At 47.1% G+C, this 70,553-nt stretch overlaps 2 protein-coding genes across 3 annotated transcripts; both read left to right on the top strand.

Moving 5' to 3' along the window:
* Positions 1 to 11,688: 11,688 nt before the first annotated feature.
* On the top strand, positions 11,689 to 28,889 carry MOB3C (MOB kinase activator 3C). 2 transcript variants are annotated; one of them, XM_069981194.1, is made up of 5 exons: positions 11,689 to 11,843; positions 12,777 to 13,241; positions 22,985 to 23,187; positions 28,223 to 28,285; positions 28,405 to 28,889. In XM_069981194.1, exons 2-4 carry the CDS (start codon positions 12,824 to 12,826, stop codon positions 28,250 to 28,252), a joined length of 651 nt encoding a protein of 216 aa, XP_069837295.1. In that variant the 5' UTR covers positions 11,689 to 11,843; positions 12,777 to 12,823; the 3' UTR covers positions 28,253 to 28,285; positions 28,405 to 28,889. The 2 variants fall into 2 exon arrangements, with proteins under 2 accessions (XP_069837295.1, XP_069837294.1); XM_069981193.1 differs by having other exon boundaries at positions 28,223 to 28,301.
* Positions 28,890 to 31,866: 2,977 nt separating this feature from the next.
* On the top strand, positions 31,867 to 40,877 carry MKNK1 (MAPK interacting serine/threonine kinase 1). The gene is made up of 12 exons (XM_069979364.1): positions 31,867 to 32,097; positions 34,210 to 34,311; positions 36,300 to 36,397; positions 36,552 to 36,631; positions 36,879 to 36,952; positions 37,369 to 37,473; positions 37,694 to 37,749; positions 37,830 to 37,925; positions 39,158 to 39,352; positions 39,463 to 39,627; positions 39,740 to 39,783; positions 39,877 to 40,877. The coding sequence occupies exons 1-12, from the start codon at positions 31,965 to 31,967 to the stop codon at positions 40,082 to 40,084; spliced, it is 1,356 nt and encodes a 451-aa protein (XP_069835465.1). The 5' UTR covers positions 31,867 to 31,964; the 3' UTR covers positions 40,085 to 40,877.
* The last annotated feature ends 29,676 nt before the right edge of the window (positions 40,878 to 70,553 follow it).

Raw genomic sequence — 70,553 nt, 5'->3', positions numbered from 1 at the left:
CGGATATTTAATAAAAGTTAGATTTTAGAATTCCCTATTTTTTGATTTTGGAATTACAAATATCACAGGAATCAGTAGCTAGAGGAAGCCAGGGGGGCTGTGGGACTCTAAGATAGATGTGTTTAATGTGTAATGTTTAAACCACTCTGCTGCCCTGTTTAATTTTGAACGAACAACCCATTTAAAGATACACCGTTGCGGGGTGAGATCAAATTACCAATGACCTATCCACAGGACAGGCCATCAATATCTGATCAGTGGGGTCAAAGTGTCCACACACCCACTGACCAATTGCTTGAAAAGGCCATGATGCTCTTGCAAGTGCTGTGACGTGATTATTGTTTATATAGGGTCTATAAGAGGATGAGACTGTAATACCCTTCACAGCCACTGTATGGCCTACAGGTATACAGAGCCATCTAAATACTCCGGAGCAGTGCTTCTCAGTTTCAGTTCTTATGGCCCACCAACAGGTTATGTTTTGAGGATATCCCATACAAAGAACACCTGTGATAATACCTGATGCACTGAGTATAATTGTATCACCTGTGGAAAAAATTGCACAGGAATGCATGTGGTAGCCATGGCTAGTATGATCACTCATAAAAGCACCTTTACACACCTCAGTTATTGTGTGGGGAGGACTGCATGAACAATCACTCAGGTCATTGTCATCAGCACATTGCTTGTTTGCCCAGGGTGATGTGCAGCTGGCTGATTATGATGATTTTAAACTAGGGATGGTCCGAACCTGCCAAGGTTTGGGTTCGTACGAACCCGAACTCTCGGCAATGATTCCCGCTGTCTGCCCGCTCCGTGGAGAGGGTGGATACAGTGGGAGGACCGCCTGGAAAACTGGAATACAGCCATAGCCATAGGCTGTATCGCAGTTTTCCAGGCGGTCCTCCCGCTGTATCCACCTGCTGCACGAAGCGGCCAGGCAGCGGGAATCTGATGCCGAGCGTTCGGGTTCATACGAACCCGAACCTCGGCAGGTTCAAACCATCCTTATTTTAAACCCTAAAAAAACCATCTAATCCACTAATGCTGCGTTTACACGGAACGATTATCGTGCGAATTTGAACGGTAATCGTACGTGTAAACACAGCGAAAGATCAAACGACGAACGAGAAATCGTTCATTTTGATCTTAAAACACATTCTAAAGTCGTCGTTTGCAAAAAATTCGCATATTGTTCCGTGTAAACAGTCGTTCACCGATTTTTCCTATGTGCGAGATAGGCTTAAGCGATCGCAAAATGAATTTTCCGTACGATATATCGTACCGTCTAAACGCTGATCGTTATGAAAAAAAAATCGTTACTCAGACATCGTTAATCGTACGATCGGGCCAATTATCGTTTCGTGTAAACGCAGCATTACAAAGAAGCATTTATTTGTTCCGTGGCTTATCTCCCTGGCTCCCACACTGCTGTTGGTACTAGAGCTATGTTATCTCAGCAATCCGCTCAGCAGCCAGCTGCCGTTGAACTCAGAGCCGCTCTTCTACGGGTGCTGGGAAAAGCTGGATACAGTCCTGGGAAGCTTTTTCCAGGACTGGATCCAGCTTTTCCCAGCACCCGGGGAGGTGGAGCAAAGAGTTAAGTGGCAGCAGGCTGATAAGCGGATTGCTGAGATAACATAGCACTTTGCTTCATTCTTACTGTAAATTCGCTCATCTCTAGTTGGTACTGTGCCGCTCCAGTCCTTGTGCGGTCCCTTTTGGGTTCAGGGATGTGACATAGCACGCATCTCCGCCCATCCCATAGACACCATTCTATGGGCGGGCTAATTCCACTTTCCGGAATCGGCCCGGCCATAGAATGGTGTCTATGGGATGGGTGGAGATGCGTGCCGCCATGAGCAGGTACCAGCGATGTAATCTGCTAGAACTTATCCGCATGGATTTCGTAGTGTGAACCTACTCTCAGTGATTAAGCCAGTTTGGGTATGAAAAAATGAATGATTTAATTTTATTTTCTGGTGTATACAATTAAAGAAGCACCGTTATTTAGGTTTTTCATGTGTTCTTTTTACTACTTTGGCAAAATTCAAACTGATTGGGTGAGAGAGCCCTACAGATTCACAATCTGACTGCATCATGCAAGGGGTTAAACTGCTGGGATTGGAGGTTTCTTTGATGTATCTGCACTTTAATCATTTATTTCATTAAGGTGAATGGAGCATAGTTTAAATGCACATACAATTTGAGGACTGGTATGGCACTGTTTTTGGAAGAAAAACAACTACCATGCTACCAGCCAGACCCAGAATGCCATTTTTTGACAATTTGGGGCTGATTGTACCCAGGGCCGGCCTTAGGGTAAATAGCGCCCTGTGCGAAACCTTTTTTCAGCGCCCCCCCCCCCCCCCCCTTTTAAGGTAACATAAAGCTCCTTCAGCCTCGTACGAACCCGAACTCTCTGCAATGATTCCCGCTGTCTGCCCGCTCCGTGAAGAGGGTGGATACAGCCGGAGGACAGCCTGGAAAACTGGGATACAGCCATAGCCATAGCCTGTATCCCAGTTTTCCAGGCGGTCCTCCGGCTGCATCGACCGTATCCATGGAGCGGGCAGACAGCAGGAATCTGATGCCGAGCGGTCGGATTCATACGAACCCGAACCTCGGAAGATTCGGACCATCCCTACTGCAGACAACATGGAACACCCATCACTCAACCCCCTCCTCCACCATACACACAACTAACCCCCCAGCTATTTACACAACTACCCTACCCCTCCCCCCATGCACAAAACTATCCCCCAACCATACAGACTACTACCCCGCCAGCCATACACAGAACTACCCTACCCCTCCCCTTATGCACAAAACTATCCCCCAGCCATACACACAACTACCCCCCCCCATCCTTACACACGACTACCCCCCCATCCTTACACACAACTACCCTACCCCCCCCCCCAGCCATTCACACAACTACCCGACTACCCCCCAGCCATACAAACAAGTACCCCCCCCCCCCCAGCCCCCACACATTTACAAACTTTAAAGCCAAAGCCTGGAATGGATTTGAGATGAGGAGAAATCTCAGTCTTTCCTTAATGACCTGTTCTCTGTTTATAGTCTGTTCCTGACTTTGGCTTCAATAATCTGTTATATAAATCTGTCTGTGTAAAGTCACCCTTACAGATGTCCTCCTGAGCAAGTAAAATGTACATCTAATGCTGTGTTTCCATATTTGCATTCAGAATACGTTTTTAAACACATGGAAAACAAAGTCCCTATTGCAAGAGCCGTGGAATATTGCCAATAATCCCCACAACATTGCACGGCTATTGGGAGAGGAAAGCGCGATTTCATCCATGTTTGGACACCAATGTGGAAACAGCCTAACACCACCTGCTGGCCACAAAAGGGGGAAAAACACTGAAAGCAAATGGGTAGTTTTTCTGAAAAATGCTATGTGACATGTAAGGGCTATTTTATAACACACACACATATATATATATTAGATTGCTGCAGCATGTATGCAGTGTATCTTAGCTATCAGCCTCCCACCATAATTGGGCCGCGTTCAGGTCACCTCAGCTGGTGACTATGGTCAGACCGCGTCCTGCTGGTATACGCACATGTAACAGGCCACAATAGTGCAGCGTATCCCACTATTCAGTCCAGTTACATTTGTGTATATCAATGGGGAGTGGCCTGACCAGTCACTAGCTGACTACAGTTAAAGTGAATGGGATCTGTCTTGGGGTGGGCTGCTGCTGCTGATGTATGGCACTGGCTGCACTCATCATGTCCTGTGTATTAGGGACCCCCATAGTGTACACACCTATGGCCTCTCCTGCCTCCTTAGCTGTGACTTTTATTTATTACAGCAAGTCAGGTTTAACTCTTTCACTGCTTTTCACCATATATTTCTGTGTCTTTCACTGCTTTTCACCATATATTTCTGTGTCATTAACTGCAGTGTAAGGGTTAAACCTCTCCTGCCCCAATAAATCAAAGTTACAGATAAGGAGACACAGCAGGACAATGGTCTCATCCCCCTCTCCTCCTCCATCCGGCTGTGACAGGACTGCTGCCCCCACCTCAGTGCTGTGCTGCCCCCACCTCACAGCTCACTCCCAGCTACCTGACAGGATCACGGCATGAGCAGAGATGGAGGTAACACAGAGACATTACTCACACTGGCTGCTGCTGTTCTGTCAGGACGGGTCAGCTGGGGGAGGGGCGCTTCCTCTCTCTCTCTCTCTCTCTGCTCTGGCCGCAAGTCTCTCTTCACAGAGCAGCTAAGCTGATTGGTGGAACAGCAGGGGAGCTCGTACAGTTCCACCAATCAGCAACAAAGATGCCCTGCAGCAAGCACGGAGAGTGGAGAGGAGGATTATACCACTGCAGGAGGCAGGAGGGGGGCGCTCTGGCAGACAGCTGCACAGAAGTGAGATGTGCTTTCTGTCTGTCTGCTGGAGCGCCCCAAACGAACTACTATGTGAGGAGGAGCAGGGCCGCTTTAACCAGAGGGCACATGGTGCACGTGCACCGGGCCCCCTGGTTAAAGGGGCCCCCCCGAGCAGGCCGGCCGTTGCTATGTGCGACCAGTGCGGTCGCACAGGGCTCCGGCCACCAGCCTGTCAGGGGGGAGCGCCATGGATGGGTAATCTACTTACCCCTCCATGGCGCCCCCTGCAGGGCCCCCCCGTCCGCCGCTGCCCCCGTCCGCTGCTGCTGCGGCGCTTCAGCGCTGCAGCAGCAGCGACACTGACAGAGAGAGAGCCATTGGCTCCCTCCCTGTCAGTCACTCACTCTTGTGGCCGCACTTCCTGCGGTCACAAGAGGCCGCGCTCTCCCTCTAGCGGCCGACGTCACTGGAGCGTCGGCGCGAGGGTAAGGGGAGTGCAGCCTCTTGTGACCGGAGGAAGTGCGGCCACAGGAGGGAAGAGAAGAGGAACGCGTGGACCCAGGTGAGTAACAGTGTTTGTTTTTTTCAATGTTATATGGGAGGGGGAGCTATATACTACGGGGGGGGGGGGGGCACAGGGGGCTATATACTATTGGGGAGCACAGGGGGCTATATACTATGGGGGAGCACAGGGGGCTATATACTATGGGGGAGAACGGGGGCTATATACTATTGGGGAGCACAGGGGAGCTATATACTATGGGGGAGCACAGGGGGCTATATACTATTGGGGAGCACAGGGGAGCTATATACTATGGGGGAGAACAGGGGGCTATATACTATGGGGGAGAACGGGGGCTATATACTATGGGGGAGAACGGGGGCTATATACTATTGGGGAGCACAGGGGGGCTATATACTATGGGGGAGAACGGGGGCTATATACTATTGGGGAGCACAGGGGGCTATATACTATGGGGGAGCACAGGGGAGCTATATACTATGGGGGAGCACAGGGGAGCTATATACTATGGGGAGCACAGGGGGCTATATACTATGGGGGAGAACAGGGGGCTATATACTATGGGGGAGAACGGGGGCTATATACTATTGGGGAGCACAGGGGGGCTATATACTATGGGGGAGAACGGGGGCTATATACTATTGGGGAGCACAGGGGGGCTATATACTATGGGGGAGAACGGGGGCTATATACTATTGGGGAGCACAGGGGGCTATATACTATGGGGGAGAACGGGGGCTATATACTATTGTGGAGCACAGGGGGCTATATACTATGGTGGAGCACAGGGGGCTATATACTATGGGGGAGCACAGGGGGCTATATACTATGGGGGAGCACAGGGGAGCTATATACTATGGGGGAGCACAGGGGGCTATACACTATGGGGGAGCACAGGGGAGCTATATACTATTGGGGAGCACAGGGGAGCTATATACTATTGGGAAGCACAGGGGGCTATATACTATGGGGAGCACAGGGGGCTATATACTACTGGGGAGCACAGGGGGCTATATACTATGGGGGAGCACAGGGGGCTATATACTATGGGGGAGCACAGGGGGTTATATACTATTGGGGAGCACAGGTTAGCTATATACTATTGGGGAGCACAGGGGCTATATACTATTGGGGAGCACAGGGGAGCTATATACTATTGGGGAGCACAGGGGTCTATATACTATGGGGGAGAGCACAGGGGGCTATATATTATGGAGAGCACAGGGGGGCTATATACTATTGAGGGGGAGCACAGGGGGGCTATATACTATTGGGGGAGAGCACAGGGGGGCTATATACTATTGTGGGAGAGCACAGGGGGGCTATATACTATTGGGGGAGAGCACAGGGGGCTATATACTATTGTGGGAGAGCACAGGGGGGCTATATACTATTGTGGGAGAGCACAGGGGGGCTATATACTATTGTGGGAGAGCATAGGGGGGCTATATACTATTGGGGGAGAGCACAGGGGGGCTATATACTATTGTGGGTGAGCACAGGGGGCTATATACTACTGGGGAGAGTGCACAGGGGGGCTATATACTAATGGGGGAGCGCACAGGAGGGCTGTATATAACTGGAGGAGCACATGAGGGTCTATATACTACAGGGACACCTTAAAACTATGGAGGCACAGAGGGGTGTAACTATGTAGGAGTACAGAGGGGTGTAACTACTGTATAGGGGTACAAGGGACCTAACTACTGTATGTGTTGGAGCCTAAAATATTTGTCTGGCAGATTCTGGAGAGAAGATTCACAGCCAGGAGAAGACTTCAAGGTGGCCCACGCTGGATGGAGAGAAAAAGAAAAGGTGACAGACTCTGATCGGAGAAGACGCCTCCGGTGAGTCACTGGATGTAACTTCACTCTGTTATAGGCTTGTACTGATAGGGGTCATGGTGTGGCGGTATTATGTAATGGTATCAATGGTGATATCTTTCTGTTTTGTTTAGTGCAGTTTTTATGTAATATGTAATCACTGAATGGTGGAAATAGTGTTATAAGGTAACTACTGTATGTATTGGGGCTCTTGATACAGTGTGGGGGCAAATTCAGTACATTATACAATGTGCAGAAAGGTAAGGGGGGGCCCACTCTTGAGGGCTGTGCACTGGGCCCACCAATGTATTAAAACGGCCCTGAGGAGGAGGCCAGGGGCTCTGGCAGATAGACAGAAAGCACATCTAACTTCTGTTTCTAAGTTAGATGTGCAGCTGTCTGCCAGAGCGCCCCCCTGCTGACTGGGAGGGAGGCGCCCTGTGCAACCGCACAGCTCGCACACCCCAAAGGCCGGCCCTGATTGTACCCAACTCCTCCCAGTACCCCTATAGCGGTGAATACTGGGGTAATAATATGGGAGGTGATTGTTAGCCATTTTAGGTCCCAGCTTAGTAATCAAATTGCTTCCACTATGAGGCTATGTTCACACAACGTACTTTTTATGAATTTCACAACGGATGATCTTTTCATAATGCATTGATTTGCATTAAAGTCAGTGCAAACAATGGCCGTTCTTTCACACAATGTATTGAACAACAGTCAGAGAAATAATGATCATGTCAATTATTTCCAGACGTTGTCCATAGACTTTAAAACAGTCGTTGTTTACACATGGTGGGAACATAGCCTTAGGCCTTATTCACATGTCCCGCAAACATATTGCCCATTGATTTCTATTGGGCTATTAACACAGTCCATTCCATTGTGGATCCGCAATCTGAACCCCGAAAAACATGTCCTAGTGCGGATTGTGATTGCAGTACGGATTACCAATAGAAGTCTATGGGATCCATGTTTTTTTGCTGATGTCATGGATGTCACATCTGTGATGTCTGTGAAAAACGCAGATCAAATCTAAGCAAACTAGTTAATTAAATGGCCGAGGTTGCTCCTCACCGCCCACTATACATATTCATATATGCGTAGTGAGCAGCATGGGAGGGGGCGGGCCGAGCTGATGGCCATCGGGCAACGCACCAAATGCTCCTAAGCCCCTGATTAGCATAGGGACAATTAGCAAAAAACTACAGAATGGGGAGGAGAAGAGTAGACTCATTAACAGCCCTGCAGTTATAAGGTAAAGAGCTTCTGGGGCATATCAGCAGGTTCATTTCGCAGAACCTGCTCATAGTTCCGCTTGAGCTGTAAAATATGTAAAAAAGTAAATAAATAATATACCGTACAGCAGTGATTTTTTTTTTAATTGAACAACACTCCCATACTCCTGGTTGAACATTTTCATATTCAAGGTGGGAAAAAAAATTAAAGGGGAACTCCAGGAAGAGGTTAAAAAAAATGATACTTCTGCAGAAGCATATAGCATTACTTACCTGTCTATCCCAGTTTTGAAACTACCAAAAATCCTTTTGTTTGGGTGGGGTTTGTTCTGTATTGTGTTTCTGTCCTTCCTGGTTGAGCACTTCCCAGAATGCAATGCTTTCCCGCAGCTGATCATCATAGCCCCTCGCCCATCATAATCAGTAAAATTTGTGCTGCAGCTGCTTCTGGCCGGTCAGAGATGGTGGATCACTCAGGGGATTGGGGGATCCAGCCAAGCCTCCTGTGACATCACGCCCTGCCCCCTGTCTGCATCATCAGCCTGTGCTCAACAAACACACACAATGTGAGACAGAGGCATGGAATATTTGTCTCATAAGCTGGGAGAGCAGAGGGGGCAGGAGACAATGTGAATTGGCACAGAAGCCATTTTTTTTACTTCCTGGATTTCTATCAGCTACCAGTGTGGCAGAACCGCACAGATACGGTAATACATTAAATAGACACATCTATATAACTTTTAATGTACTTTTAATAGAAAACAAGTTTTTCTTATCTGGAGTTCCCCTTTAACTTAGTCCATCAAATTTGACATCCTCAAGATACCTGGATCTGAAAAAGAAACAATCATAAAATGTTAGTAAATGGAGGGTGCTCTTACATGCCCTAGTGGCTGTGCCTGTGAACTGCAGACGGGAACTCAACTTTCAAGTCCAGGTCCCACCTGCAATCCCCAGGTGCATACGCTAGCTGCTGTGGCACAACTGGGCATAACATGCACAAAGTGCTAAAAGGCTGTGTTTCCACACTGTATTTTTAACATAGGTACAATGTGAGAACACAGCCCAGCACTTACCAGTACTTCTTGCTACTCCTGTCTGTGGGTACAGTGCACTGCACCACCAGCGGTCAAAACTGCATCAGAGTAATTTCTGATGTCTATCATTACCCTTACCATGTATGACACTATCTCGCCTCCAGCCCCACTATATTTTTTTTACCTGACGCATGCTATAATTGTACTCCATGGATCAGGAAGGGAGTGGGCACTCAGGTGGTACACAGGCCGATATGCTCTCTAAAGTGAGGCCGGCTGTATGTAAAGCAGCGTTATTGTGTGATTGATGTAGTGTATGTGTGATTGATGGGTGTGAAGTTGGTGCAGTGTAGTGAGTGTAGTTTGTGCAGTTGGTACAGGGTATGTTGTGTGCAGTGAGTGTAGTTTGTACAGTGTATGTTGTATGCAGTGAGTGTAGTTTGTACAGTGTATGTTGTATGCAGTGAGTGTAGTTTGTACAGTGTATGTTGTATGCAGTGAGTGTAGTTTGTACAGTGTATGTTGTATGCAGTGAGTGTAGTTTGTGCAGTTGGTACAGGGTATGTTGTGTGCAGTGAGTGTAGTTTGTACAGTGTATGTTGTATGCAGTGAGTGTAGTTTGTACAGTGTATGTTGTATGCAGTGAGTGTAGTTGTGCAGTTGGTACAGGGTATGTAGTGTGCAGTGAGTGTAGTTTGTACAGTGTATGTTGTATGCAGTGAGTGTAGTTGTGCAGTTGGTACAGGGTATGTAGTGTGCAGTGAGTGTAGTTTGTACAGTGTATGTAGTGTGCAGTGAGTGTAGTTTGTACAGTGTATGTAGTATGCAGTGAGTGTAGTTTGTACAGGGTATGTAGTGTGCAGTGAGTGTAGTTTGTACAGGGTATGTAGTGTGCAGTGAGTGTAGTTTGTACAGGGTATGTAGTGTGCAGTGAGTGTAGTTTGTACAGTGTATGTAGTGTGCAGTGAGTGTGGTTTGTACAGTGTATGTAGTGTGCAGTGAGTGTAGTTTGTACAGTGTATGTAGTGTGCAGTGAGTGTAGTTTGTACAGGGTATGTAGTGTGCAGTGAGTGTAGTTTGTACAGGGTATGTAGTGTGCAGTGAGTGTAGTTTGTACAGTGTATGTAGTGTGCAGTGAGTGTAGTTTGTACAGTGTATGTAGTGTGCAGTGAGTGTAGTTTGTACAGTGTATGTAGTGTGCAGTGAGTGTAGTTTGTGCAGTTGGTACAGGGTATGTAGTGTGCAGTGAGTGTAGTTTGTACATTGTATGTAGTGTGCAGTGAGTGTAGTTTGTGCAGTTGGTACAGGGTATGTAGTGTGCTGTGAGTGTAGTTTGTACAGTGTATGTTGTATGCAGTGAGTGTAGTGTGTGCAGTTGGTACAGGGTATGTAGTGTGCAGTGAGTGTAGTTTGTACAGTGTATGTTGTATGCAGTGAGTGTAGTGTGTGCAGTTGGTACAGGGTATGTAGTGTGCAGTGAGTGTAGTTTGTACAGTGTATACATCCAAAATGGATACACACATGCACATATGTATAAATACTCAATGTTGAGCTATTGTAATGTACGTCACAAACACAGTCTCAAATCAATAATAATCCTATAAAGGGAAAAAAGACCTTACGTGTAATAAAAAACTGAAATCAATACAAAAATATTAGAGTTCAAAGTTTTATTGGTTAAAAAGTAACAACAATAGCAGTAAAAAGTTCAGAAACCACACATGGAAAACAGCACCACAGGTGTGGGCAGGTCCGGGTAACCTAATAATGCAGGCTGCAACACGCTGTAAGATACTGGGGGATAGTCAAACAACCATACACTGATACTATATGTAACCGAGATAAATGGCTCTAAAGCCCAAATAATGACCTAACTGGACCATCCATGGCAAAGTGACTAAGTGCTAAGGTGCATGGAGCAAGGTGCAGAACATACCCATCCACAGTTCACTGCCCGTCCTGGATGCCGCCAAACCCCGACGTACGTTTCGTCTCCTTCATCAGGGGGTCGAGTGTAGTTTGTACAGGGTATGTAGTGTGCAGTGAGTGTAGTTTGTGCAGTTGGTACAGGGTATGTAGTGTGCAGTGAGTGTAGTTTGTGCAGTTGGTACAGGGTATGTAGTGTGCAGTGAGTGTAGTTTGTGCAGTTGGTACAGGGTATGTAGTGTGCAGTGAGTGTAGTTTGTGCAGTTGGTACAGGGTATGTAGTGTGCAGTGAGTGTAGTTTGTGCAGTTGGTACAGGGTATGTAGTGTGCAGTGAGTGTAGTTTGTGCAGTTGGTACAGGGTATGTAGTGTGCAGTGAGTGTAGTTTGTACAGGGTATGTAGTGTGCAGTGAGTGTAGTTTGTGCAGTTGGTACAGGGTATGTAGTGTGCAGTGAGTGTAGTTTGTACAGTGTATGTAGTGTGCAGTGAGTGTAGTTTGTACAGTGTATGTAGTGTGCAGTGAGTGTAGTTTGTACAGTGTATGTAGTGTGCAGTGAGTGTAGTTTGTACAGTGTATGTAGTGTGCAGTGAGTGTAGTTTGTGCAGTTGGTACAGGGTATGTAGTGTGCTGTGAGTGCAGTTTGTGCAGTTGGTACAGGGTATGTAGTGTCTTCCCTGTGAACTCTGTAGGTGACGTTTGTTTGAGTAGAGCAGGATGCATCAGGCTCATGCACGCAAGTTAGTACAAGAAGAATTGTGCACTTGGACACTGAGTCAGGATGTGACATCACTGGAGGAGCCGAGTGTGTGTGCGTGTGTGCTCCCTGTGTACATACTTCTCAAAGCTGCTCAGTGACCGGAGCTGGAAGGGTTGTGGGACCCCAGAAGCCATCACATCATCCACAGGGAAGAGCTGCTTCTACTTACCAGGTACAGAGGAAGGGGGTGGCAGGGATCACAAGAGACTCCTGGGGATGATGGAGACACAAGAGGGTAAGACCGACTGCAGTGGCCCCTGTGACGCTCCCGCCCTGTCTACAGCGACTTCTGTGTACTATCTGAGGGTATTAGTGATATAAGAGGGTAACAATTGCTGAAGAGAACCATTCTTCCCCCATCTACCCCGACTCCTGTGTAATATCTGGGGGTATAAGTCACAAAAGAGGAAACCCCCTGTAATGTCTCCTGCCCCTGTATACAGTTCCTGCATTCACAGCCCATCATATGTTGTTCTGTCTCTGTTGTCAGGAACAAAATGTCAGGTTTTTCCCATGACGATAAATAGAAAGCAGAAGTCTGGTTGCACATGGTGACAGTATGTGTGTGATGTCTCTGCTCGGCCAAGTACTGGCCAATGACCACCACCTGGTGACATCCAGACAGGAGCGCAGTGACACTCCAGGCATCGCTCCTGGGCTACCACCCCCACTTTGCAGTCAGTATAGCGTTTATATTATATGGGGTACTAAGGAGAGTGGTGTACAGTACTTTCCTGGCCTTCTGATAACAAATAATGGGGGTTGCTCCACTCGGTTTCTTGTACCAATATAGTAGAAGCAGCCATGAGATCTGTGTGGCCCAAACTACCCTACAAGTCCCACTCCTTAGCTGCTCTTGCATCTGTAGGACCCCCAAGATGTAACACTAGAGACCCACTTTAGATGCCGTGCGTTAGCAATACAAGCAGACGGATAAATGGAGGCAGTGTTGTCAGGTAGCTTCCTCTGACAGGGTACAAGGGGTTAATACTAGTAATGGGTGTCAAGGTGTTACTGATTCCTGATCCCTGCGATCACTTAATATTACTGTTATGATGGTGACTTACAGTCTTTTCCACAATATAACTCTGTCCTTGTCTCGTAGAGCATCTGCTGTCCGTCAGCCTTACATGGTAGTGTGGACTGGATGCCATGGCGTTGTGCCTCACCCAAGTCTTCAATAAAGACAGAACATTCCGTCCAAGGAAGAGGTTCGAGCCTGGAACCCAACGCTTTGAGCTGTACAAAAAGGCTCAAGCCTCCCTGAAATCAGGTCTGGATCTGAGAACTGTGGTGCAGCTTCCCCCGGGGGAGAACATCAATGACTGGATAGCCATGCATGTCGTCGACTTCTTTAACCGGATCAATCTGATTTACGGGACAATGTCTGAGTTCTGCACAGAGAGAGGTTGTCCTATCATGTCTGGTGGTCTCAGATATGAGTACAGGTGGCAAGATGAGCTCAAGTACAAGAAGCCCACAAAGGTGTCTGCTCCGCTCTACATGAACCTGCTAATGGACTGGATAGAAACACTGATAAACAATGAGGACATATTTCCAACCAGAACAGGTGAGTCTGGTCAACGCAGGGTCCCTACCCACACATAGGTGACTGTACCTGCCGCATAGATAGTGTGGAAAGAGCAGATGTGTTATCTTCCATTCTTTCTTGTTGGAAATTCAATCAGATAAAAACATAGGAATGGTAAAAATTAAACATCCCCACTTAAACGTGTCTGTGCTAGTCCCTCTATGTAGAGTAACATGAGAAAGCGTGTCAGTCTGGTGTGGGACTCAAGTGTCACAACCTATGAGTGTGCAGGATCTACAGGTCCAGCTGTAACATCTGTGGGTGACAAATGCCGTACGAGACCTGTAGCCTCCATGTCCAACTGTATCTCATCCTGTATCCTCCATGTCCAATTGTATCTCATCCTGTATCCTCCATGTCCAACTGTATCTCATCCTGTATCCTCCATGTCCAATTGTATCTCATCCTGTATCCTCCATGTCCAATTGTATCTCATCCTGTATCCTCCATGTCCAACTGTATCTCATCCTGTATCCTCCATGTCCAATTGTATCTTATCCTGTATCCTCCATGTCCAATTGTATCTCATCTTGTATCCTCCATGTCCAATTGTATCTCATCTTGTATCCTCCATGTCCAACTGTATCTTATCCTGTATCTTCCATGTCCAACTGTATCTCATCCTGTATCCTCCATGTCCATATGTATCTCATCCTGTATCCTCCATGTCCAACTGTATCTCATCCTGTATCCTCCATGTCCAATTGTATCTCATCCTGTATCCTCCATGTCCAATTGTATCTCATCCTGTATCCTCCATGTCCAATTGTATCTTATCCTGTATCCTCCATGTCCAATTGTATCTCATCTTGTATCCTCCATGTCCAATTGTATCTCATCTTGTATCCTCCATGTCCAACTGTATCTCATCTTGTATCCTCCATGTCCAATTGTATCTCATCTTGTATCCTCCATGTCCAACTGTATCTTATGATGTATCCTCCATGTCCAACTGTATCTTATCATGTATCTTCCATGTCCAACTGTATCTCATCCTGTATCCTCCATGTCCATATGTATCTCATCCTGTATCTTCCATGTCCAACTGTATCTCATCCTGTATCCTCTATGTCCAACTGTATCTCATCCTGTATCCTCCATGTCCAACTGTATCTCATCCTGTATCTTCCATGTCCAACTGTATCTCATCCTGTATCCTCCATGTCCATATGTATCTCATCCTGTATCTTCCACGCCCAACTGTATCTCATCCTGTATCCTCCATGTCCAACTGTATCTCATCCTGTATCTTCCATGTCCAACTGTATCTCATCCTGTATCCTCCATGTCCATATGTATCTCATCCTGTATCTTCCATGTCCAACTGTATCTCATCCTGTATCCTCCATGTCCAACTGTATCTCATCCTGAATCTTCCATGTCCAACTGTATCTCATCCTGAATCTTCCATGTCCAATTGTATCTCATCCTGTATCCTCCATGTCCAACTGTATGCCATCTTGTATCCTCTATGTCCTACTGTATCTCATCTTGTATCCAGGCTAGAGGTGCCCAATCATATTTTATATTGAATCCAGGCAAGAGGTACCCAACTGTATCTCTTCTTTTATCCAGGCTAGAGCTGCTCACTCGTATCTTATCTTGTCTCCAGGCTTGTGGCACCAACAAGGTCCTACAGCTTTGGTCATTGTATAATTATCTCCTAAAAACTTCTCCTTTCCTCTAATATACATCGATCATCATTACATCACACATAGATCACCACTACATCACACATAGATCACCATTACATCACACACATAGAAAGTGTCATTTCATTCCAACAACTGGTGCACTAATATGTTTGTCAGTGAGTAGAATATCAGTGTGATGGGAGGTCACTGAGCTGTTGGGTGCTGGGCAGGAAATCCTGCCAGGCATAAGCTTCCTCCATTTCTGTATGAAGAAAACCGTCAGCAGCGTCCCATTGCTGTCAGTTGTATCTATACTGTATGTTCCTGGTAATTTCCTATGTAAATTGGGAGACCTACAGCTCGGAGGAGACTGTTCTACCCCAGGTTACAGGGCAGGAATAGCAGATCACTGTCCTCAGGGTCAGGGTCGCCATATAGATATTAATACAATACAATCTCATATTCTTTCTGTACATTGTGGTGTGCAGTGGAGCAGTTATGACTGAAGGAACAAGTTTCGATGTTTATTTTTTTTTCTATACAGTAATGCATAGGCCATTAAAGAATAACATAGAGGCTCTTGTGTATCCCTATTGTAACTGATGTGTCTCTAATGTGTTGCAAAGCTCTTCTCCTATGACAGCCTACTTATCTCATGATGCCTTTGACAGTGGAGAGACAGACAGGCTGATTCTCATTACATTGTACTATGTTATGCTGCAGTCAACTAATAGATCAGTGACCCGGACTTCTGTCTCATAACTTTCATTATAGTGTCTCAGTGTACCCTATGTGGTGCAGCTTCATCTTGTCTCTTTGTGACAGATCAGTGACACGGAACTTCTGTCCTGTAACTCACACTATAGAGTCTTGATGTACCCTATGTGATGCAGAGTTCATCCAGTTTTTTGTGATAGATCAGTAACATAGAACTTTTGTCTCATAACTCACACTGTAGAGTCTCAGTGTATCCTATGTGATGTAGCTTCATCCTGTCCCCTTGTGACAGATCATTGACATATAACTTTTGTCCCATAACTCACACTATAGAGTCTAAGGGCTCTATTGCACGGGATGATTAGTGCAGAAAATTGTTATATCTTTTGAATTTAAACGAAAATCATCCTGTGTAATTGCAGGCAACAATCAAAAAGTCGTTCGTATGTTGTTGATTTAGATCTGACCCTAAAATCGTCCTTAATCGTTTGCTAATTGTTTGCTCTAATTCCACATTTTTTTCGCTATAGTTCGCAATCATTCAATAATTGTTTAGTGTAATATGGGATCAGATGGAGTAAACGATCGTAGTAACAATCGTAATGAACAACTATCATTCTGTGTAATATGGTGAATGATTTCAGGTTAACGATAAACAATCTTGTTTGCAATCATTTATCGTTACAAATCGCTAATGGTGCGTTTACACAGAGAGATTTATCTGAAAGATTTTTAAAGACAAAACCAGGACCAGACTATACACAGGAAACAGGTCATAAAGGAAAGACAGATTTCTTCTCTTCTCAAATCTATTTCTGGCTTTGGCTTCCAAAATCTGTCAGATAAATCTGTCTGTGTAAACGCACCATTATGCTACGTTTACACGGAACGATTATCGGGCGAATTTTCGGGATAACTATCAAATGCGAACGATAATCGTACGTGTAAACGCAGCGAACGATCGATAAATCGTTCATTTTGATCTTTTAACATGTTCTTAAATCGTCGTTCGTAAAAAATTCGCCGATCGTTCCGTGTAAACAGTCGTTCACTGATTTTACCTATGTGTGAGATAGGCTTAAGCGATCGCAAAACGATCGCAAAACGAATTTTCCGTACGATATATCGTTCCATCTAAACGCTGATCGTTATAAAAAAAAATTGTTACTTCGAAATCGTTAATCGTACGATCGGGCCAATAATCGCCTTGTGTAAACTTAGCATTAGTCTAATAGTACTCTTAAGTGTATTGTATGTAAGGGTGCGTTTACACAGAAAGATTTATCTGACAGATTTTGGAAGCCAAAGCCAGGAATGGATTTGAAAAGAGGATAGATCCCAGTCTTTCCTTTGTGACCTGATCCCTGTTTATAGTCTGCTCCTGGTTTTGGCTTCAAAGATCTGTCAGATAAATCTGTCTGTGTAAACGCACCATTAGGTAGCTTTGTGCTGTCAGTGACCTTTGTCACCTTCCTAATACACACAGTAGTGGAAACGAGAGGAGTCCTTGACCCCTAGGGCACACCTGGTGTAGAGTGTCTGATGGCAGTGGGGTGCGTAATAAAGTAGTCAGACAACAGTTGTAACATATCAAAGGAACAGATATCTAACAGATAATTACTTCACAGTAGGAGAATGCAATCAATAAAGCTCACTCCTCTAGCTCATTGCAGGATGGCACAAGCGTAAGGGCCTTATTACACGGATTATCACTCTGAGTAATAAAGAAACGATAATAGGCTGATCACTGTTTAAACTGCCTTAAAAATCATCAGATGCCAGAGGCGCATCGCTGGGTGTAGTTGTGCGTGGCCTATGGTTGATGACAATGTAAAAATAATAGTTAATAATAGTGTATACTTACCTATTCTGTTGTCCTACAGCCTTGTGCCTCTGTTCCTTGCTCACTGCTGATGCCTCTGGCCCCGTCTCTTCAGTGAGAGGTCACTCAGCCAATCACTGGCTGCGGTGGTGTCTCATCTCAGCCAGTGATTTGCTGAGTGCACAGTCACTAAAGAGACGGGGCCAGAAGTGTCAAGGGTGACCAGGGAACACAAGCAAAAGGCTGTAGGACAACAAAGGAGAGTAGGTAAGTATACACTTTATTATTGAAGCTGTACGGTCATCGCTAACTATATATATGTACAGGGGCGTAACTAGAAATGGCTGGGCCCCATAGCAAACTTTTAATTGGGGCCCCCCCCCTCAACCGACCACTACACCGTCAACACACCCAGCTCTACTCAGGGTCTGTACTACATATAAATTACAGTGCAAATATATTTAGTGACTCACAGGGGACTTCTCCTCTGATCGGAGTTCTTCCCTTTTCATCTTCTTCTCCATCTGTCCTGGGCCATTATGAGAACTTCTCCGAGTTCTCACGAATCCACAGAATCTGCCAGACAGACATATTAGGCTCCTTACTCTGGCACCATCCTCATCTCTATACACACTGCACATCTGTTTTGGCCCCTTTAAGCCCTCTTTCAGTGGGTACCCCTGGCTCCTTATAGATGGTCCCTTGTTCAGTCTTCCACATAGATGGCCCTGTGTGCATCTACTATAGTAGAGAGCCCCTCTGTGTTTATAGTAGATGACAACCTCTGTGCATCCCCTATACCAGGGGTAGGGAACCTCGGCTCTCCAGCTGTTGCAAAACTACAACTCCCATCATGTGTAGACAGTCAAAGCTAAAGCTGTAGTTTTTAAACAGCTGGAGAGCCAAGGTTCCATATCCCTGCCCTGTAGTATATGGCCCCCTCTGTGTAGTCCCCTTATAGATGACCCCTCTGTTTAGTCCACTAAAATAGATACCCCCCCCCTCTGTGCATGCCCTATTATATACATCCCGCAGTGTAGTTACCCTTATAGATGCCTCCTCTGTGACGTCCTCCTTATAGATTGCCCGCTGTGTTGTTCCCCTTACAAATGGCCCCCAGTGTTGTCCCTCCCCATATATATAGCCCCCAGTGTTTTCCCTCCCCCATATATATATACAGCCCCCAGTGCTGTCCCTCCCCCATATATACAGCCCCCAGTGCTGTGCCTCCCCCATATATATAGCCCCCAGTGCTGTCCCTCCCCCATATATACAGCCCCCAGTGCTGTGCCTCTCCCATATATATATACAGCCCCCAGTATTGTGCATCCCCCATATATGTATATACAGCCCCTAGTGCTGTGCATCCCCTATATATATATATATATATATATATATATATACACACATACAGCCCCTAGTGCTGTGCATCCCCCATATACATATATATATATAGCCCCTAATGCTGTGCATCCCCATATATATATATATATATATATATACAGCCCCTAGTGCTGTGCATCCCCCACATATATACAGCCCCTAGTGCTGTGCATCCCCCATATATATATATATATATATATATATATATATATGTACAGCCCCTAGTGCTGTGCATCCCCTATATATATATATATATATATATATATATATATATATATATATATATATATATATATATATGCACAGCACTAGGGGCTGTATATATATATATATATATATATATATATATATATATATATATATATATATATATATATATATACACTCACCGGCCACTTTATTAGGTACACCATGCTAGTAACGGGTTGGACCCCCTTTTGCCTTCAGAACTGCCTCAATTATTGGTGGCATAGATACAACAAGGTGCTGGAAGCATTCCTCAGAGATTTTGGTCCATTTTGACATGATGGCATCACACAGTTGCCGCAGATTTGTCGGCTGCACATCCATGATGCGAATCTCCCGTTCCACCACATCCCAAAGATGCTCTATTGGATTGAGATCTGGTGACTGTGGAGGCCATTGGAGTACAGTGAACTCATTGTCATGTTCAAGAAACCAGTCTGAGATGATTCTAGCTTTATGACATCGCGCATTATCCTGCTGAAAGCAGCCATCAGATGTTGGGTACATTGTGGTCATAAAGGGATGGACATGGTCAGCAACAATACTCAGGTAGGCTGTGGCGTTGCAACGATGCTCAATTGGTGCCAAGGGGCCCAAAGAGTGCCAAGAAAATATTCCCCACACCATGACACCACCACCACCAGCCTGAACCGTTGATACAAGGCAGGATGGATCCATGCTTTCATGTTGTTGACGCCAAATTCTGACCCTACCATCCGAATGTCGCAGCAGAAATCGAGACTATTTAGACCAGGCAACGTTTTTCCAATCTTCTACTGTCCAATTTCGATGAGCTTGTGCAAATTGTAGCCTCAGTTTCCTGTTCTTAGCTGAAAGGAGTGGCACCCGGTGTGGTCTTCTGCTGCTGTAGCCCATCTGCCTCAAAGTTCGACGTACTGTGTGTTCAGAGATGCTCTTCTGCCTACCTTGGTTGTAACGGTTGGCTATTTGAGTCACTGTTGCCTTTCTATCAGCTCGAACCAGTCTGCCCATTCTCCTCTGACCTCTGGCATCAACAAGGCATTTCCGCCCACAGAACTGCCGATCACTGGATGTTTTTTCTTTTTCGGACCATTCTCTGTAAACCCTAGAGATGGTTGTGCGTGAAAATCCCAGTAGATCAGCAGTTTCTGAAATACTCAGACCAGCCCTTCTGGCACCAACAACCATGCCACGTTCAAAGGCACTCAAATCACCATTCTTCCCCATACTGATGCTCGGTTTGAACTACAGGAGATTGTCTTGACCATGTCTACATGCCTAAATGCACTGAGTTGCCGCCATGTGATTGGCTGATTAGAAATTAAGTGGTAACTTGCAGTTGGACAGGTGTACCTAATAAAGTGGCCGGTGAGTGTATATATATAATATATATGGGGGATGCACAGCACTAATATGGGGGATGCACAGCACTAGGGGCTGTGTATATATATATATATATATATATATAGGGGATGCACAGCACTAGGGGCTGTACATATATATATATATATACAGTATATATATATATATATATATATATAGGGGATGCACAGCACTAGGGGCTGTATATGTATATATATATATATATATATATATATATATATATATATATGGGGGATGCACAGCACTAGGGGCTGTATATATATATCTATATATATATATATATATATATATATATACAGCCCCTAGTGCTGTGCATCCCCCATATATATACAGCCCCCAGTGTTCCCCTCTGATAAAAAATAAAAAAAAACACAACTCACCTAACCACACGATCCCCCGTCGGTCGCAGGCCTCTTCTTCTCTCTTCATCTGCACCCGACAGATCAGCAGCTTCCAGATGAAGTCCCGGGCAGCGCCACCACTGAGCTCAGTGTGCGCCGCGGCGGCTGGGACTTCCGGTACAGGGTGCGCGTCACTTCCTGTACCGGAAGTCCCTGCCGCCGCGACGCACACTGACCTCAGTGATGTCGCTGCCCGGGACTTCGCCTGGAAGCTGCTGATCTGTCGGGGGCGGGGGCAACACTCTTGTGATCGCAAGCAAATGCTGCTTGCGGTCACAAGAGTGATTGACAGGGCGGGAAGCCTATGGCTTCTCACGATGTCAATCAGAACACTGAACACCCGGGAGGCCCGCTCGGCCTCCGGGTGTTGTAGGCAGTAAGCCCTGGGGGCCCAGCCCACGGGCCCCCCGATGCTAGGGGCCCCGTAGCAACCGCTACGGCTGCTACGGCGGTAGTTCCGCCCCTGCATATATATATATATATATATATATATATATATATACAGCCAGCCTTTGCTGCATGATAATTGAGCCGCATATGGGCTTAGTAAGCAAGTGCTGATCTAGCAGATTGGTGCTTGCTTACGGCGTTGGGTTGGGCCGTCTAATACGGCCCTTACACACTTTGCTAAGGGAATATTCGCTCATCGTGAGTGACTTTAGGAAGAATAACATACTCACGAATTGCGAATTGCAGTAAAAGGCTGCAGGCGCCCGAACCTGCGGCATGCGTACTAAATCTAGATTTAGATCATGATTTACGCCTGCGAGTAGGCGTAAATCCTAATAAATGAGGTGTGGGAGGAGGCCGCGCCTCCTTCTGACTTGTCATGCCCCCCCCAAGCTCCCCCAGCCTGCCCATCGGGCGAGCGGGGCATACAGCAGGTGTATGCCAGGGAGAAGGGGTGAATCTGCACCTTCTCCCTGGCGTAAGCCTTGGGTGGACGTTTCATAAATTGTAAGTTTCATGTAGTGTTGACTATAAAACTCTGGTCCTGACCAGAGGATTATATAGGGAACCAGAAGGGCAGAAGGGCTTCAGTGAAGTGTCTCCTTTCTGACTAGATTCAATCTTTCCTTGAGGTATAGAACGTAGATTTCTCCATCTCATGTGCACAGCCTGTGGCTAGCTCTGGACTATTCTCTGGCTGATCAGACAGGGAGTCTGGACTCGCGAGATGAAGCCAAAAGTTTAATGTTACTTTCTGCATCAAAGTGAACTAGCAAATTAAAGACTATGGGATCCTCACAAGCACTTCACAGATTCTACCAGTAGTAGGCAGCAGAGTAGCAAAGCATGTTGCACAGTGTATTTACATGTACTAAATGCATTACGTATAGAGATTAGGACACATTGCAAAAACACTGCAAACTATATGACAGCTAAACGTTTTACTGGAAGCAAGATCTGTAGCAGGATACGGCACATAGATAAATCTACTCCATTCTCCTTTCCTTCAGGGGCTTCTAATCGCATAGAGGGAGATTTATCAAACATGGTGTAAAGTGAAACTGGCTCAGGTGCCCCTAGCAACCAATCAGATTCCACCTTTCATTTTCCAAAGTGTCTGTGAGAAATTAAAAAGTGGAATCTGATTGGTTGCTAGGGGCAACTGAGCCAGTTTCACTTTACACCATGTTTGATAAATCTCCCCCATAGTGTCCTGAAGCTGCAGCTACCATTGCTTCCTCTTCTCTTGCAGAATCTCTCATTCCCTGCAGGATCTGGCTGACATGGCCTCTGCAGTTAGTCCCATCACAGGTCTCATGAAGAAGAGGGCAGCACAACCCTACAGTCTCTGGGTGTCGATGTGCCCCCCAGTACTGACACAGGCTTCACAAGGTGCCCGTCACAGCAGTAGCACAGCAGTGCCCATTGTTACTCTCTGTACCAACGAATAGATAGCAGGTTTCCTTTAACAGCAAAGGCAAAACAATGGTAACATACATAGTACTCATCTACCAGAGAGAGTAGAGATGATGGATGATTTAAGGAAAGGGGTGCATGATCATCAAGCATTGTAAGCACCCATGGAGCTCATTTACACCGCAGCTCGGGCCGTGTAAGACTAACACATAATGGGGGGTGGCTAAAGGCTGTCTTTGAGCCTTGTACTGTTCAGGTTCTTCTCACCGCTCTGTGTTCTTAATTCAGGAATACCTTTCCCAAAGAACTTCCAGCAAGTTTGCACCAAGATCCTGACACGGTTATTTCGAGTCTTTGTCCACGTGTACATCCATCATTTTGATGGGATCATCAGTGTGGGAGCCGAGGCCCATGTCAACACCTGCTACAAGCACTTCTACTACTTCATCACAGAGTTCAGCCTTGTGGATCATCGAGAGCTAGAACCATTGGTAAGAGAGAGTGGCTAACATACTGGTGTGTACTGTTCACTGGGGAGTATGAAATACTGGGATACATCCAATGCATGGAGCCAACCTGTCCGGTTTTATTGTAACAAAGGCTGAGATACTAAGTGTGGTCCATACACTGGGGTAACATGGCTATATAGCTGTATTACGGCAAAGATATTTGTAGTACATTACCAGTAGAGATGAGCGAACCCGAACTTTCGGCATTTGATTAGCGGTGGCTGCTGAAGTTGCATAAAGCCCTAAGGCTATGTGGAAAACATGGATATAGTCTTTGGCTGTATCCATGTTTTCCAGACAACCTAAGAGCTTTATTCAATTTCAGCAGCCCCCGCTAATCAAATGCCGAACGCTCTGGTTCGGATGGACTCGAACCCGAACCCGGTTCGCTCATTTCTAATTACCACCCATGTAATGGTAGTAGGCGCATACACTGGACTTACATAGTCATGTAACAATAGCGACTGAATACTGGGGTGTACACTATAGAGTAGAGGTCATTATATGCTCACTCATAGGGCCCTTCCAATTATAACCTGAAAGGGGTTATCCAGCACTACAAAAACATGGCCACTTTCCCCCTACTGTTGTCTCCAGTTTGGGTGGGGTTTTGAAACTCCGTTCCATTGAAGTAAATGGAGCTTAATTGCAAACCGCCCCTGAACTGGAGACAACAGTAGGGGGAAAAGTGGCCATGTTTTTGTAGCGCTGGATAACCCCTTGAACATGCATGTAACAAATCTTAGGACAATTAATAAATCCCTCCCCCCCCCATGTTTGTAATAGTCTATAGAGGGTGGTGGTAAAGTGGCAGGATGTGGACGGTTTGTCTCTGACTGTAGCGTGCCTGTGTGTAAATCCTGTCACTATAGCGCAGGGATGCCACACCATAGTTATAGAGGAATTCTTTACATCCATTCTAAACTCTTCACCTATTTAGGTCACTCACAGAGGTGTGGAGACACAAGATTAATAATTGAGTAGAAGATAAACATGGAAGCATTGGCCAATGTGTACAGCTGCATACATCACATGCGTGACCAGTCCCCGGCTCCAGAAATAACGCCAAGACCGGATAAGACATCTGGGAGGCAGAACAGCTGCAGAGGAAGGTCAATACCAGTGACCTTACCTACATCCTTCTCTATCCGGATTTGCTTGTTTCCTACAAATGTCCCCTGTATCGGTCCAACCAGACCTGCCTTGGGACTTTCTAGTTTTCCTTAAGTCTTCATCCCTCAGCTTAAAGAGTACTTTTCATTAGTCTCACTCACCCGATTGGTGCGCAGTCACATCTGCTGCCGGAAGTTCAGGTATACAAACTTTTGGCATCAAGAGCGGCTGTACGCCAATCGGGTGAGTAAACCTAATAACAGGTACACTTAAAGTGCATGTCTAAGGGCCATATTACACGTCCCATTATTAAGGAGCAAACGATATTGTTCCTCATTCCCCACTTGCCGTCTGTGTTATTACACGCACTGACAAGGAGCAGGGAAGTGCCGCAGGAAGCAGAGAAAGGGGCTGCCCGGATGATCCTTACATTGTCCAGGTGGCACATAAAAGATAGCGGTGGTCTGCTGCTATTGTTCCAATTGCCCAGAGCGACAGCCAGCAGACCGTCACTATTGTTGTTGTTTTGAAAGGCCATATTTTAAGAAAACGATCAGCATACATTGTGCATGACCTATTATAGCAAACAGTTATGGGCCGGGACAGCCAGTAATCGCCCAAGTACGGGCGATAATCGTTTGGTGTAATAGGGCCCTTAGCCTATGACTGGGAATGATCTTTTAAAGCCCTACCACATAGAAATTACTTAAAGTGACACTGTCACTTCCTTTTGCATAATGACTTCTCTACACAGGTGTAAATGGTACATTTAGCAGTTTTCATACATTTTATATCATACGCCATGATGCTTGTTCAAGTAAAAAGTCATCTTTTATCATCTGCAGATTGTGTTAAGTGGGCGGGGCTTAGCGCCACCATAGGCCCCGCCCCTCTGTGCCTCCTTGTGGCCCATTGGAACAGGCTGGCCTAAAGGTTTAGGCCCCATCCCCTCTAGGTCAGCCCATACCAATGGGTGTTGGGGGGGGGGCCTATGCAGCACTGACGTGATGGAGGGGTGGGGGCCTACGGTGAGGCTGTGGGCAGGGCTAAGTGACGCTGTTGCTGTGAAGCCCCGCCCACTTAACACAATCTGCAGATGATAAAAGATCACTTTTTACTGGAACAAGCCCATGACGTATGATATAAAATAAGGTATGAAAACTAGTAAATTTACCCTTTACACCTGTATAGAGAAGTCAGAATGCAAAAAGGGGGTGACAGTGTCACTTTAAAGCTTCTGGTTCTATATGTAAATCCCCCATTGCCGTTTATAATGCTGGTGTCTACTTAAGTTGTAGAGGCCTTTAGACCCCCTCAAACAGATCTACCAATCATCCTGTATCTAGTCGGACACTCCAAGTTGTTCAGGAACTGTAGCCATATGTCCTATTATTTAGTTGCAATCTGTCAGCTCTATATCATGCTGAGAGCTGCAGACATGGGCATATAGCTTATAAGGGGAAACAAATAATACCTGTCCCTCATCTGATGGCTGTTTGCAAAGTTAAAAAATCATATTTTCTTCAAAGCTTAAGTGCCCATATAGGCCATGCTGAGCAGCAGCATGCATGCCTCCTTTCGACCATGTGTGATAGATGTACGATGCTCAGTGCTGTAACAATCAGACATGTAAGGCAGAAGGGAAGTATATCACAACTTAGCATGGCTGCCCCTTAAAGGGGTTGTCCAGTAAAAATCTTTTTCTTTCAAATCAACTGATATAAGAAAGTTATATAGATTTGTAATTTACTTCTATTAAAAAAATCTCTAGTCTTCCCATACTTATTAACTGCTGTATGTCATGCAGGAAATGTTGGTTCATTCTCGGTCTGACACAGTGCTCTCTGCTGACATCTCTGGCCGAGACAGGAACTGTCCAGAGCAGGAAAGGAATTTATAGAAAACCAAAACAGAGTTCCTGTCTCGGCCAGAGATGTCAGCAGAGAGCACTGTGTCAGACTGAAAATAAAACATTTCCTGCATGCATACAGCAGCTGATAAGTATGGGAAGACAAGATTTTTTAATAGAAGTAAATTACAAATCTATATAACTTTCTTATATCAGTTGATTTGAAAGAAAAATATTTTTGCTGGACAACCCCTTTAACATATAATACAGGAAGACATAAGGCTTTGTCACCTCTATGGTGACAATACAGCAATACAGCTGTGTCTCCAGTACGGTCTCCTCTATAGAGCCTATACAGGGAGACTGTTTCCAGTATGGCCTCCACTATAGAGAATACAGAAAGGCTGTTAGTCTAGTATGGCCTCCTCTGTACAGACAATACAGCAGGCTTGTGTCTCCAGTATGGCTGTCCCTAATGAGGTTTAGTAGCCACATTTATATAAAACAGAGCACACATCACTAGATAGAAATCTAATCACTGAGTCAACTACCACACCACACAAGATGTTCCCCATATACATGTGGTTCACATACTTTGTCCTTGCATTTCTGTGTGTACATTTACATGCACAGGACTGATGTAATCCTTCCTACAGCCGTCTCATATCTGTATTATTGACATTTCCCTGACTGCACAGTGAGTCAGTACTTATAAAATCACATGATCAGCACAAGTCATCTATAGGGAAGTATGTGATGTAATATGACATATGGCAGGTACCGTATACTGAGTACACAGCATGCTCCCCGATCACGGTCACCTCTACAGCTTACCTTTTATCACAGCACAATTATTGTTCACTACTTCTGTGTAGTCTCTGGGCCCAACATGTAAATCTAAACAAGGCTATATCTATGTGCAATATGCAGGCATTGTGCTTTTTTTTCGTAGTCCTGGTCCTGTGCTGCCATGTATCTGGTACTGTACTGGTATTCTGTATTAGTATGTACTTATTGTGCTCTACTCTATTCTTATGTAGTCTACTCCTGTACTGACTACGTAACAAGTATTGCTTGTATAGCGCTGGTCCTATGCTGCTGTGAACTGGGTATTCTCTTCTTCTGTAGTCCTAATCCTGTGCTTCTGTGTACCTGGAATTGCACTTCTTCTGTAGTCATATCCTTTATTAGCATGTGTCTGGTATTGTGCTCTCCTATTTTATAGTCATATCCTGTATTTTCTACGTACCAAGTATTGCACTCTTTTTCTGTAGTCCTGTGTGTACCTGGTACTGTGCTCTCCTGTAGTCCTTGTCCCGCACTTCTGTGTACCTGGTACTGTGCTTTTTTATTCTATAGTCCAGGCCCTGTGCTGCTGTGTGCCTGGAATTGCACTCTTCCTCTGTAGTCCTGGTCCTGCTCTGCTGTGTACCTGGTATTGCACTCTCATCCTCTGTAGTCCTATTCCTGCACTGCTGTATACCCCGTACTGTGCTCTCTTATTCCCTAGTCCAGGTTCTGTGTTGCTGTGTACCTGGTAATATCCTGTTTTATTTCTGTAGTCCTGGTCCTGCATTGCTGTGTACCTGGTATTGTGCTCTTTTCTTATGTAGTCCTCATCCTACACTGCTGTGTACCTTGTATTGTTCTCTTTTCTTCTGTAGTCCTCGTCCTGCACTGCTATGTACCTGGTAATGTGCTCTCTTCTATAGTAGTCCAGGTCTTGTGCTGCTTTGTACCTGGTATTGTGCTCTTTTCTTCTGTAGTCCTGGTCCTGCACTATGTACCTGGTATTGTGCTCTTTTCTTCTGTAGTCCTGGTCCTGAACTGCTGTGTACCTGGTATTGTGCCCTCATCTTCTGTAGTCAATGTCCTGTGCTGCTGTGTACCTGGTATTGCACTCTCTTCTTCTGTAGTCCTCATCCTGCACTGCTGTTCCTGGTATTGTGCTCTCTTCTGTAGCCCAGGTCCTGTGCTGCTGAGTTCCTGGCATTGTGCTCTTCTGTCATCTTTTACATGGATTAAACATGTTTTTTGGGAAATTTCTTTCTGTAGAGAGAAATGACTGAGAAAATCTGCCATTGACTTTGGACCCATCCCAGATCCTGACAGACCCAGGTGCTTATCCTAGAAGGTGAAACTATAATATATACAAATATCCAATGTGCATTCCGATATACTGTAGTTATACGTCTCATTGATTGACACAGAGATCCTTATTCATTTATTTACTACAGACGCTGTCATTGCAGAAGCTCCATGTAAAAGTGAAGCAAAAAGAGAAATACTGTGAACTTTTGGGGATACCAACAAAAAAAAAGAAAAAAGGATTTGTCCAGGTTTGGAGAATGTAACGGTGATGGCAAAATACCCAATCATTAATATTCAGGATGTCCCACATTGGAGGTGGTAAACTGTCCTTTACCACGTCACAAGTGACTGTGCCTAAAACTTTCATGGACCATCACAGGCTCCAGTAATAAGAAGGCAGCAATATCCAGTAGCTTTCCATCATCTTCTATCGCTGCTATTCTGTGCAAGACTTGATGCAACGTAGTCACTATTGTCACATCCTTTCAAGAAAGTATTTTGTTTCGAGGAACTTTACAAAGATGTCTTCCTATACCTGGCATATGTGATTTCATGTAAAGATCAAATTAGATAATACATGATGATAATGAACTCATAATATTATACTACGCAGTGGAAAAGCTAAAATGAAGTGCTGAGTGCTGTAGGGGACAGTATGTAGCTTCTCTGTGGACATCCTCCAGAGAGGTGACACCAGAGCAGCACATGCTGGCACAATGCCTGGTGCACAGTACATTCTAGAATGGTAACCACTGAGGGATTGTGCTGCTTCCTGCTGGTTGAGCTTGTTTCCTCCTGTGGAGCTGCCTCGTCCTATTTCAGACTATGGATAATGTAAATGGATAGTCAGTATCTCCATTCTCCTTCTTCTCTAATCAGCTGGACCTTCTGCTTCCTGTAGATGTGAATGTATTTCTGCTTACGGATGGTTCTAGTTACCAGTGCAGGAGACATAATACTACCCACCGGTCTGCCCCTCACAAACACGTCTACAGTGACACCAAGATCCACATGCGCCAAAGAGATAATATCCTTAGATCCAAGCCGGAAATTCTGGTTTGTGGTAACACAGAAGATGGACGGCAGGAGACCACACTGTTTATCTACTATGTCCTTTTTACTCATATTGTAGGATAGATACGTTTCTAACCACAGCTGCTGGAACTTTACGCCAAGAATCTACAATTCTTTTTTTTGCAAAATATTTTCCAATGTTGCTTCTGATTTTCCCCCCCAATCTCATAATGTACCCCCTTGTTCTTGTGTTCAGCTTCCTATTTTAACCCTTTCATGGCCTGAAAGTTTTCATTTGTTGAATGTTTTTTTCATCCTTAGGATGCGTTAACTCTTTTCCTCAATGTGAACGCATCCTAAGGGTGCCTTTACACAGATTTATCTGACAGATTTTTGAAGCCAAAGCCAGGAATGGATTTGAAAAGAGGAGCAATCTCAATATTTCCTTTATGACATATTTATGACAGTTTATAGTCTGTTCCTGGCTTTGTAGTGATGCCTTTCATTTTACCAAAAAATGTTTTGCTAAACTGAAAAAAAACAACAACCTGCGGGTTGAAATTGAAAAAAAGAAAGTGATATTTTAAACATTTTTGGGGGTTTAGTTTTGTACATTGTGCACTTTAAAATAAAGATAAAATTGTATCTTTACAATTACAGTAACACCATATTTGGGCTATGTACACACACTGTACAAACAACAGCTGTTCTCCCGGCTATATTTACTAATCATAGCGGGTCTCAGTAGTGAGATTTGTGCTGAACTTTAATAACTTTTGACGTGCCTGATGACATATCAAAAGTTATTTTTTAATGACAGGTACTCATTAATACTTTAAAAAAAAAAAAAAAAGAGTGGGCGTGTCAAGCCATGCAGGGAGCAGGACTTGTGTGAGAGAGCTCCGCTCCGGACCGTCATTTTCTAGGTAAGAAAAGGCTATTACTTATGTGGCTAAAGAAAGCCAATAAGATTGGAAAGAAGACTGCAGCACCCTGGACCCCGATCTCCAACTACTTTGCCCCCTTGTCAGCGCTGACGGAGGACCGTGATTTCCACGAGGCGCCATCTTTCCTCCTGCTCCCTCAGCGAGCTGTAAGGAGCAGCATCGCAACTTCAGGAGGTGGCAGGTGTGCGGAGGGGAGCCAAAGAGACTTACAGGCCACAGAGACTCCCGGTCACTCATCGGGCAGATTCTTCCAGCGGTGGCTTGCCCATGGGAGGTGAAGGGGAAGCGGAGCTGCCATTCACTGTTATTGTGGTCTCAAGCAATGTCTTAGCAACTCAAAATGCGACTCCATCTACTTTCAGACCTACTGGATGCTGCTACTCTCTTACAAGGCCATCCAGAACTCCAAGCTCTCCTAATCTTCCTACCATCTAAAGCTGATCTGGAGTTGCTTTCCTCTGATCTCAAAAACGCATGGCGGCAGGACTTGGGAGCCGTTTGAGATGTCCATGCAACAGACTGTCGGGTGTGCAAGAAACTTTCTCATCCCAGGTGACACAGCAGCAAAACCTGACATCCCATCTGGATGATCTGGAAAATCGCAAGAGGAAAAATAACATCAGGATTAGAGGGCTCCCTTAGGCCACCCGCACGCCTGACCTTATACAGACTCTGACAGGGGTATTCAACATGTTATTGGGCAAATCATCACAACACTACATTGAGACAGAGCCCTCCACCCACAGAGTTTCAATCCTGCGAGCCCGAGAGATGTGATAAGCAGAATTCATTATTAGGCGGTCAAAGAGAGCATAATGCAAAAGGCCAGATCTATGCAAGAGATAGACTTTGATGGTGCCAAAGTGAAGCTGTTCCCTGATGCCTGAGGGCATCGCTGAAGCCACTACTGGGATTGATGCAATCAAGAAATGGCTTCATTTCCCTTTGCAGTTCAGCCCCACAGCCAGAATCACCAAGTTAACATAGTGCCAGAAGTCTTGGCTCCATACATTGTATAGTGGTAATGCTGGATAATTCCTTTACTGTCCTAGACCTCCATGGATAATGAAATTGACCCCTCCACTGCCATAGCCCTCCAGGGATATTGACAATACACCTCACTAGACTACACCTGTATACTAGGTGGCCCTCTGGACCAGGGATGGGGAACCTTTGGCCCTCCAGCTGTTGCAAAACTACAATTCCCATCATGCCTGGACAGCCAAAGCTTTGCTTTGGCTGTCCAGGCATGATGGGAATTGTAGTTTTGCAACAGCTGGAGGGCCAAAGGTTCCCCATGTGTGCTCTAGCCCTAATAAGAAGGCACTGTATGTTAAGCCGTTGGTTTGTGTTGCTTCCCATGCCCTAAAGATCCCCCTCTCCCTCAATGAGGCACTATGGGATGTAAACCTTTCCATGTTACCCCTTTCGAGGGGGAAACATTCCCTATCCGGAAAGTTCCCGATACTTCCATAAACTCTGACGCCATTTTGTAGCGTTCCCGCCATTTCCCTCCCCCCTGGGAAGCAGCAGCTTACAGCTCGGTTACATCAGCTGCGATACTTCCGGGTTGCGTTTCACGCCTCCTTTCTCCAACTACAGACAACAAATCAACTCGCGCTCTAAGAAGACAGCTGAGGTGTAGCCAAACCTCTGAGGGGGCGGGGAAAAGGTGACCAATCAGAAGCCAGGAGGGGATTGGGCTGTATAACAATAAGCCAATCCGCGGAGTAGGCGGGACTGTAATGCAAGACGTGACCAATAAGATACGAGAACGGAGGAGGGAGGGGCGGGTGATTGGCGCTGGTGTTCGGGTTGTGGGTACGGAAGTCTGCTGCTCGGAGCGGTCATTCTGTCACCTGGAGCCGATGCCCGCAGGTAAGTGGGAAGTGACGGGTCACCGGAGGTGGAGGGGTAGTACGGACACTATGTCACCGAGCACAGGAGGAAGCGGGGACCGGCGATACTCAGAGGCGAAAGAGGAACTCAGGATCCGAGCTGTCTCTGTGTATGAGGGAGCTCTACACCCCTGAGCTGTCTCTGTGTATGAGGGAGCTCTACACCCCCGAGCTGTCTCTGTGTATGAGGGAGCTCTACACCCCCGAGCTGTCTCTGTGTATGAGGGGTCTCTACACCCCCGAGCTGTCTCTGTGGGCATGAGGGAGCTGTACACCCCCTAGCTGTCTCTGTGGGCATGAGGGAGCTCTACACCCCCGAGCTGTCTCTGTGGGCATGAGGGAGCTCTACACCCCCGAGCTGTCTCTGTGGGCATGAGGGAGCTCTACACCCCCGAGCTGTCTCTGTGGGCATGAGGGAGCTCTACACCCCCGAGCTGTCTCTGTGGGCATGAGGGGGCTCTACACCCCCGAGCTGTCTCTGTGGGCATGAGGGAGCTGTACACCCCCGAGCTGTCTCTGTGGGCATGAGGGAGCTGTACACCCCCGAGCTGTCTCTGTGGGCATGAGGGAGCTGTACACCCCCGAGCTGTCTCTGTGGGCATGAGGGAGCTGTACACCCCCGAGCTGTCTCTGTGGGCATGAGGGAGCTGTACACCCCCGAGCTGTCTCTGTGGGCATGAGGGGGCTCTACACCCCCGAGCTGTCTCTGTGGGCATGAGGGGGCTCTACACCCCCGAGCTGTCTCTGTGGGCATGAGGGGGCTCTACACCCCCGAGCTGTCTCTGTGGGCATGAGGGAGCTCTACACCCCCGAGCTGTCTCTGTGGGCATGAGGGAGCTGTACACCCCCGAGCTGTCTCTGTGGGCATGAGGGAGCTCTACACCCCCGAGCTGTCTCTGTGGGCATGAGGGGGCTCTACACCCCCGAGCTGTCTCTGTGGGCATGAGGGGGCTCTACACCCCCGAGCTGTCTCTGTGGGCATGAGGGGGCTCTACACCCCCGAGCTGTCTCTGTGGGCATGAGGGAGCTCTACACCCCCGAGCTGTCTCTGTGGGCATGAGGGAGCTCTACACCCCCGAGCTGTCTCTGTGGGCATGAGGGAGCTCTACACCCCCGAGCTGTCTCTGTGGGCATGAGGGAGCTCTACACCCCCGAGCTGTCTCTGTGGGCATGAGGGAGCTCTACACCCCCGAGCTGTCTCTGTGGGCATGAGGGGGCTCTACACCCCCGAGCTGTCTAGGTAGGTGAGGGGATCTTTGCGGATCTCTTCACTGATTTATTAATGGTGGCTCTCTGGATCTCCTTACCTGTCTCTATAGATGGGGATCTCTCTTAGGGCCCTATTCCACCGGACGATTATCATTCGCATAATCGCTAACGATTTCAAACGACCGCTATTGCGAAAGACCTGTAAACGTTCACTCATTTCCATGGAGCGATTATAGTTAGTTATGATCGTAATTGCGATAGTTTTTTCTTCGCTATTTATTTGCTTTTGCGTTCGTATCTATTGCGAACGACCGAACGACGTCTTATTCAATGCGAACAATTTGCGAACGTGCAACGATAAAAATAGGTCCAGGTCTTATAAAGCGATCAATGATTTCTCGTTCGGTCGTTAATCGTTAACTGCATTTCAAACGAACGATTATCATTTAGATTCGAACGATTTAACGATAATCTGAACGATAATCGTCCGGTGGAATAGGGCCCTTTGGTGACTGTTCATATAGCTGGCGGGGGGGGCCTCCCTCGTTGTCTCATCCCTCGGGGTCAGGCACTCGCTCACGTTGTTATTTATAATCTCACTGACTCGCACACTGAAGATAGAAGTGACCTCAGAGATCTCCAGCACAGCAGAGGGTTCACAGTCAGCGCTGCGGAGTGCATGGTCTGTCCGGACCCCCGGTCTCTCCTGGAATTTTACACACTAGAAAAGGGCTTTATCCTTCCATTATAAGAGGCAATGTGTCAGGGGCTCCTAGGCCAGCTGTGTCCCTGAGGTGGAGGAGGGGGGTCTCCAGAGACAGAACATAGGAGGGGATGGTCCCTGGCCCCAGTCTCTTCTCATCCAGCTGTTTTCTTTGTACAGAGATGGTCAGCAGTCAGCATATCCCAATAGATGATCCCGGGAAGCGGAAAAAAAAGAAGAAACGGGCGAGAGCGGCTGAGACCTTTACCGGGAGCTTTGCAGGTCAGTCCTGAGATTGTGGTTTACGCTGCGATATCTGACTGTTTAGTTGCCAGCTGGTTATGATGCTGTGTGGGGATCCCGGTGGTGCAATCCATTTTTCAGTCGCCACCCAGTTCTCACCATCTGCACCAGTTTCTTTATATGCAAATCAGGCTGCTCTGTGCACTGGAGGTGGGCCCAGTACCCCCAGTGTACCAATGGCGGGAACCGGGCAGCAATTTGAAAGAATGGACCATGTCACTAGGATCCTGGCACCGACCAGGTGAAACTTTAAAAATGTAATATTCTTGGTGGAACATTTACTTTAAAAGGGGATTTCTGGTCAAAACAGAGGGATGAGGTGTCCATAGGATAATCTATCAGTCTCTGATCGGTGGGGTGCCACCACCCTGTAACAGCACTGATCAGCGTCTGCACTACACAGTGATCGGGCCGGAAGCAGTTTCTTTCTTCGCTGAGTCACTGCAGCACAGATCCCAGTCAGATGAACAGGTGCACATTGTCATCACTGCACAGTGAAACAAACTCCATTCACTGTGAACGCCAGCGCCCTGTCTATCAGTTATTGATGGCCTATCCTGTGGATAGCTCTTCAGTCCATTTTGTCCAGCAAACTTCTTTAAGCATCTATAAATTGCTGGTAGGTACATGTTCTCATAACCTCCTGCTTGTACTGCTGCAACATCCTCCTCCCTGGCCCACCTTCTAACACACTGCTAACCCACCTCTCCCCTATCTCCTCCTCTGCCGATCCCTTCACTGGTTACCCATTGCCCAACTGATTCATTTTAAATTGTTAAAGCAAATCTGTACCGGCCGCCACCCACCACAACCATTGGTACTGTTTTCTAGCCGCCATGACGCCACATCCGGTCATGAGGTCTGCCTTTTTCTTGGGACCTGTATTATGCTAAAAAACAAGTTTTATTTTGGCGTGACTTAGAGCATCTGTGCCCTAGGTCTGCAGCGCCTCCATCCAGCCCAGGGGTGTGCCAAAAAAGAGGCAGGGAGAGAGGCATTGCAGGCTTAGGGTACAGATGCTCTCGGTCTGCCTTATTGACACCTCACTGTGCCACCGTAATAAAACTTGTTTATAGGCATGATACTGGCCAAACCAGACATGGTGTTCTGAAGGCTAAAAGATAAAGCAAATCAATCACTCCTCAACTTGCTACTGAGATCGGGGCTACTGCCAGGCCCAGGGAACTCCTGCTTCTGCGACATCATGACTTGAATGATGGATTGCCCGCTTAGCCAATCAGTGACTGGGGAAGGATGCTGCTCTAGTCCCTGATTGACTGAGTGTGCCATCCATCAGCTGGGTCAGACGTGCCCATCACCCCCTCCCCCACCCCACCCCCAGTTGTCGCAACATTGGAACTTGGCAAATTGGAATATTGGCAAGGAGCCAGTGATGTGGCCCTCTGGAGGCATGGGGTGATGTAAGTAGTGCTTCTTTTATTATGTCATCCCTGCCTGCTTGCAAATTCTTATAACTTCTGGACTTCTCCTTTAACCAAGACATACACGAATATCCACAGCCTTTCCCCTCTATATATCTGTGACCTTATCTCTTTTGGTCGAGTCGCTATGTATATACATTACTTGTCCTGTTCTGATCCTGAGTAAGGGCCCTATTACACGGAAAGATTATTTTGTAAAAAATCTTTATATCGTTTGAATTTAAGCAATAATCTTTGTGTGTGTACAGGCAACGATCAAGCGACTATCGAAAATGTATTTGTATGTCATTGCATCTTTTAAGCTGACCATAAAATCATTGTTAAGCGATTGCCAATCAGGACCCTCATTCTCCTGATTGCTGGGGGTCCCTGCAGTCAGATACTTGGATAGGTGATAGGTTGTCGTCTTGGGATTACCCCTTTAATGTAGGTGTGTGCCACCTGTAGTTGCAGTATGCTGCTATCTCTCTATGCTCTGGGGTGGCTCTCCTGCTTCTAGCTTTCACGCTGTTCTGTTTCTTGTAGATTTGTACAGACTGACAGACGAGCTGCTCGGAGAAGGCGCCTACGCCAAGGTTCAGGGCTGCATCAGTCTACAGAACGGGAAGGATTATGCTGTCAAGGTGAAGCGTCATTACGCATCTGTGTGTCTGTCAGGTGCGCTGAGAGCCTGGCTGTAGGGCTCATGGCTGGCTGTAATGGACTAGGCTGATGACTGTGAATGTGTGCAGCCCAAGGGGGCACGATGGGTTGTAACAAACTCCTTCCCTTTGTCAGATTGTGGAGAAGAAACCTGGGCACAGCCGCAGCCGCGTCTTCCGGGAAGTGGAGACTCTGTACCAGTGCCAAGGCAACAAGTGAGTTCATACACGCATGATGTAGATCCATAACACCGGAAAGGGTGTGGGGTGTGGATCATGGGAAGGATCTGTACAGAGGCCTCGAGCCATGTGTGCCTCGGATCTCTGGCCCCTCTGCATTCACAATGCACCACTTTATGATCCCACTTCTACCTCTCGGCCCCCATCCCCACCCCTGCACACCTCTGTAGCTTGGCTCCTCCACACTCTTCTTAGCCTTTGTATTTAATCTTTTACTTTGCAGAAATATTTTGGAGCTCATAGAGTTCTGTGAAGATGACGCTCGCTTCTATCTGGTGTTTGAGAAGTTACGAGGAGGTATGTTGCCAGTGTGTGCTGTCAGGTTGTGGTCTCTGCCTCTGGCTGTGTCATGGTAGTGAGCGGGGAGGGGGGGTGGTCCCTGGCTTGGTAGTGAATGGGGAGGTTGTCTCATGCAGTGAACCTCCTGCTGGGCTCCTGGTAACTGTTCTCTAACCCAATTGGACCTTTTTTTTTTTTTTAATGGGCCCCTGTCCCTGGATCCTTATTGGGGGTGGCGGTTGTATCCCTTGGTGGCTCTGTGTTCTGACCCTTGTCAGAGGGGAGTAGGTCCCGTGGTGTCCCTGTGCTTGGACCCTTTTGATTCACTTATCCCTCGATCCTTTGCTTTGACTACTCTAGATACAGCTGGGAGGGATGCTGGGCTTTGTGGTGCTAATGTCAGTGGAGGGTGACGGCTATTATTTTTCTCTTAGGTTCCATCCTGTCCCATATCCAGCGGAGGAAGCACTTTGATGAGAGGGAAGCCAGCACCGTGGTCCGGGACATTGCCTCTGCCCTGCACTTTCTCCACACAAAAGGTGGGAACTGCACTGTTCTCCATGTCACCAATGTCATCAATCCCATAGAGGAGCTCGTACTTTACTGGGGCCCAAACAATTGCCCCCATGTAAAGGGCATAGAGCCATAGGATTAGGTGATGTTATAAGAAGTTTGGTCCCTAAACCTCGGTCACCATGGGAAGATGTGTGACTGCAGAAGTGGGCCTTGTCCTCTTCATTGGTCCCCTCTGTTTTTTAGGAATCGCCCATCGAGACTTGAAACCAGAGAATATTCTGTGTGAATGTAAAGAAAAGGTATGGGGGAGGGGTGTTTGGGAGGAGGAGGGGTTGTGTGTTATTGGCCTCCATCGCTCACTCTTTTTGTCCCTTTCCAGATTTCGCCTGTGAAAATCTGTGACTTCGATCTTGGGAGTGGTGTAAAGCTGAACAGTGCATGTACCCCGATCACCACCCCGGAGCTCACTACTCCTGTAAGTCCAGGCTGTCCTATACCTGCTAAGCTTAAAGTGACTCTGTACCCACAATCTGACCCCCACCCCCCAAACCACTTGTAACCTCGGATAGCTGCTTTTAATCCAAGATCTGTTCTGAAGTCCGTTCGGCAGCTGATGCAATTATTGTCCTAAAAAAATACTTTTAAATTTGAATCCTGTGCCAAACTGGAGTATTTGTGCCCTAACTTTGCACAACCTCTCTGTCCCTCCTCCCCACCCTCTTCATCAATAGGAATGCTCCAGGCAGATTGCCTGCTATTCCCAACCTGTGGCAGCCCGGTACATGGGCTGGATCGTTAAGGACCTGTGCAATGTTCAGCATGGAGAAAATGTTTCATTGGCATTCCTAATGATGAAGAGGATGGGGAGGAGGGACAGAGGGGTGGTGCAAAGTAAGGGCACAGACACTCCTGTTTTTGGCACGGGCTTCAAATTTAAAAGTCATTTTTTTGGGACAATAATTGCATCAGCTGCCGAACGGACCCCCAGGACAGATCTTGGGTTAAAAGCAGCTATCTGAAGGTACAAGTGGTTGGGGGGGGGGGGGGGGGGGCGATTGTGGGTACAGAGTCTCTTTAATTGCTAAAGTGGCATTTGCTCTGTCACATTGGTTTCACAGTGGTCACTGTAACCCCCCCATTGTTTGTATATAACGTAATCGTTATTGTACATCTCTATTTATTTAAGCTAATAAGACGTGTGTCTAAAGGGAAGATGGACATGTATTATCTGTAATATTCAGCAAATTTTCTCAATCTGCGCTGTTCTAAATCTTTACAGTAACCCTGGACATTAGCTGTAGATAGTTGAGCACCCTGGGCTAAAGCCAGCAGTGACCTTGACCACAGGGCTATCACTCTGTCACACATCTGATTAATTTATTATAGTTAAGCTTGTGCCACTAGAGTCATCCAGTAGACAACAGCCCTGAACACCTGAGATGTATCCACTTGTGTGCCTTGGCCTCCCTGCGGGCCCCCAGTTTTCTGATACCCTGTTGCGCATTTTATAAGGGTGCCATTGTCCTTCCTTCATACATCTCCTAGATGTGCCATTGGGTGATCACTGGCTCTACAGTGTAGTGCTGGATAGCAGGGCAGTGAGTGCTGGTTCTACACTAGTGTTGCTAGCTGTGAGCATGTGTCTTATTATAAAGAGCGTTGAGAGTTTTGTGCTGCAGTCTCCTGTATCCTTCCTTGTTTTCTTAGTGTGGATCTGCAGAGTACATGGCCCCAGAGGTGGTGGAAGTCTTCACAGAAGAAGCCACCTTCTATGACAAGCGCTGTGACCTGTGGAGCTTGGGAGTCATCCTGTACATCATGCTGAGTGGCTACCCCCCCTTTGTAGGAAATTGTGGGACAGACTGTGGCTGGGACCGAGGAGAAGTCTGCAGAGTGTGCCAGGTAATTCCCTCAGATGTGGCGGATGCCCTGACCCTGGCAGTCACATAAGCCTGTTGTCACTCCACTGCTTTTGTTCACCATTCTTCACCAGTCACACATTTTACTTCTAGAACAAACTGTTTGAAAGTATTCAGGAAGGCAAATATGAGTTCCCAGAGAGAGACTGGGCGCACATCTCCAGCCAGGCCAAGGACTTGATCTCCAAGCTGCTTGTTCGTGATGCCAAAGATCGCCTCAGCGCAGCACAAGTCCTACAGCACCCATGGGTACAGGGGGTAAGTAATGTAGAGCATTAGTTTTCTTTTAACCTGTCGCTCTATCCTTTTTTAGCTGCTCTATAGCCGTATAGAATGTGAAGAATAACTATACATATTTTTTTTTTTTTAGGATGCACCTGAGAGAGGCCTGCCGACCCCAAGGGTCCTTCAGAAGTAAGTTGTACCATGTGAACTGCCTGAAGTGTTGCCGTAAGTCTCCTCCATCTTGTAGTTCAGTTCAATCATCTGAGTTTTCTCATTGTGCAGGAACAGCAGCACAAAAGACCTGACACTATTTGCAAGGGAGGCCATTGCAGTGAACCGGCAGCTTTCCCAGCACGACAGTGACCTGAGCGAAGAAAACGAAAGCTTCATGCAGAAGATGTGCTCCATGCGTCTCTCCCCTCCCTCCAAGTCTCGCCTGGCAAAGCGGAGAGCACAAGCCCTGGCCAGTAAAGGGGTCTCACCGGAGTGACTGCAGACATCCGCTGCCATTCTACAATGTTTTTATCGTCCTTTTTTAATTTCCTGCCAGTGTTGTGCTCGGTTTGGGTGCATTTGGTTGTCTTATATAAATATATATTTTTATTAGAAGAGTTTTCAATCTATCAAAGGGAACGAACCTGCCATGGCAGACATCTTGTCTTGGCTACAGGAGGAGTGGAACAGATTACTGTTGTAGCTCATTCTGGGCTTAGAAGTCTAGGGGGTGGAGCTAATGATTGACAGCTGTCTTTGTTTACAGTAATTAAGGAAGGCTGTCAGCCACTAGTTAGGTCTGCCCCCTTGACTGGGCAGATAGCTCTATCAATCTTACTATAATCTGCTCTTCCTGTTCTATTGGTTGTCATCTAAAGATCAGACCCTATGCTTGATCTTAGCGATTCCCTCTAAATAACTGTGACCCTGGACTTTTCAGGATCGGATCCTGCCACCATAGTTGTAGGATGTTATTCTCAGGAGATGAATGTAGTAGTCCCCTCCCCATCCCCCAGAAGTATTTATGGTCCCCCTCCAGTTCACTCCTCCCCCATCCTTGTGATTCTGTTATCGCGGATCACAGTCTTGTCTGAGGCCGCCTCATCTACTCTGGAACTTAAAGACTTTAATCTTTATTTTTTTAGCACTTTGGTAAATGTTATTTTTATACGGGGGCGTTGGGATCTGAGCCGATGTCGGGCATGATGCAATCTCCGGACTCTTCCATCTCTGGGAGTTTGTCAATGTTATTTATTACAAAGAAATAAACTTCCAGGTTTTTATCTTTTCTCAGAGTTTGATTTATTGTGTTTAAGGCAATAAGAGGTGGGATTTAATGCCATAGGAGTGGTTGATACCAGTGAGCAATAACCCTCTAGCTCACTATGCAGGGTGGCACAAGTCTGATGCGTAAGGGGCCTATTCCACGGGAGCGATAATCGGCCGATTATCGCTCGGTGGAATAGAGGAAACTATCAGCCAATTGTGTAATCGGCTAATCGTTTATTTAGGGCCAGACCTAAAATCATCGGTCCCCCACCGCGCATCGCTACGGTGGAATAGCGGTGCGCGGCGGGCGACCGACAATTTAGGAAGCACCATACATTACCTGGCAGGACTTCTCCTCCGCTCCGTCTTCCTCCCCGGGTCCCGCGGCACAGCATCAGCAGCTCTGAAGCGGCCTGACTGAGCTGTCAGACCGCTCAGCCAATCACAGGACCGCCGCGGCCAGTGATTGGCTGAGCGGTCTGACAGCTCAGACAGGCAGCTTCAGAGCTGCTGATGCTGTGCCGCTGGACCCGGGGAGGAAGACTGAGTGGAGGAGAAGTCCTGCCAGGTAATGTATGATGCAAGGACATCGGTAACAATGTCCTTGCAGCCCTCGCTCAACGATCAACGGGCCATGGAATAGGCCCAGTAAACGAGCTCTGATCTGCTTAACATCGTTGATCAGGCCTCCATCGGCCCGTGAAATAGGACCCTTAGGCACAGTGCTACAACCCTCCAGGGCGATGATGTCCAGTCATGTGTTGATGATGGACAGGTGGATCCCAGTGCAGAGGTGTCAAACTGCGGCCCTCCAGCTGTTGTACAACTGCAATTCCAATCATGCCTGGAAAGCCAAAGCTTGGGCTGTCCAGGCATGATGGGAATCAGCTGGAGGGCTGCAGTTTGATATCTGTGCAGTGGAGCGTTCTGTAACAGACCAAAAACAACTTTGGGAATATGAGCTTCCTTCTTGTGAGTCAGCAGAAACTGACTCTCCATAAAAAAAAAACAGCAAATCTTATAACTGAATATAAGAAACATCCCAATATATCTTATAGGATAAAAAAAAAGCTGTAACCATGTTTTACTGGCCTCCCTAGAGCTGCATCTAACGTCTTCAGCCACCAGTGATCAAATGCAGGACGATCAATCTCCAGCATGCTCAAGTAGCGCTCATCTCTAGTTATTTCTTATCCACTGCTGGATTCACGGTATACCTCACTCCGATACTGCTCTATATTGCTCTCTATGCGGTCTGGGGAGGAGGAGAGTGCTATACACAGCTGACATTGCTCTGTATGGGTGGGTTCACACTGAGGAATTAGCGCAGATAAGTTACAGTGGATTCCATTGCCCGCGTTCATTTCCCCCTTTCCCATAGACAATTCTATGGCAGGGCGAATTCTGCCAACCACCGAAAGCATTGACTTGTTAATTCTTTCGTTGGAAGGTGGAATCCGCCCGTGTACAGAAAGAAGTCTATGGCACAGGCGGAAATGTGAGTGGGGACAAGCGACGGAATCTTCAGTGTAAACCCACCCATAGGGTAGGTTCACGCTACCGAATCTGCATAGATACGTTTCGGTGGATTTCGTGGCTCTACCGATAGGCCAAGAGGAAGCGTGCGTCAGGTGTGCACGCGAAACAATCGCTACCTGTTGATCCGCATCCCAGTACCAGCAAATGGAATAAAGTTTGGCTTTTATTTGCAATATTTCCTGGTGAGTGCCGCTATTTTCTTCAAGATATTCTACTGTTTAGTTTAATAGCGCATGTTGAAAGGCAACGATCAGCCCGCAAGCACGAAGTCTGCTAATCACCATGATCAGCCGGCATCGTGCACGTTGGTAATTGTTGCCTTCCAACATGCCAGCTTTCAGCTGCTGTTTATCCTGCAGAAAGTGGTATTTTTTTTCCTGTCTAGAAAGCAGGAGAGGTTTTCTATGGGGATGTGCTACTGCTCTGGACAGTTCCTGACATGGACAGAGGTGGCAGTAGAGCACTGTCGGGCTGGAGAGAATACACCACTTCATGCAGGACATACAGCAGCTGATACGTACAGGAAGACTGGAGATTTTTATTTTTATAGGAGCACATTACAAATCTCTGGCACTTTCTGGCATCAGTTTATTTAAAAGAATTTTTTTTTTACTAAACAAATCTTTTAAGCAGACAGGTCTCTACACTTCTGCTAACCAAGTTGTATCAGCAGAAAAGGCTTCAATCTTCACAGCAGTATTGGCATTGTACCGTCACTGATTGGTTGAGGGTTGTCTTCTCTGATAACATATTCTTCAACAAACAGATAGATGTTGACATCACAGGCGAGAATCATCAGAGAACAGACACCCTGTCATGCAGGCTACACACATAATTTTTTAAATTGCAAACAGAGAAAAAGGAGCTGCTGCACCTCACACCTATGGCTGACACCAATGCCTCTCAACTACATTTAAAAACCAACGCCAGGATGTTGGTATATAATTTGATAAAACCATATTGCCTCATGTACCACGTGCAGGTCTTCTGGCCCACATGAGTCCCTACACTAAAAACAACACTGTGCCAGTCAGCGACTGCCATGGCCCCCCCCCCCACACCCGCAGGCGCCGCTGTTGGAGAAGGTGGCCATCAAGCAACACGAGACTTCATTATAAACCTCAGAAGTATCTAGACATGTAAGCGCAGTATACATATCCTGACACCAGTCGGTCATCTTATCTCTGTCTCCTGGTAATGTGTTCTAGTAAATATTGTAATTAATTATTGTACCTCCCTTGTAGTATAGAAGGGAACAATGTAGTCAACCATATGGCCCCTGAGGAAACTGCCTCTAGATGGTAATACACGCTGGGATCTTTTACTCAGACACACCTCTATGGGCAGGGTCATGTTCTAGGGTGCCAGGCTACTGTACTGCATGTCCTGCGGGAAATGGGGTTTTTTTTCCAGCCTGACACAGTGCTCTCTGCTGCCACCTCTGTCCATATCAGGAACTGTCCAGAGCAGTAGCAAATCCTCATAGAAAACCTCTCCTGCTCTGGACAGTTCCTGACAGAGGTGACAGCAGAGAGCACTGTGTCAGACTGGAAAGAATACACCACTTCCCTTACGTCCATCAGCGGCACAATAATGGGGTATTATTGCCCCTGTGAGCTTAGGCAGGACAAACAGAATTTTAATAGTAAAAATAACTTTAATGAAATACACAGAATAGGCCCCTCCTCCCTCAGTATAAGAGGAGGCCGGCCCCCATACTCCATGAGTTTTTTTGTTTGTCCTGGAGAAAAGGCAGGACTCCCTCCTCCGTCCCATGTGTTGCTTGTATTTATTTTTCTTTCTCACCCTTTCTTCTGCTTCTGTTCCCTGACCCTTACTGATACATCTTCTGTACTAGGGCTTCAGTTTCGCTTCATTTTCGCTTCTTTTATGCACCTTTTTTCCAGCTCTAGCCTCGCCGACGGGTGGAACGCAGTTTGCGTTCCACAGGCCGAACCGGAAGTGGCGTATCAGCGTTGGAGCGCACTGTATTCCACCTTCCCCGGCGCCCGGAAGTGACGCGGACCGTGTCATGCCTGTGTCTGATCCCTCGGCAGTATTCAGGTATGCTGCAGACTCTTGCTCCTCCCTTGGGGGGGGCGTTTCTGGGCTAATTTGGCGGCACTAAGGATTTAAAAGAGAGGTGGATGCTGCAGGCGCCTGCTGTCTCTAGTTTTAGAGCCAGCTTCTGGAGTTTTTACCCTAGAGTCGGTCCAGTGCATCAAGGCATCATGTCTATGGATTCCTCAGGACGCAAGTCCGGAGCCAAGCGACACCACCTAACCTGCAGAGAGTGTGGTGTGTATTCTGTCAGGAGGCGATTTGTTTTTTACAAACAACTAGCTCACCAATCCATTTTCCTCCACAGAGGTTCCCCTTCCGGACGACAGCGAGTTTACCACCTGCTTAGCGTGTCGTCCCAGGATCCAGGTAAGACTTGATCCTTTAACACTTAAGGGTCTAGTCTTCTGGTATTCTATAAGGTCTGTTGTTTTAGGATAAACAAAAACCTACTATACAAGATGTGGTCATTTGGGTCAGTGACCTTGTCAAGTCATCTGTGGATGGTCTCAAAGAATCCCTCACCCGTTCAAGGTGTGTGTCTCAAGTTATTACTCCCCTCTTCTTTTCCTAAGGTGGCGACTTAGGGTGGTATTACATGGGCCAAACAGGGCCCGATAATACCTGTAAACGAGCAGCGATCTGCTAGATCGCCGCTCGTTTACTGGGCCTATTACATGGCCGATAATCGTTAAACATCGTTACCGATGTCCTTGCAGCCCTTGCATAACTATATCAGCTGACAGGCCACTCAGCCTGACAGCCACTGTCAGCTGACAGGCCACTCTGACGTTACAGCGCGCGGGACCCGGGGAGAAGAAGACCGCAGCAGCAGCCCTGGAACGTGGATGGGTAATGTATATCGTTAGTCGCCGCCCGCGCACCGCTATTACACGTAGCGGTGCGCGGTCGGCGCCCGACAAAAATAGGTCTAAACCTATATCAACGATCAGCCGATGATCGTTGTCATTGGCTGATCGTTGTATTTATTACATGGAGCGATGATCGGCCGAATCGGGCCGATTATCATTCCATGTAATAGTACCCTTAGTGTCCCCTTCCTTTTTTTAGGAAAAGATCAAGAAGAGACGATCATCAGTCTCCTTCTATTTCTGGAGAGGGGTTTAGTGTCCTGGATGAGGTTTACTCCTCGGATTCTGAAAGAGATATTAAGAAGAAGGAGAAATTCTTATTTAATCCCGACAGAGTTTCTAAATTAATAAAGTATGTTCAGGAGGCTAATAAACAACCTGAGCCTTCCACCAGTGCTCCTAGAGCATTTAGAATGGACGACTTTATTTCGGAGGTAGTCAAAGCCGAATGGAAGAGACCTGATAACGTAGGAATTTTAATACTTACCTACCGGGAAATTCCTGTTCTTGGAGTCCGTAGGCGGCACACCATGGGTTAAGTCTAGGATCCTGAGTGCAAGGCAGAAGAGACATGCTCAGCAGTATCCAATCAAAAAAGGGTACTGGGTATAAGAGGCAGAAAGGACCACAGCCACACAGAGTTCGTATGCAGTAGTATTCTTTATTTTAGGGAGGGCGTGTTGTGCCGCCTACGGACTCCAAGAACAGGAATTTCCCGGTAGGTAAGTAAAATTCCTACGTTCTTGTAGTCCTATGGCGGCACACCATGGGAACTGGTAAGCAGTTTAAACCATAGGGGGGGTACGAACTAATTCGTTTGTTTGGGACTTTAGCACCGTAGCGCCTAAGGCTGTCCCCCCAGAGACGTTCAACCGGTAGTAGCTGACGAATGTCGAACATGTTGACCACGCCGCTGCCCTGCATATCTCTTGCAGGGAGACATTCGATGCTTCCGCCCAGGAAGTCGCAACAGCTCTCGTTGAATCTGGTTTGATATCCGATGGTGTTTGGAGGTTCTGCGCAGAGTAGCCATAAGAGATCATATTTTTAATCCATTTGGCTAACTGTGGTTTCGATGCCTTGAGACCTTTAGATCTTCCTTCATAGATGAGAAATACATTTTCATCCCTTCTGAATGTGTTGACTCTATTTCTATAGATCAAGACTGCCCTCCTGACATCCAGCGGGTCTTCCCCTGTAGTGGTTTGAGGAAGTTTTGGAAGAATTATTTCTTGGTCTAATGATGAGGTCATCTTAGGAATAAACCCCGGTAGAGTTCGCAGGTAAATGGCGTCTCCGAGGTCTCTGAAGTATGGTTCTCTAGACGACAGAGCCTGTAATTCACTCACTCTTCTTGCGGAGGCAATTGCCACCAGGAATGTTGTCTTCCAGGTGAGGAACTGAATTTCTGACGACTCCATAGGTTCAAATGGAGGGTTTTTAAGAGCTTCTAGGACCACATGTAGGTCCCATGAAGAAATAGGCGATTTCACTGGAGGTCTGATGTTTCTGACGCCTTTTAGAAAGGCCGTAACCATAGGATCATTAGAAAATCTTCCTCCTAGGAAAGAATTGATTGCCGAGAATTGAACCTTTAAGGTGTTCAACTTCAAACCTTGTTCCAAACCCCTTTGCAAGAAGTTTAGAACGGATGTGAGGGAGAAATCTTTAGAGTTTGAAGTGAAAATCTTCCATATGCCTTCATATTTCTTCCTCGTACTCGCTCTTTTGGCATTTATCATGGTTGATATTGTATTTTCTGCCAGTCCAGAGCGTCTCCAAGTACTCAATTCAGCTTCCAGGCCGCTAATTGGAGCAGGCTGATCTTTGGCTGATGTAGGCCGTTCTGTATGAGTAGATCCGGCGTGCAGGGTAACTTCCAAATCCTGCCCTTGGCTAGGGAGCAAGCCAGGGAAAACCAGGGCCTGCGGGGCCAGTAAGGTATGATCAGGAGAGCTGTCCCTCTCTCCTCCTTCACTTTCCGAAGTGTTGTCTGGATTAGAGCTGGAGGAGGGAAGGCATAAATGTATATCTTACTCCACGAGATTGACAGGCCGTCTAGGAATGTTGGCTGGTCCGACTGGCTCCTGGAGCAGAATTTCCGGAGTTTTGCGTTGTCTCGAGTTGCAAACACGTCTAACTCCGGTGTGCCATATTTCTTCGTCACTCGATGAAAAATCTCTTGAGACAATTCCCATTCTCCTGGGAGCAGGGAATGCCTGCTCAGCCAATCTGCTGTGCAATTTAGGGTTCCCCGTATATGTACTGCAGACAGTCCTGATAGATGTTGTTCTGCCCATCTGAAAATGGCCTGGCTTTCCTTTAGGAGAGACTTCTGGTGCCACCCTGCTTGTTTAAATAAAACACCGCGGAAAGATTGTCCGTCTGTACCAGGACCTTGGAGCCCTGGAGAAGCTGGGTGAAGTGGAATTGTGCCAGCTTGATCGCTCGCAGCTCTCTGCGGTTCGAGGACATCTCGGACTCTCTTTTGGACCATCTCCTCTGGACCCAGGGTATGAGCCCCCCAACCGTAGTGGGACGCATCTGTCGTAAGAACTGTTTGTTCTTCCTGAATAAGAAGGACGCCCTTGGTGAGGTTTGGTGGATTCAGCCACCATGCAAGTTCTTCCCGAGTCCGACGTGATATAGAAATGGGATGGTCCAAGTTCCAATGATTTTTGTCCCAGGTTGTTAGAATTTCCATCTGTAGGGAACGTACATGAGCTTTGGCCCATGGGACTGCATCTATTGTGGATGTCAATGTCCCCAGCGCAGCCATAGCAGTCCTTAGAGACACTGATTGTCTCAATCTCAACCCTGAGACTTGCTTTCTCAAACGGATGACTCTGTCCTCCGATAAGGAGATCTTCATTTGTACGGTGTTGATTTTGAATCCCAAGAATACTAGAGATTGAGATGGTGTCAGTTGTGACTTCAGATGATTCACTAGGAAGCCATGATTTTGAAGAAGACTGACTGACTGCTGGATATGCAGGCTTAGTGGAACGAGAGCCTGCTATTAGCAGCCAGCCGTCTAAGTACGGGACGATCCTCATGCCCTTGATCCTGAGCACCGCTGCTAGTACTACTGTGATCTTGGTGAACACCTGGGGAGCTGACGAAAGACCAAATGGCAGGCACTTGAACTGGAGGTGGTGTACTTGCTCGTTCCACAATAAAGCCACCCTCAGGTATTTCCTGTGACAAGGGGCGATTGGGACGTGAAGATATGCGTCTGTTAGGTCTATCGACGCTAGAAAGTCCCCCTCGTTGATCAATGGGATCACTGATTTGATGGTATCCATCTTGAACTATATCTTTTTTATGTATTTGTTGAGGGCTGAAAGGTCTATCACAAGTCTGAAGTTCCCGTTGCTTTTAGGCACGAGGAATACTCTTGAATAGAAACCTTTTCCTCTTTCTAGCAGGGGTACCGGTTCCAATGCCTCCTTGTAAATGAATTCCCGTATGAGAGGAAGGAGATTGGGGTCCGTCAATCTGTTCAGCAGGAACCTGTTGGGCGGAAAGGAGAGGAGCTCTAGGCAATAACCATGCTGTATCACTGACAGGACCCACTTGTCGCATGTTGATGTTCTCCACTGAGGTAGAAACTTCATAAGCCGACCCCCTACTGCCTGTGGCAGTAAGATGGCATCATAATTGACTTTCCTTTTTTGCTGAAGACTTCCCTTTAGCTGAAGTGGAAGATGCTCCCGAAGGTCTCGGCTTGAAATTCTTAAATCGATTGGACCTATAGTCTTTTCGTGTTTTGGGAGAAACCTTCCCTTGTTTCTTATTGACTTTAAAGGAAGGTTTCTTTGGCATGGGAAAAGTGGACTCTTTATTCTCATGTAGGTCCTTCAATATTTGTTTTAGCTGAGGACCAAACATTGACTCCGGCTGAAACGGCAATAAGCAAAAATGGTGCTTTGAAGCTAGATCTCCGGGCCACTGTTTTAGCCATAAGCACCTCCTGGTAGAATTCGCCGCCGACATCATTTTAGATGACAGTGCCAAAGCATCAAGTGGGGCGTCGCAGAGGAATTCAGATGCAGCTTTTAGAGTGGGTAGTTTCTCCAAAATCTCCTCTCTTGGAACATTTGATGACAAGTCTTTAGTTATGTCACTCAGCCAAATCCTTAAAGCGCGTGCGACCGGTAGTGCAGATAGGGCTATTTTGGATGAGGCTGCCGCAGCTGTATAACTCTTTTTAGCCAGGACATCTGCCTTTCTATCCAAAGGCTCCTTCAGCATAGCTGAATCCTCCGCTGGAAAAATTGATTTTTTAGCCAGCTTAATTACAGCCTGATCTACCTTCGGGGGGGCTTCCCACGAAGATGTATGGGCCTCATCCAATTTGTAGACCGATCGAAACCGTGAGCCGATGTCTAGGCGCTTATCCGGTTTATCCCAGTCTTTCTTATGCCAGGCATCTAAGAGAGGGTGTGGGGAAAAAACCTTGTTCTCTGTAGGAGGAAAGTAGTATAATGCATCTCGCGGTGCTTTATCTTTAGTGGTTTTATCCGACTCATACAGATTTTATCAGTTTAGATATATCATCCTTATGAAATAGGAAATAATCATTGGAATCGTTATCAGATTCTGCGGATGAGTCCCCACTAGAATGAGTAGGAGAGGTGGCAGTCCTTGCAGATTTTATTCTTTTTGCTGCCGGACCACCTTCTCCAAACATATTACGGAGTTCACTCCTAATAATGTCTCTAATAGAATCCGACAGGGAGGGAGCAGGTTCAGAGGATGCAGCACAGCATAACATACAGATATCGGAAGGATTATCATCCGGCAGTAAATTATCACATTTGGTGCATGTTCTATGTTTGTTTTTCCCAGAGCATTTGCTACCCGGTGAAGACATGGTGAAACAAATCTGAAACAGACAGATAAACATTGTCCCTGAAGCTTTATTAAACTACTAAATAAGTAGAAAGGAAGGGCTCAGTGAGCCAAGACTTACTCAGAGTCCTGGGGAGGACGGCTGCCCGGCAAGTGCAGAGACCGGGACAGTGCTTTCCTCCTCCTTAAAAGGGGGAGGCTCCTCCCTCAATCTCAGATTGATGCTGAAACAAGTGTATCATATAAAACAACACAAATTCAAATATGCATTAAATTTATCATACCTGCATTGTAATATGAACCTGCATAACAGGAGTTTCATATATCGGCATCCGAGTCAGCGGTGAAGAACGCTGAACCTCGTGTCCAAAGGCGGGAGAACAGCGCGGCTCAGGCGGAAGTTCCCCAGAGTGCTTGACACGCACATGGACCGCATGCAGGTGCTGAAACTTCTGGACGCCGGACCTCGTGGCGAAACAGCAGAGGAAGTCAGCCGGCAATGTTTGGCGCCTTCGGAATTCAAATCCGGCAACCAATAGGAGGGAGAAAGAGGACTAGAACCTCCCTTTTGCTCCGATACCGCCCACATATGTTATGTAACTTCAGCAGTAATCTTTAAGCGGAGAGTGAAATAAAGGTGACATAACACTCACCCGTCTGTAGTATTCAGTGCCTCAAACACCATGATACGTTGGATGGATCCACCGATCGGGGGGGGGGGGGGGGGGGGTTCCAGGGTACGGCATGGGGTATCGGTCCTCCTGAAGGTCTGATACAGACCGAGATCACTTAAGGGAATTTTGGGGGACCATTCACAATAGCCCCGTTTCCAAATGCCCGATCTCATCCTGGGCGAGACAGAACAAGGCAAACTACAACACTGTAGCCTGGTCTCACAGGTCTGAACTCGCGTTGTGCCAGCAACACTGCTCAGGCAATCTGAAAAACAAGAAACAAGTGTAAATATAAATATACGTCTCTTCTATACTTGCAGAAGGAAAAAAACTCTGTGTGGCTGTGGTCCTTTCTGCCTCTTATACCCAGTACCCTTTTTTGATTGGATACTGCTGAGCATGTCTCTTCTGCCTTGCACTCGGGATCCTAGACTTAACCCATGGTGTGCCGCCATAGGACTACAAGAACGCCCCTTCTATTGGCAAGAGATTTTGGGCCCTTTTTCTGTTAGAAGAAGAACAAACTAGCCCCTGGGTGGAACCCCCCAAGGTGGATGTAGCAATATCCAAGTTGTCGAGAAATATTCTAGTTCCTGGGGATGATGGTTCCAGCCTGAGGGATCCCATGGACCGCCGCATTGAGGCATCTTTAAAAAGAGCCAACACTACAGCAGCTGGACAGGGATCTATCGCCATTTCCAACCATGAGGTCGCTAAAGCGATGAGGAAGTGGCTCAAGAAGATGTACGAGGATATTGATTCCGGGGTTAGTCGGGATGAGATCTTGGATTCCTTTAAGGAAAATAATTTAGCCATGGATTATATGTCTGATTTGGCTACTTATCAGACCAGGTTGGCTGCCAGGTCTTTGGCCTTATCGACTGCGGCCAGGAGAGCTCTGTGGCTCCGTCCTTGGTCTGGGGACAACCCATCCAAGTTTAATCTATGTAACATCCCCTACACTCCCGGGAAACTTTGGTAAAAAACTGGATTCCTTAATGGAGGAGCTCTCTGACCGAAAGGGAAAATCTTTGCCGGTTGCAAAGAAATCCTTTCGTCGGTATCGGGACAGGTCTCCCCAAAGAGAGAGACAATACCGATACAGAGGTAAAGGTAGAGAATCTGGAGGATACAGAAGATGGGGTCCCACTAAGAGAGGGAAGTCCCCCCCTAGAAAGAAGGACTTCTGACGCTAGACTCCCGGTAGGAGGTCACCTCTAGCAGTTTTTGCCAGCCTGGGAGAGGTGGATCAGGGACTCATGGGTCCAAAATATTGTCAGGAGGGGCTATGCGCTGTCTTTAGAGCAAAGGCCACCAGAAAGGTTCAAGATTTCATCGCGTCTCTCTCCAGAGAAACAGAGGATCCTAGAGGACTCCATCCTAGATCTAGTCAAGATCTCCGCACTGAAACCAGTACCTATACAAGAAAGAGGACAGGGAGTCTATTCTCCGGTGTTCCTAGTCCCCAAACCTTCTGGGAAATACAGATTAATAATAGACCTCCGTTTCCTAAATCGTTTCATGGTAAAGAACAGATTTCGTACGGAAACGATAAAATCTGTAAAGAAGGTTCTAAACAAAGGAGATTTTTTAGCATCACTAGATCTGAAGGATGCGTATTTTCACATCCCAGTCTTCCTGGGTCACAGGAAGTTCCTACGTATTGCGGTACACGTGGAAAAACGTGTACTTCATCTGCAATTCAAGGTCCTTCCATTCGGGATATCTTCAGCACCTTTCATCTTCACAAAAGTGGTGGCCTCAGTGGTGGCAGTTCTAAGATTACAAGGCATAACCATAGTTCCCTACCTGGACGACTGGCCAGATCCCAAGACCTTCTCAATCAGGGAGTTTCCACAACTCTGGATCTACTCTCCGAACTAGGATGGCTGGTCAACTGGGAGAAATCAGATCTAACTCCCTCTACAAGAAAGACTTACCTGGGGTTCATCATGGCCTCCCAGGAGATGAGACTATTCCTCACTCCAGAGAGGAAGAAAAGAATTCTGGATGGATACCTCTTTCTGAGAGTTCCTTGCTTGGTCTCTCTGAGGACCCTGATGAAGTTTCTAGGGCTTCTAACATCAGCCACCGAGGCAGTTCCATGGGCCTTGTTCCATATGAGACCTCTTCAGGCGGAGGTTCTCCAGCGATGGAACAGAAGAACCTCAGGCCTAGACAAGAAGATCAAACTTTCGTTGACTGTAAGACAATCTCTACGGTGGTGGTCACACATAAAGGACGGTGCAGCAATAGAGGAACCAGCTTGGATCACCCTTACTACAGACCCCTCAGGCCAAGGATTGGGAGCTCATCTAGCTCAGAGGTTGATACAGGGGATTTGGACGTCGTCAGAGAGAAGCCTTTCTTCAAACGACCTGGAATTGAGAGCCATCTTCAAAGCCCTAGTTCACTTCTCAGATCTTCTCCAGGGTCAAGCGGTAAAGGTAAGAACAGACAACATTGCTTCTGTATATTACCTGAGAAAACAGGGTGGTACCAGATCCAAACCCCTCCTCAAGGAGGTAGGGAGGATCTTGAGGTGGGCGGAGTCAAACCTCATCAACATTACAGCTGTCCATATCGAGGGGACTCTGAATGTTCTAGCAGACAGTCTGAGCCGACACCGGACAATTCCAGGGGAATGGTCTCTGAACCCTGTTATATTCAACCAGATAACAGCCCGGTGGGGAGTCCCGGAGATAGACTTGATGGCGACCTGGTGGAACACGAAGGTTCCAAGATTCTGCTCACTATACCAGGAGGACAACCCAGAAGTGGTGGATGCGATGTCAATAGAGTGGAACTTCAAACTTGCTTATATATTCCCACCAACAGCCATGATCCCCAGAGTCCTATTGAAGATCAAATAGGACAGGGCTTCGGTAATTGCAATTATTCCATTCTGGCCGAAGAGGTCCTGGTTCTCCCTTCTCATGACAATGAGTCGGGGGAGATACTGGAGGTTGCCACTCTGGCCGAACCTGGTGTCTCAGAGCACACAACTCTGTCACAGCATGGGGTCCCTTCATCTAACGTCTTGGAGACTAACCTACCCCTATTAGAGGCCAAAGGCTTTTCTTCTAGGGTCCGGGAAACACTCTCCCACTCAAGAAGCGAGGCTACGAACAGATCCTATGCAAGAATTCTAACAATCTTCCGTGCCTGGTGTTCCCAACACCAGATAGACCCAGGTACCCCTTCGGTTCCTCAAATATTGGAATTCCTGCAGGACGGATACGACAAGGGACTATTCCCTAGTACGTTGAGGGTTCAGCTGGCCGCGTTATCAGCATCTCTGCACCAGAAGCTGCTTCAGATCCAGGAGGTAAAGGATTTTATCAGAGCAGTCTCAAGACTTCGGCCCAGGATTTGTAGACAGGTCAGTCCCTGGGACCTTTCCCTAGTCCAGAAAACATTAAGTAAAGAACCCTTTGAACCTCTAGAACAAGTCTCTTTGAAGCAATTAAATCTAAAGACGGTGTCAGACTAACACAGACACAACCAGACAGTGGGCCCTATCTGAACCACCCACTGTCCCTGCCTAATTGCCTCAGCCGACCCAAGGCGGTCGCGGACAACCTCGGAGACGTTCCCTGCGCTATATACGTGATACACAAAACAATACGGACAGACGAACACAATAAGGAATAGTAAACCAGGCCGGGTCAAACCACACGGGCAACGTAGTACAAAATCAGTAATCCAAAAGAGTAGTCACAAGTCAGGCAGGAGGTCAGAAAAACGAGTCGAGCAGTAGAAGGGATAGGACGGGGAGCGCAGGAATATACAAGGGAGAGCTGGGACCAGGAATACACCTAATTAGCCAGCGCTGGGACTCAGTCTGTGCTTAGCTTTTATGCTGACCAAGAGCCCGGTCTAGATCCTTATTGGACCGGCGCTCTGATCTTCCAGGTACAGACAGGCAGAGAAACCTGTCAATCACAGCAACAACACAGGTGTAAAATCAAGACCAGGAGCTTCTCAGCTTAACTCCTGCATAGCCAGAAGCTGAGAAGCAATCGGGTGTGGCACACAAAGGAAAAACACCAGGTCCAGTTCACACAGGCTACTGCAGATTCCTGACAGTACCCCTCCTCTTATGAGGGGCCTCAGGACCCTTATTGAACGGACCTGGCTTAGACGGATTACGTGCATGAAATTGTCGAACCAGACGTGGGGCATGCATGTCTTTCCCAGAAACCCACGTCCGTTCTTCTGGGCCAAAACCCTTCCAGTGGACCAAGTACTGCAAAGACCCTTGTACCCAGCGAGAATTTAGAATTTTTTCTACCTCATACTCCAACTCCCCCTGGATGACCAGGGGAGCAGGAGGAGAAGACGGCGCAACCGGAGGAACATACTTTTTCAGAAGTGCTTTATGGAACACATTATGTATGCGAAATGATGCAGGCAGTTTTAATCTAAAGGTAACAGGGTTAATCACTTCCACAATAGTGTATGGTCCAACATATTTAGGTGCCAGTTTACCGGATTGTACCTTTAACCTCAGATTTCTCGTAGACAACCAGACCTTTTCCCCTACTATGTATTGATGGCCAGGTATGCGTCTTTTATTAGCATGTTTTTTGTATTGCTTTTGGGCTTTAACCAAGCTCTGATGAGCTTGGGCCCAAACTGTGCACAGTTTAGAGAATATGGCTTCAGCGGAAGGGTTAACTGATTCAGCAGCATGAGTAGAGGAATACCTAGGATTAAAACCAAAATTACAGTTTTCGTTGAGCTCGGTTGCACCCTCTCTCCTGCCATGGATCTCTCCTGAAATACGCCGCTCTCTGTCTGGTCTTCCCTTCTTTGTCCCACATACGCTATGCGTATGGGATAGGAGCGTTGCTAAATACAAGCTATCTGTGGTACCGGGACCGCTTTCCCCGATACTCCAGAACCCATCATTCCCGCCTGGCCTGCAGACGCACAGATTTCTTCTGTGGGAACGGTCTGACTGCCCTAGGGTTAGGGATTGCATGACGGGTGACGCCATCTCATCTGTGGTGACACTTCAGGCTCAGTCCCCGGACCGTCGGTTGTCCTGGCTGGAATACGGGCAGTTAGCTTCATTCTTACGAACTCTCTTCCCGAGGGGCACGTACGTTGCTGCACTCACAGATTTCGACAACCTAGTCGTTTCCACCTTAGCTATCCCACATTGCATATCTGTACTATACCAGATTCTGGTTGGTATTGAAAACCCTGACAGACCTTCCTTCTTTGACAAGTGGGAACGCGATTTGAATGTGTCTCTTGATGGTCAGTCCCTCCAGAAAATTTGCGAATTCACTCATGGTGCTTCTATGGCCGTTAAGGCAAAGGAGAAAAATTACAAGATCCTTTCGCGGTGGTATTTTTGCCCAGTCTCCTTGCATGCAATGTTCCCTGAGGTCTATGACCGCTGCTGGAGATGCCTCACGGAAGCTGGTGACATGTTACATATTTGGTGGGCATGTCCAAGCATTCGAGAGTTTTGGGATAAGATCTTGACCATCTATACCGCATATTCTGGAAGGACCATCGTCAACTCCCCGCAGCTGACCCTTCTGACAGATCCCGGGTTCCCTTGCTACCATTAAGAAAGGGATGTTGCGACATTTTTTGACTGCGGCACGCATGGTTATCCCCCGACACTGGAAAACACCCAGGGTGCCTACACTAATGGAGTGGTTTAGTGAACTCAGGGAACTGGGTAGAATGGAAGAGCTGATTGCGGAGGCTCATGGGCAGTCTACTAAATTTGATAGGGTGTGGTTCCCCTGGCGCCTGTTCATGGACTCAGAGGCTTTCCTTGCCCTCACCTGTTAGGTAGGGGTGCTTCATGCTCTTATAGCGCTGTACTTGTTGTGGCGCTTGGCTCAGTGGTCTGCCCCATGCCCGCCTTCTCTCCCCTCTCCTTGAGTTTCCGTTTCCTTCCTCAGCCTCCTTTTCTTCCCCCCCCCCCTTTTTTTTTTTCTTTTCCTTCTCTCCCCTGCAGCCTGCAGGACTTTTATTATGCTTGCGGTTTGCATTGTAGTGCACTGCCGTGTTGGTAGTGCTGATGTTTGGAAATGTTGACATTGCACTGCTCTTTTTCTTGCTCTTTAAATAGTTTAAAATGTGACACCAGGCGACTTGTCGGTCGCCATGTACTGAGATTGCATTGATTTTGTATATGCTGTTTTGCGTTTGGTTGTCAATAAAATCAGATTACACATAAAACCAAAATTACAAAAGAATGGCGACATACCAAGTGAGCGCTGTTCATGATTATTTAAGGCAAATTCAGCTAGAGATATAAAGTCTCTCCATTTGTCCTGGGCATCAGTCACGAAACACCTCAGAAATTGCTCTAGGGACTGGTTAATTCTCTCGGTCTGACCATTCGTCTGCGGATGGAAGGCAGACGAGAAAGACAACGAGATACCCAACTTTTCACAGAATTCTCTCCAAAACTTTGCCACAAACTGAACACCCCTATCGGAAACAACATTCTCAGGGATGCCATGCAAAAGTAGAATATGATTAATAAATAGCGTAGCTAAAGTACGAGCATTTGGTAGCTTAGACAGAGGAATAAGATGGCACATCTTGGAAAATCTATCCACAACTACCCAAATGACAGTTTTTCCCCTGGACAGGGGCAGGTCAGTAATGAAATCCATCGATATATGTGTCCATGGTCTCGTAGGCACCGGTAGCGGATGTAATAATCCTTCAGGTGGCCTTCGAGGGACCTTGGACCTAGCACACGTCTCACATGCCTCAACAAAAGCTTTCACATCTCGGGCCCAGGAAGGCCACCAGTAGTGGCGCGAGAGCAAGAACCTGGTTCCTGCCACCCCTGGGTGTCCAGCCAACACAGAACTATGAATCTCCTCCAAGACCCGGAGACGAAGATCCGGAGGTACAAACAAGCAGGAGTCCGGAGTATTTTGGGGTGCCAAGGACTGAGACTCAGCGATCTGGGTCACCAGGTCCTGTTGTAAGACAGACACCACCACACCGGGTTTTAAAATCGTATCGGGCTGGTTCATGGGAGAATTTTCTATGTCAAAACTACGAGACAGGGCGTTAGCCTTGACATTTTTGGAACCAGGCCGGTACATGATCTCAAAGTTAAACCTTGAGAAAAACAGGGCCCACCTGGCTTGACGTGGGGTGAGACGTTTAGCACTGTCTAAGTACATCAAGTTCTTATGGTCAGTAAGCACGACCACCTTATTTTTGGCACCCTCCAGGAAGTGTCTCCACTCATCAAACGCCAACTTGATAGCCAATAATTCTCTATTGCCAATATCATAATTACATTCGGCCTGGGAGAACTTCCTGGAGAAGTAGGCAACAGGACGAAGGTTGGTAAAAGTGCTAGATACCTGGGATAACACTGCTCCCACACCCACCTCAGATGCGTCCACCTCCACTATGAAGGGGCGCTCAAAATCAGGCTGAGCCAGCACTGGAGCTTCTGTAAAACATCGCCGAAGTTTATCGAATGCCATGATTGCTTCTGGGGACCAGTTAACTAAGTCCACCCCCTTCCTAGTCAAATCCGTAAGGGGTTTGGCTACCAGTGAGAAGTTTTTAATAAATTTTCGATAGTAATTTGCAAATCCCAAGAACCTTTGCAGGGCCTTCAGGTTATTGGGTCGCTCCCAGTTTTCAATGGCAGTAACTTTAACCCCTTAAGGACAGAGCCTGAAATGGCCTTAAGGACCGGAGCAAATTTTATGAATTTGACCAGTGTCACTTTATTCATTAATAACTTCGGGATGCTTTTACCTATCCGGCTGATTCTGAGATTGTTTTCTCGTGACATATTGTACTTCACATTTCTTGTAAATTGGAGTCGATACTTATAACGAATCTTTATGAAAAAACCCAAAATAGCGTGAAAAATTGTGAAAAAATGCATTTTTCCAACTTTAAAACTTTTCTGCTTATACAGAAAATGGTTATACCACATAAATTATATATTAAATAGCATTAGCAACATGTCTACTTTATGTTGGCGGCATTTATTAAACTATATTTCATTTTTTTTAGACAATAGGAAGCTTAAAACATTAGCAGCAAATTTCCAAATTTTCAGTAAAATTTCAAAATCAGATATTTTTAGGGAACTGTTCAGGTTTAAAGTGTATTTGAGGGGACTGTGTGTTAGAAAGCCTCACGAAGCACCCCATTTCAGAAACTGCACCCCCTAAACTCTGCAAAAGCACATCCAGAAAGTTTTTTAACCCTTTAGGGGAGTCACAGAAATAAAAGCTAAGTGTGTAAGAAATTTGAAAATTTTAATTTTCTGTGCAGAGATTTTATTGTAATCCAATATTTTTCATAATTATAAACCTATTACCAGAGAAATGCACCCCAATATTGATTGCCCCATTTCTGCAGTTTATAGAAATACCCCATATGTGGCCCTATTGCGCTATTTGACGCAACCACAAGCCTCAGATATAAGGGAGCGCCTAGTGAATTTCAATGGCTCCGTTATTTTTGGTCATTTTTGACTGTACCACTTCAGGTTGGCAGAGGCTCTGGGGTGCCAAAACCTAAAAAACACCCCTAAAGGGACACCATTTAGAAAACTACACCCCTCAAGGAATGTAACAAGGGGTGCGGTGAGCATCTGGACCCCACAGGTGCTTCACAGATTTTCCAAACAATATGGCTTGAAAAAGACTAAAGTATTTTTTACACTAAAATGTTGTTCTAGCCTTCAATTTTTCATTTTCACAAAGGGATAAAAGGAAAAAAAAACACAAAACATGTAGCACAGTTTCTCCCGAGTACGGAAATACCCCACATGTGGACATAAAGTGCCAAGCGGGCGCAGGACGAGCCTCCAAAGGGAAGGAGCGCCAATTGGCTTTTGGAAGCTGGATTTCACTGGAATGGATTTCAAGGGCCATGTCGCATTTACAGAGCCCTCGTGCTGCCAAGACACTGGAAACCCCCCACAAGTGACCCCATTCTGGAAACTACACCCCTCAAGGAATCTAACAAGGGGTGCAGTGAGCATATGGACCCCACTGGTGACGGGCACAAATGTGGAAAAATGTGACGTGAAAGTGAAAATTTTCATTTTTTCACTTTCATGGCACAAATGTGCCCGTCATCCAGGGGTCCATATCCTCACTGCACCCCTTGTTAGATTCCTTGAGGGGTGTAGTTTCCAGAATGGGGTCACTTGTGGGGGGTTTCCAGTGTTTTGGCAGCACAAGGGCTCTGTAAATGCGACATGGCGTTCATCATCCATTCTGGCCAAATCCAACCTCTAAAATCCAAATGGCGCTCCTTCCCTTCGGAGGCTTGCCCTGCACCCACATGGCGCTTTATGTCCACATGTGGGGTATTTACGGACTCGGGGGAAATTGCTCTACACATTTTGTGTGTTTTTTTCTCTTTTAACCCCTTGTGAAAATGATAAATTCAAGGCTAGACCAACATTATAGTGTAAAAAATTTAATATTTCATTTTCACGCCACATTGTTCCACATTTGTGCCCGTCACCAGTGGGGTCCATATGCTGACTACACCCCTTGTTACATTCCTTGAGGGGTGTAGTTTCCATAATAGGGTCACTTGTGGGGGGTTTAACTGTCTTGGCAACACAGGGGCCTTTTGAATGCAACATGGCCCCTCGAAATCCATTCCATCCAAATCCAGCCTTCAAAAACCAAATGGCGCTCCTTCCCTTTGGAGGCTTACCCTGCACCCGCATGGCGCTTTATGTCCACATGTGGGGTATTTCCGTACTCAGGGGAAATTGCTCTACACATTGTGTTTTTTTTTATCTTTTAACCCCTTGTGAAAATGAAAAAATCAAGACAAGATCAATGATTTAGAGTAAAAATTTTAAAAAAATTACACTAAATGTTGGTCTAGCCTTGATTTTTTTCCATTTCCACAAGGGGTTAAAAAAGAAAATGAACACAAAACGTGTAGGGTAGTTTCCCCTGAGTACGAAAATACCCCACATGTGGACATAATTTGCCATATGGGCACAGGGCAAGTCACCAAAAGGACAGAGCGCCATTTAGAGGCTGGAATGGGGGATGGAGGCCATGTCGCAATTACAAAGCTCCTGTGCTGCCAGAACAGTAGAAACCCCCGACAAGTGACCCCATTCTGGAAACTACACCCCATAAGGAATCTAACAAGGGGTGCAGTGAGCATATGGACCCCACTAGTGATGGGCACATGTGTAGGACATGTGCCGTGAAAATAAAAAATACCATTTTTTTCATTTTCACGTCCCAAATGTGGCCGTCACCAGGAGGCCATATCCCCACTGCCCCCCTTGTTAGATTCCTTATGGGGTGTAGTTTCCAGAATGGGGTCACTTGTGGGGGGTTTCTACTGTCCTGGCCGCACAGAGGCTTTGTAATTGCATCATGGCCTCCTCTAATGGGAATGGCAGCCATACCTATTTAGCTGGGGAAAAGGGACAATTCTAATTTATTTGGGGGTATTAGGCCAATTATTAGTTTATAAGGTTGGAAATGACAGGTGTCCATCAAATTCAACCTGTGTTGATCCAGAGGAAGGCAAAAACCCCTCGTGAGGCAGACGACAGTAGCCTCATCACAGGGGAAAAATTCCTTCCCGACTCCATAATGGCGATCAGAATAATCCCTGGATCAACGTGACCCCTGAAATAGGAATAAGGGACAGAATTTAGATAATGTAGAACCCCAATGACGTGTGGTGCGCCTTGGAGCGATCCAATATGCAGAGGCCGGGGGGATCAGGACAGGTGTCACACTGGTAAATGGTGTCCTTCCTGATCCCCCTGTTACCCCACACTCTGCACTTCTTCTGGGGTCTCCTGTTCTCCAGTGTGGGGGACGTCACCTGGAAAATGTTGTCCTGGTGCGATACGGGGTCCTTCATATCCAGAAGCGCTGGGTCCGCTCCATGGCTGCTAAATATTAGGGCTCTATTACTGCTTCTGATATGTTCGGATCGTGCCGCAAGCTACAGTAACTCGGGCAGCGAGGGACCGGAAGAGGGGGTGCTGGTATAAAGGTTATCCCCGTACGGGTGGTGGTGACCTTTATCCAGCAGTAGGAAGATCAGTTCCCGGACGATCTCCCCACTAACTCCGAGGATGGGGGGGGGAAGGGGGCATCTGGGGGCTGCATTCGAGTGTCCCTTCCTTCATACACTCTAAGGGTACGTGCACACTGCGGAATCGCGAAGGATAACCCTTTGTGCATTCCGCAGTTGGCACCCGCCGGCGGACTGATGCAGGCGCACGTCTCCGTCCGTGTCGTAGACTCCATTCTATGCACGGGCGGATTCCGCTCTGCGTCCAACGTGTTGATGGAATGACGGATAATGGAATCCGCCCATGCATAGGATAGAGTCTATGACACAGGCGGAGACGCGCCCCTGCATCAGTCCGCCGGCGGGTGCCAGCTGCGGAATGCACGAAGGGTTATCCTTCGCCATTCCGCAGTGTGCACGTACCCTAAATCTGTAAGTGTACCCTGAGGTACTCTCACAGAGTTTGTAGAATTTCACGCCATACCGTCATCTCTTATTGGGACGGTACTGGCGGAAAAGACGTGTCTGGGGGGCAGCGTACGCTACGCTACTCCCAGACACGTCACTGGATGATGAGGAGGATGAGGATGAATGGAGGAAAGAAGGATCCCCCCAATTTATCCTCACTGTCTGTTTCGGTGTCGGAGGCAATAATAATGTATGCGTCCGACACCGAAAACACCCTGGGGGCCATCTTTATATGGGGATTGGTATATGGGGTATGTAGTGGTGTAGTGTAAAACTTTATTCAATGTAGTGTGGTGTAATGTAGTGTTTTTTTACGTGTTTTTTACAGTAAGTATACAAAAAAAACCTACGCCAAAAATGGTGTTGCTGATGAATGCCGCACTTATGTTCGGCACTTATAAGCAGACCGTGGCAGTAGGATATAAAAAAAAAACACCCTACGCCAAAAAGGAGGAGTTGCTGATTAGCAGCGCACTTTCGTGCGATGCTGATCAACACTCAGCGGCGATAGGGTGCGGAAAATAGAAAAAAAAAAAATTGGGAAAAAATTTTTTTTTTTTACTACATTCTGAACATCCCTGTAGTGGCTGATACGTGTATTACACTTATCAGCCGCTAGGGGGCAGCAGAGCGCAAGATCCGAAAATAGACGACGCTGGAGCCGGAAAAATACGAAAATAGACGACGCTGGAGCCGGAAAGAGACGATCGGGACTCACGGAAGAAGCCGAAGATGAAGAGGACGCCGGGAACCCGGAAGACGCCGATCAGGACCCCGGGACAGGTGAGTAATGTACAAATACCTGCTCCGGACCCCTCAGCTACCTAGCTGAGGGGTCCGGAGCAGGTATTTATTACTTGTGGGGACTTTGATCGCCGTGAACGGCCGGCCGGCTGGCCGGCCGTTCACGGCGATCGGGACGGTGGTACCGTGACCACCATTACTTTTTACAGTAATGGCGGTCGGTGCCGTCCTCGGACAGCACCGACCGCCATTTTTTTCCGGGTCATCGGGCCACCGATGGCCCGGAAAGGTTCCGATCGCCGCTATGGGCTTATCAGCCAATAGCGGCGATCGTCGGCATGGGGGGGGTTAACAACCCTCCATGCCGACAGGGAGAGATGGCCTGCTATGTATTATAGCAGGCTATCTCCCCCGATCGGGACCCGGCCGGCCGCGGCGCCCGTTTAAAGGGATGACGTACCGGCACGTCATGGGTCCTTAAGTGACAGTGATCCATGACGTGCCGGTACGTCATGGGTCCTTAAGAGGTTAAGGGGGTCCATACCAAACGAATTAGGGGTAATGTAGTAACCAAGAAACGAGACTTCCTGGATACCAAACTGGCATTTCGATAACTTGGCATACAGATTATTCTGCCTCAGAAGCTCCATTACTGTACGTACATGTAATATGTGAGAAGCCCAATCAGGTGAAAAAATCAGAATATCATCCAAATAGACAACAAGGAATCGTCCCAAATGTTCACGAAATACATCGTTCACAAAGTGTTGGAAGACCGCCGGAGCATTACATAACCCAAAGGGCATAACAAGATACTCGAAATGGCCCTCTGGGGTATTAAAGGCGGTCTTCCACTCATCCCCCTCCCGGATCCTTATAAGATTATAAGCTCCACGTAGATCCACCTTAGAAAACCATTTGGCACCAACAATTTGGTTAAACAAATCCGGAATGAGGGGTAACGGGTGTTGATTTTTAACCGTAATTTTGTTCAACTCCCGGTAGTCAATGCAAGGCCGAAGCCCACCGTTTTTTTTTTGCCAACAAAAAAGAAGCCCGCCCCCAAAGGAGAGGAGGAAGGACGAATATGGCCTTTACGTAAACTATCCCTTATGTACTCTCGCATGGCCTCCCTCTCAGGACATGATAAATTAAAAATACGACCTCTAGGATATTTTACACCAGGAATTGATAGGACAATCATACGGTCTATGAGGAGGCAATACTTCTACTGCCTTTTCATCAAACACATCCGCGTAGTCAGACAGGAATTCTGGAATCTCTCCCTCCCCAGGGGAACATTCTGCCAGCGACACCGGGATACAATGGGAACTACATTCAGGACCCCACCGAGTAAGTTCCCTACTAGACCAATCAAAAACAGGGTTATGCAGTTTCAGCCAAGGCAATCCCAGAATCACATCTGATGACAAATTATGCATAAGGAGAAAATCAAGATGCTCCACATGAACAGATCCCACCTTGACTTCCAAGCGTGGGGTTATGTATCGTACGTCCCCCTGGGCAAAAGGAGCCGAGTCAGCCCCAGTAACATTCACTGGGCACCTGAGCCGGAGGGGACATACCTCTAAACCGGAAAAAAACATGGGGTTAACAAAGTTCGCTGACGACCCAGAATCGATCTGGGCGTAACCTGAAACACTCCTGTTCCTTATTACCAAAGAAATAGGTAACAACAATTTATTCTTGAAGGTTACCTGTGTGCCTGAGAGACCCCCTCTCAGGCGCTGAAGTTTTCTGGCGGTGATCCGGGCCTGGACGGACACTGCCGCACCCGATGTCCTGCCTTCCCACAATACAGACATAGGTTGTTCTGTAACCGATGTGTTCGTCTGGCCTTGGCGTCAGTAGAGTCCACCTGCATCGGTTCTTCTGGTGTGGGCGTAACAGGAGGGGAAGGTTTAGGGTAGGAGCCTGGAGTCACTGGGGTTCTGGGAAGGTCTGGGGTACCTCTCTCTCTCTGCCTGTCTCTCAGACGTCGGTCAACCCTGATGGCTAACGTCATACTCTCCTCAAGTGAGTCAGGAGTGGGGTAAGCTACCAGCATGTCCTTTAGTCGGTCACTTAACCCTGCCCGGAACTGGAATCGGAGGGCTGAGTCATTCCAAGTGGAGAGGACGCTCCACTGTCTGAACTCAGAACAATATTCTTCTACGGGTCGCCTGCCCTGCCTTAACCCTGTCAGCTGACGCTCAGCATTGGCGGCACTGTCAGGGTCATCATATAGTAAACCCAAAGCCCCAAAAAACTGGTCAACTGAGAGTAATTCTGGTGAAGCAGGTGGTAAGGAAAATGCCCACTCTTGAGGTGCCCCTTGGAGAAGGGATATGATAATGCCGACCCTCTGAGACTCGTCTCCCGATGAGCGGGGGCGTAATCTAAAGAACAGCTTGCACCCCTCCTTGAACACACGGAACCTCCTCCTGTCCCCCGAGAACTTATCCGGGAGCTGAACGGGTGGCTCAGGAGGTGGCGGAGGGGTCACCGTGATTTGTCGGGGTGTCGTCTCCTGATCCTGAACCCTTACAGCAAGCTCCTGCACCATGGTGTTGAGCCGCTGCATTTGGTCCACGATGTTCGACATGGCGGTCCTATTGTCCATGGGGCAATGGCAGTATATATATGGCTGGCTAATATGTCAGACTAACACAGACACAACCAGACAGTGGGCCCTATCTGAACCACCCACTGTCCCTGCCTAATTGCCTCAGCCGACCCTAGGCGGTCGCGGACAACCACGGAGACGTTCCCTGCGCTATATACGTGATACACAAAACAATACGGACAGACGAACACAATAAGGAATAGTAAACCAGGCCGGGTCAAACCACACGGGCAACGTAGTACAAAATCAGTAATCCAAAAGAGTAGTCACAAGTCAGGCAGGAGGTCAGAAAAACGAGTCGAGCAGTAGAAGGGATAGGACGGGGAGCGCAGGAATATACAAGGGAGAGCTGGGACCAGGAATACACCTAATTAGCCAGCGCTGGGACTCTGTGTGCTTAGCTTTTATGCTGACCAAGAGCCCGGTCTGGATCCTTATTGGACCGGCGCTCTGATCTTCCAGGTACAGACAGGCAGAGAAACCTGTCAATCACAGCAACAACACAGGTGTAAAATCAAGACCAGGAGCTTCTCAGCTTAACTCCTGCATAGCCAGAAGCTGAGAAGCAATCGGGTGTGGCACACAAAGGAAAAACACCAGGTCCAGTTCACACAGGCTACTGCAGATTCCTGACAGACGGTGTTTCTGATGGCAATAACTTCTGCCAAACGCATAGGGGAATTACAGGCTTTTGCTTCGGTAGAACCATATACTACCTTCCTAGAGGACAGGGTTCTCTTAAAATTTCTTCCCACTTTTTCTCCAAAGTGTCCCTCATTTTCCAACCTAAATCAACTGGTAACAATACCAGTACTTCCATCAGATTTAACTTCTGGCGACACTGAACTAGGTAAACTGGATGTTGTAAGATGTTTAACAACATACTTACAGAGAACACAGGAATTCAGGAAGTCAAAAAACCTATTTATATCCTTTGCAGGGAAGAATAAGGGACTGAAGGCATCCAAACCCTCAATATCCAGATGGATTTCTGAATGCATAAATATTTCTTACCAGATTAATGAGAAGGATCCGCCTGAATTCACCAAGGCTCATTCAACCAGAGCAGTTTCCTCATCTTGGGCGGAGAGAGCTCTTATCCCTCTGGAATAGATTTGCCAGTCAGCCTCCTGGTCCACTCCTAGAACCTTTTTCAAACACTATCGTGTTAGAGCCTCTGAATTTTCCACTGCAGGGTTTGCCGCTTCGGTGGTCAGCCAGGCTTTTTTGGAATCCCGCCCTAGGGATTAATTGTCGTGCTAAATCCCCATTATTGTGCCGCTGATGGACGTAAGGGAAGAGTACATTTGATGGATAATGTGTTTTCCCTTAGTCCCATTAATAGTCCCATTAATGATAATTTAATTTTGTCTTTACAATTGACTCATGGAGTATGGGGGCCGGCCTCCTCTTATACTGAGGGAGGAGGGGCCTATTCTGTGTATTTCATTAAAGTTATTTTTACTATTAAAATTCCGTTTGTCCTGCATAAGCTCACAGGGGCAATAATACCCCATTATTGTGCCGCTGATGGGACTAAGGGAAAACACATTACCCATCAAATGTTCTCTTCCTGCAGGACATACAGCAGCTGATAAGGACCAAAAGACTAGAGATTGTTTAATATGAGCAATTTACAAGACCCCAGTTGATTTAAAAACATAATTTTTTTCACCGGAGTAGCCCCTTAAACTATCCCCACCAATATTTACTAACCTGTGCTAGATAGTTCACCTTTATGCTGGATGGACCCCCAGCCTCTATGTATTGTTTTTATTGGAATATATATATATATATATATATATATATACAGTATATATATGCATTGTTTAAAAAAAAAAGAAAGATGATTTAAAACTACTAAGTGTATATATTATTTACAATGTTTCCTTCATAATGGTGACATGGGGACAAACATATAGGTAAGAGTTGAAGGGGTTTTGTGGGCAAAATGGACTGATAGGTTATCCACAGTACAATGAATGGGCAGAGCTCTCAGTTTAATATTACATGGAGCTCACAGGTTGTGGCTTGGTCGATAGTCTGTGATGGATATGATGTATAGGAGATGACTATTGACTCACTGCAGACCTGAGATGGTGAAGACATAAGATGGGATCCACAGTTGTGAAGGATGGACCCCGCTGACTCATGGGGACCCCCAAAGGATGGCCGGATGACCGGACACGACTGTTCTGCGGTGACCTGTGGTTATTCCAGGAATAATTACTGAGCTCCTCCACGTTCAAATCATTCCGACTAAAAAGTGGACTTTGCTTCCATAGAAACCGGTAACCATGACAACAGCGAAGCACAAGGACAGCCAGGATACCCAGGCGTCTTGTGCTAGCCGTAATCCTGACAAGATTCGGTAATTTACTGTTTTTGATAATCGCCCGCGGAATAAAGGATCCACCAGCCATCTCCGGGCTTTAGTGATGCATGTACATGAGGGACGGGGAACCTGCGGCCCTCTAGCTGTGGCAAAACTACAATTCCCATAATGCCTGGACAGTCAAAGCCTTAGCTGCCCAGGCATGATGGGATTTGTAGTTTTCCAACAACTGGAGGGCTGAAGGTTCCCCATCCCTGCTGTACATGATCCGGTCAACAGTCCTAACAATCTATATCGCCATCAGTCCCTCCATCTGTATTATGTGAAAGTTGCGGTATGGAGGATTGACGTTGAGGGAGGCGGCCATGGAATGTGGCTGTTCTAGGGATGAGGGTGCCAGAGCTGCCACCCACGCAGAGATGGGAGCCTCCGCTTCAAGTTCCACCAGTCCCATTGACTCAATGATATTCAATGTCGAATTCCGCCTTCCCCAAAACATGTCAATGCTTTGGGCGGACGGCGGAATTTACAGCGAAATATCATTGAGTCTATGGGACGGAGACCGCACGGCAGAATCCACTTTAAGTCTCCGCACGTAGTGTGCACACAGTGGCGGTCTTTGGCACCAAGCACCAACATCCAGGGGGGCCCCCACGCCCCGCTCTTGTGCTCAAGACCGCTGGACAGGGCCGCTGCCCCGCTCGCTGCTGCCATCTGAACTGTAACTATGAGCACTCGTAATGAGTGCTTATAGTTACATGCAGCAGCACTGACAGGGCGGGAGACATTGGCTCCCTTCCTGTCAGTCACTCTTGTGGCCGCAGGAAGGGTTTTCCCTGCGGTCACAAGTGGCAGCTTTGTCCTTGTGATGACGGCGTTCCAGTGAGATCACTGGAGCATCGGCGCCAGGAAAAGGGGAGTGCGGCCTCTTGTGATCGCAGGGGGGAAAACCCTTCCTGCGGCCACAAGAGTGAAGAGAAGAGGAGACCCCCGGACCCAGGTGAGTATAAGTGTTTGTTTTATTGTGTTATATACTGTATGGGAGGGGGGGCACACAGGGGTCTGTTTAACTGGGGTAGCACACATCGGGGGTCTATATAAATGGGGGGAGCACACAGGGGGGCTATATAACAGGGGGAGCACACAGGGGGACTATAGACTACTGGGGCTTTACAGAGGGGTCTATATACTACTGGGGGCAGCACACAGGGGGTCTATATACTACTTGGGGCAGCAGAATGGGGTCTATATACAACTTGGGGAGCACACAGGAGGTCTATATCCAAGTGGGGGAGCACACAGGGGGGCTATATACTACTGGGGGAGCACACAGGGGTCTATATACTACTGGTGGGGCACACAGGGGGTCTATATACTACTGGGGGAACATACAGGGGGTCTATATACTACTTGTGAGGCACACAGGTGGTCTATATATAACTGGGGGAGCACACAGGGGTCTGTATACTACAGGGGCAGCACACAAGGGGTCTATATAATACTGGTGGGGCACACAGGGGGTCTATATACTACTGGGGGAACCACACAGGGGGTTTATATACTACTGGAGGAATACACAGGGGTCTATATCCAAGTGGGGGAGCACACAGGAGGTCTATATCCAAGTAGGGGAGCACACAGGGGGGCAAAATACCCCTGAGGGAGCACACAGGGAGCCTATATACTAGTGGGGGAGCACACAGGGGGTATATACAACTGGGGGCAGCACACAGGGGGTCTATATACAACTGGGGCAGCACACAGTAGGTCTATATACTTCTGGGGGAGCACACGGGGGGGGGGGCTATATATAACTGGGGGAACACACAGGGGTCTATATACTACTGGGGGAAGCAAACAAGGGGTATATACTACTGGGGGCAGGACACAAGGAGAATATACTATTGGGAGCAACACACAAGGAGTATATATTACTGGCGGTAGCGCACAAGGGGTATATTGTTTTGGAACGTCCCTGTGTGCATATACTTATATACTTAAAGGTTTCTCACTTTCCCTTCTTCCTCCTGTAACATGTAAGAACAATGACATCATCCCAGGGAATTATATCATATGATCATCACTTCTGACGTATATCATCATCAGAATCAGCATCCCGGGGATGACATTATCATTCGAACTCAGACGAGATATCGCGACTCTTGGGAGTATCGCCCTGACGTTACACGACATCGACAGATTCTCCGATGCGACAGAGAGGGTGTCGGGTGCGCTGTGCTCGGCTCTGGCGGCCCCTGCTGGCGGCTGCGGGAACTGCTCATAACCACATGGGCTGACGGCGCTGACACCCGGGAGACAGCGGCGCCCCGGAGCTGAGAGCCGAGGCTTCCGCCCATCACCGCCCCCCTAACGGCAACGGAAAGGGATACTGAGCGCCCGCACACCCGCTCATCCCCGGTGAGTCTAATGCTCCGCATTACATCACAGCAAAATACACCCGAATCAGGGAGCGAGGAAGA

This window comes from Dendropsophus ebraccatus, chromosome 8, assembly GCF_027789765.1.
Source record: "Dendropsophus ebraccatus isolate aDenEbr1 chromosome 8, aDenEbr1.pat, whole genome shotgun sequence".
Lineage (NCBI taxonomy): Eukaryota > Metazoa > Chordata > Amphibia > Anura > Hylidae > Dendropsophus > Dendropsophus ebraccatus.
Note: the sequence above shows the minus strand (reverse complement) of the source record. Positions and strands in the feature narration are given on the sequence as shown.

What these genes read in the sequence shown, in the direction of transcription:
- MKNK1 (XM_069979364.1), top strand. Translation starts at nt 31,965, where the DNA reads ATGCAAGACGTGACCAATAAGATACGAGAACGGAGGAGGGAGGGGCGG. An exon ending in GTTTGAGAAGTTACGAGGAG is followed by an intron (nt 36,953 to 37,368) that starts GTATGTTGCCAG and finishes TTTTTCTCTTAG; the next exon opens with GTTCCATCCTGTCCCATATC. An exon ending in CCCCGGAGCTCACTACTCCT is followed by an intron (nt 37,926 to 39,157) that starts GTAAGTCCAGGC and finishes TTGTTTTCTTAG; the next exon opens with TGTGGATCTGCAGAGTACAT.
- MOB3C (XM_069981194.1), top strand. Translation starts at nt 12,824, where the DNA reads ATGGCGTTGTGCCTCACCCAAGTCTTCAATAAAGACAGAACATTCCGT. An exon ending in CATATTTCCAACCAGAACAG is followed by an intron (nt 13,242 to 22,984) that starts GTGAGTCTGGTC and finishes TTCTTAATTCAG; the next exon opens with GAATACCTTTCCCAAAGAAC. An exon ending in ATCGAGAGCTAGAACCATTG is followed by an intron (nt 23,188 to 28,222) that starts GTAAGAGAGAGT and finishes TTCTTTCTGTAG; the next exon opens with AGAGAAATGACTGAGAAAAT.